At 30.9% G+C, this 72089-nt stretch overlaps 1 protein-coding gene and 1 non-coding gene across 2 annotated transcripts; one reads left to right on the forward strand and one right to left on the reverse strand.

Moving 5' to 3' along the window:
* Positions 1-6417: 6417 nt before the first annotated feature.
* LOC142318613 (U6 spliceosomal RNA) lies at positions 6418-6523 on the reverse strand. Its single transcript, XR_012754988.1, has one exon. It is a non-coding gene; the product is annotated as a U6 spliceosomal RNA (small nuclear RNA).
* Positions 6524-50052: 43529 nt separating this feature from the next.
* On the forward strand, positions 50053-59591 carry LOC142317811 (uncharacterized). The gene is made up of 3 exons (XM_075354361.1): positions 50053-50338; positions 54073-54388; positions 59004-59591. Exons 1-3 carry the CDS (start codon positions 50165-50167, stop codon positions 59384-59386), a joined length of 873 nt encoding a protein of 290 aa, XP_075210476.1. The 5' UTR covers positions 50053-50164; the 3' UTR covers positions 59387-59591.
* Positions 59592-72089: the final 12498 nt, after the last annotated feature.

The following is a 72089-nucleotide window of genomic DNA, read 5'->3' on the forward strand; positions in this document are numbered from 1 at the left end:
CGTTGTTGACGCGTACTTGGAAGGTACGGTCATTCATGTAGTTGCTGAGCAGTATAGGCAAATTGCCACGAATGCCCCATTCATGTAACTGGAGCATTATACCATGACGCCAGGTCATATCGAAAGCCTTCTGAAGATCAAAGAAGACTCCGACACAATGTTTCCTTGTAATAAAGCTGTTATATATAATGTCCTCTAAGCTGATCATTTGATCAGTGGTAGAATGGTATTGTCGAAAACCTGCTTGATACGGAGATATCAGGTTTTCTTTTTCCAAAACCCAGACGAGTCGATTATTAATCATTTTTTCCAATATTTTTCCCATAGCACACGTCAAAGAAATAGGACGGTAGCTATTGGGGTCTGTTAAATTTTTATTTTTCTTAGGTACTGGAACAACATAAGCTTTTTTCCACTGCTGCGGGTACGTTCCATCCCGCCATATTTTATTATATAGTTCTAATAATCTACACTTTGCAGTGGTATTCAGCTGCCTGATCATATTGTAGTGGATTTCATCCGGACCAGCAGCTGTGTTACCTGATTTTTCCAACGCTTTCGTGAATTCTTCCATTTTAAATGGTACATTATATGAGTAATTATACTCAGTTCCAAAATTTAGTAGACCGTCGTGTTCTTCTTTTTTGGTTCGAAAACCTTCCTCGTAGTTGGCCGTTTTGCTGGCCTTTTCGAAATGATTGGATAAGAGCTCTGCAATTTCATATGGAGTATCTTTTATTTCATCTTCATCTTGAAGGCTAGTTATGGGAGCAAAATCATTACGCCCACAAATCGCCTTCACTTTCCTCCAAACATCTGCTGCTGTAGTGGTTTTGTCGATGGATGACACGTATTGCTGCCAGGATCGTTTCTTTGAATCTATCATAAGACGTTTTGCATACGCCCTGTATTTCTTAAAGGCAACAAGATTTTCTATACTAGGACGCTTCTTAAAGGCATTATACGCCCTTTTCTTTCTTTTAATAGCTTCACTTATTTCATCGTTCCACCATGGAACGGGTTTCTTTGTAAGTTTCCCAGATGTTTTGGGAATATATCTCGATGCCGACTCAATTATTGCATTTGTTATGGCGTCGACATCTTCTCCGATAACTCCAGTTGTTTTCGGGAGCATCGTTCTAGCTGTGAAGCTCGTCCAGTCTGCCTTTTCAAATAACCATCTTTTAGGGATGGGATATATTGTTCTAGTAACATCAGTTACAATTTGCACCGGGAAATGATCGCTTCCATGCAGATCGTCTATAACATGGAAGCTGTACCTCGGTGCTATCGATCCGCTTATAAGTGCAAGATCTATACAGGACGTCGATCCATCTCTGGCATTGAAAAAGGTTCCTGATCCGTCATTTAAAATAATAAGTTCAGAATTCATCAGGAACCCTTCCAGTTCTCTTCCACGGGGATCTACTCGATCCGATCCCCAGAGAGAATTATGAGCGTTAAAATCACCCACCAGTAAAACAGGTGGGGGAAGCTCGGAAATTAATCTTTCTATGTCATCCTTAATCCAATCGTAATTCGGTAAGTATATGCTGCACACAGTGATCTTAAGCGGTCGCTTCATTCTGACGGCGACCGCTTGTAGGTTGGTGTTTAGAACAACCGCTTCGGTGGTAGCTCTAGTCGATGTTAATATAGCTACTCCACCTCTAACTCTTACATTTGGCGGTTGATCTCGCCGAAATATATCGAATCCTTTTATTTTAAAATATTCATTTCGGCGGAAATGCGTTTCTTGCAGACATATACAAATCGGGTCTACGTCATGTACCAAGCGTTGGAGCTCATGGATGTTTGAAAAACATCCATTGATGTTCCATTGTACAATCGACTCGCTAATTTTTAATTTTTAATTAAATTATTGCCTGGGTTTTCCTTTCGGCCATCCCTTTTTCCTTTTCTTCTCCATCCTACGAACAGCATCGTGTTCGCGGAGAAGGTCGTCGCCTGTAAGGCTTCCGGTCTCCGTATCGGAGACCACCGAAGCCGCCGACGACGACGGGCATGGATCGGCGCCGGTTTCAGGCGCCGATTGAGAGGCGGCAACCTGGCCGCTCCCCAACACGGGGGTCGCACCGGTCACCGCCTGTGGGAGGGGGGACACTCGCCCCCCCTGTGTGATTTTTTGTGGCCTCTGAGGCTTAGAGGCCACTTCAGTTACAGGAGGCTTGGGAGCCTCCATAACAGACTCTATAGGTATCACCTTTTTCTTTTCATCGAGGATCTCGCTGAGACGGACTTGACAGTCTGGTTTGGTGTCCGTTTTCTTTTCTGGAGGAGCAACTTTCACTTTTATCGTCTTATCTTCAGCAGGCTGTACCACTATCTTTGGCTTAACAAGTTCTTTATTACCAAAAGGTTTCATCTTATTTTCGATGATCCTCTCAATCATGTTAGCCAAAGTGGGAGCAAGTTTATTTATGATTTGTGCCTCATCTACAGCAATCGGAGCAGGAGCAGGAACAGTAGCCGCAGCCTGAGCATAAGATGTTGCTGCTCTAGGCTTACGGGCGTTAACTATTTTTTTTGCATCGAAGTAGCTGACCTTTTGCAGGGTTTTTACTTCCTGCACAGCTACCTCATCTTTGTAGACAGGACAATTCCTTGATCTACAAGAATGCGCTCCTTTGCAGTTTATGCATGTAGGAGGCTCTTTACATGGCTCTCCCTCATGCACCTCTTCACCGCACACGCATATTTGCGGTCTTTCGCATCTAAGAGCGGTGTGGCCAAAGCGTTGGCACTTGAAGCACCTCATCGGCTGTGGGACAAATGCCCGCACATCCAAACGGTGAATCCCCGCTCTTATCTTTTCTGGCAAAGTAGGCCGGTTGAAAGTGAGGACATGAGAAGCTGAGGGTAAGACCTCACCGTTCCTTCTCATGTTCAATCGACGGCACTCTATTACTCCTTGTGCTGCCAGCTCCTCTACAATCTCTTGCTCCGAACAATTCAAAAGATCCCGACAGACCACAACACCCCTTGAGGTGTTGAGCGTGCCGTGGGGATCTACACGTACCGCTAGCTCTCCAATTTTCTTCAGCCCTAAAATCTTCTGAGACTGTATATCATTAACAGTCTCTACATGGAGTCCCGTAAAGGTTTTCCTGATTTCTTTAACAGGGCCTCCAGCACATTTGTTTATTTCTCGAGCGATGAGAAAAGGACTCACCCTCGAGAAATTTCCATCCTCCTTTGTAATGACCAAATATTTGGGTTTCGGTACATTACTACTTTTAAAAAAAGCCTTTTGTAAGCTTTTTCTAGCCTCAATTTCTATCTTCTTACTCTCCGTACTCTTTCGGCGTTTCGCTTCAGGCGAAACAGCCGGCTCTAAACGAGGGTGTTTACGTGCACCCTCTGCCACGTTGGTTTGTTCAGGAAAATTCATGAACAAGTAATCCCTTCTGTAGTAAGGCTAGCCGCCGGGGTACACCCCCACTCCAGGGCTACCAACCCTGGAGGTCCGTTCCGGTACTCCGGTGGAACCGGCATATGTCCTGGCAGAGAGCGGATGCGCAGTCTCTGCACTGACTCCAGGCCCCTACACACCGAAGCTTTCAGGGCTCCCATGCTCCGAACATGGGCACCTTAACTACATGCTTGCCATCGCAGGGGGCATGTGGACGACGAAAGGTCTCCGTTACACCTGCAAATAACTTTGACCGTGGCCGCCACATCGCCAGCTCTAACGGCGGTATTAATCCATTTCCGTAATCGTTAATAATGTCATATCTGCAGGTGGCCGTAAAGTCCAGTCCTGTAATTCGGCCTATAGATGTAAGTCGACCGAAAAAAGTATATCCGAGAACAACACTCGGAACCCCGTTAGCCAGCTATATGTAATGTACTTAAGTACAGCTGTTACCGCCCTGGACGTGGAACGTAGATGTTGTGTTCCGGACGTGGGGAATATCTACCTCAGGGCATTATTATTATTATTATTATTATTATTATTATTATTATTATTATTATTATTATTATTATTATTATTATTATTATTATTATTATTATTATTATTATTATTATTATTTTTTTTTTTTTTTTTTTTTTTTTTTGAGGTTTTTAGGGGCATCGACTACTTTGGTCATTAGCCCCATCCCACTTCAAAAAAAAATTAAAAAAAGGTTCAATTATTCACATTTCTCTGAATCAAAAATGTTCAAAAATTTATGTTCTCCTAACTTCGAATCCACAAATTACCGCCTAGGCTTTCCTTTCGGCCAACCTTTTTTACACCGCTTTTCCATCCTGCGAACGGCCTCAACTTCCGACGACAGAGTGTCTGAGGCTTCGGACATGGCTTCGTCTTCTCTTTCCGACGCCAATGACGTTCGCCGGCTTACATCAGGTGATGAAAGCTTCAATGGTGCTGTGAGCATCGTTGCAATTGAGTCTAAACTTGCAACCGATGCACTTTCGGCGGCTGATGAACTAGATTCGATATCTAAGGCTGTGCTTGGGCCGGCTGATACAGATGCTCTCGCCACAGTTGTTCTCTGAGCTTTTGGGGCCTCTGTTGGTACGGTTTTAATATCGTCTGTGTCTGGTGCTTTCTCGATAGTTACTTGCACCTCCATTTTGGTTGACGCAGATTTTTCCTGTACTCTTGTCACAGTATCCTTAGCTATATGACTCGTCGTCGGGGTGATCTTTAGATCTTTCTCGGATAAATCAAGATTTTTCTTCATTACGTCTATTGCTGGAGTTATAATCGAGGATTTTGCCGGTTTTTTAAACTGCGCTGGTACGGGTCTTCTGTCGGCGACGTCAGTCCGGGATTGAGCCTTCTCATGTTTACTTTGTTGTATCTGATGAGTCGACTCGATCTTGGAATCAATGATTCTTTCTATTATTGTCGCGAGACTTGGCGCCATCGTATTAAGCAACTGCTCCACGTTGATTTTAGGTGTGGGGGGAGCAGCAGCTGCTTCTGCGTATGAAGTCGATGGTCTAGGTGTACGTAGGTTTACAATCTTCTTCGCTTCAGGGTAGCTGACTTTTTGAAGCGTTTTAACCTCCTGAATGGCTGTTTCTGATTTGTATACTGGGCAGTTCCTGGATCGACAGTTATGGTGCCCTTTACAATTAATGCAGACTGGAGGGTCTTTACATGGATCACCCTCATGTATCTTCGATCCGCATATACAAATTTCCTGCGCTTCACATCTAGCGGCAGTGTGTCCGAAACGTTGACATCTAAAACATCTCATCGGCTGCGGAATAAATGCCCGTACATCAAGCCGATGGATGCCAGCTCGTACCTTTTCAGGAAGACTTGGCCTATTGAATGTCAATACATGAGAGGCCGAAGGAAGAATCTCACCGTTTCGTCTCATAGAAAGTCTGCGACAATGTGTCACTCCCTGGCTAGACATTTCCTGCACTATTTCTTCTTCAGTACAGTTAAGAAGATCACGGCAAACAACAACTCCTCTAGATGAATTAAGTGTACTATGCGGTTGGACAGTAACCGCAAATTCACCGATCTTCTTCAACGCCTGGACTTTCTGACTTTGCATGTCGTTTATAGTTTCGACATGTAATCCGTTAAACGTCTTACGGATATCCTTGACAGGACCACCAGCACAATTTGTAATCTCTCTAGCAATTAAGAATGGACTTACCTTTTGGAAGTTACCATTCTCTTTTGTAATGACCAAAAATCTTGGTTTGGGAACATTATTACCAAACAAAGCTTTTCTCAAATCTTTACTGATTTTATCAGCATCTTTTCTAATTCTATCACTCTCCTTACTTTTTTTCCGCTTCGCTTGTGGCGAATCGGCGGTTTCTAAACGAGGGTGTTTACGTGCACCCTCTGCCACGTGAGTTTGTTCAGGAAAATTCATGAACATTGATCCCTTCTGTAGCAAGGCTAGCCGCCGGGGTACACCCCCACTCCAGGGCTACTAACCTTGGAGGTCCTATCCGGTACTCCGGTGGAACCGGCATATGTCCTGGCAGAGAGCGGATGCGCAGTCTCTGCACTGACTCCAGGCTCCTACTCACCGAAGCTTTCAGAGCTCCCATGCACCGACATACATGGGCACCATTGCTACATGCTTGCCATCGCAGGGGGCATGTGGACAACGGAAGGGTCTCCGTTACACCTGCAATAACATTGACCCTGGCCGCCACATCGCCAGCTCTAAGAATGGTATGAATCCATATCCAAAATCATAAGTTACTCCATTTCCTGCAGGTAGCCAAAAATCCAGTCCATTTAGTGACCTGAAGTTGGAACCAGGTCAAACTTAACAATGCATAACCGAGAAATTTACTCGGAACCCCGTTAGCCAGCTATATGTGATGTACAAAGGTACAGCTGTTGCCGCCCTGGACGTGGAACATAGATGTTGTGTTCCGGACGTGGGGATTATCTACCTCAGGGCAAAAAATGTGGAACGCTTCACGATTTTGCGTGTCATCCTTGCGCAGGGCCATGCTAATCTTCTCTGTATCGTTCCAATTTTAGTATATGTACTGCCGAAGCAAGTACAAATTATTATTATTATTAATTATTATTATTATTATTATTATTATTATTATTATTATTATTATTATTATTATTATTATTATTATTATTATTATTATTATTATTATTATTATTATTATTATTATTATTATTATTATTATTATTATTATTATTATTATTATTATTATTATTATTATTATTATTATTATTATTATTATTATTATTATTATTATTATTATTATTATTATTATTATTATTATTATTATTATTATTATTATTATTATTATTATTATTATTATTATTATTATTATTATTATTATTATTATTATTATTATTATTATTATTATTATTATTATTATTATTATTATTATTATTATTATTATTATTATTATTATTATTATTATTATTATTATTATTATTATTATTATTATTATTATTATTATTATTATTATTATTATTATTATTATTATTATTATTATTATTATTATTATTATTATTATTATTATTATTATTATTATTATTATTATTATTATTATTATTATTATTATTATTATTATTATTATTATTATTATTATTATTATTATTATTATTATTATTATTATTATTATTATTATTATTATTATTATTATTATTATTATTATTATTATTATTATTATTATTATTATTATTATTATTATTATTATTATTATTATTATTATTATTATTATTATTATTATTATTATTATTATTATTATTATTATTATTATTATTATTATTATTATTATTATTATTATTATTATTATTATTATTATTATTATTATTATTATTATTATTATTATTATTATTATTATTATTATTATTATTATTATTATTATTATTATTATTATTATTATTATTATTATTATTATTATTATTATTATTATTATTATTATTATTATTATTATTATTATTATTATTATTATTATTATTATTATTATTATTATTATTATTATTATTATTATTATTATTATTATTATTATTATTATTATTATTATTATTATTATTATTATTATTATTATTATTATTATTATTATTATTATTATTATTATTATTATTATTATTATTATTATTATTATTATTATTATTATTATTATTATTATTATTATTATTATTATTATTATTATTATTATTATTATTATTATTATTATTATTATTATTGATTATTGATTGGAGGTTAGGAAGTGCTAGAGTGAAGAAGTGCTACTCGTTGTGCTACTGGAGTTTTGTTAAGAAAAGTGGTTTTTACTTCGATTCACAGTGAATTATTGTGTTTGGTGTGTGTAGTAGTGTGTGCTGGTTGTTTGTATGTACTTTTTTGTGTTTGGTGTGTGTGTGTTTTTGTGTTTTGAGTGTTTTTCGCGGTGGTCTTACGGGCCACGTGGTGTTAGCTTTTTAAATTTTCCGTTTATTTGCTAATCATCCACACTCTTTCTTTCTTTTTACTTTTTCTTCATCTTATTTGTGATCTTTCGTGATTTCGTTTCCTCTTGTAGTTATTTATTATTATATTTTCTTTTTCTCCTAGCAGTCTAACCTATTAATTCACCTCGTGGCGAATATAGGTTAGGCAGCACCAGCTTCCCCACGGAAGTGCTGTCTCGTGCAGTTTTTGTGACGTGCAACTCTCTAGGCAAGTGACCTACTTATCCACCTCGTGGCGGTATAGGTTAGGAGTAACTGCTTTTTGAGGTTAAGCACGTGGCTTCTAGATTGGTTTGTACGGACGGTTGGCGCGCTCTCTGTGTGACGTAGTCCAGGGGTCGCTTTCCGGTATCGTCTGCTAATCTAGCAGGTGTAAACAACGCGCGTTATTCGGACAGCTGTTACGTTTTGGTGCGTACGGGATACGCCCTAACGCTCAGTTTGTAATATATTTATTCGGAAATAATAAATAAATAAACATACTGCAGACAGAGTTGAGGAGGTTAAGCCCATCTCAAGTCTTACCTGCCCAAGCGTAAGGGGACTCTGTCAAAATTTTTTAACCGTATACAGGGTGTTACACGAATCCTGTCCCTTATGATATTTTTATTGTTTATTTTTTTCTCGACTTTTGGTTAACCAAATTTAATTAAATAAAATAATTATTTACAAAATTTCTATAAGAAGATTTTGGGTACAATGGCGAACAGCCAAGATGCTGTTTCTTACTCTTTAAACACCTTGGAAGGAGGCGCTGCCAAACATCTACAAAGATGCAAGGAAATTATCAAAAACATGGTCACCGCTACAGGCAGACAAAAAAACGTGTCCATGGAGATAAAGAACGGGCTCGCTGAGCTTTCAGCCTTAATAGAAGACATTGAGGCGGAAAGCAGGATCACACGAACAGGAGTTGTGGTGGATGCTGCCACGAACACTGCGGAGTCGAAGGATAGTGTAATATCGACTAGCCAGAAGCAGTCCAAGGCAGAGAAGAAGAAGAAGAAGAAAAGAGACTCTGGTGGAAACAAGGCACCAATACCATCCACGAGCGGGACCCAACCGAGTCCCCTTACATCCGAGGACACTAGTGAATTTCATCCGTGGACACTAGTAGGAAATAAGAACGGAAAAAAGAAGGGCCAGACCTCTGATAAAGATGTTGCAAAGGAGCCACAAAAATCTCCCAGAGGCAGCAGACAAAAGAAAAATCAGAAAAAGAGGAAGAATCTTAGAGAAGCGATTCTCATTAAAAAGACCGAGGGGAAATCGTATGCCGAAACGCTCAGTCAAATTCGGAAGGGGGTGAATCTGGAGGAGACTGAAGCAGAAGTAGCGGCAATAAGGAAAACTAGGGCGGGAGATGTCCTGATTGAACTCGGCAGGGCTACCAAAGACAAAAAGACCTTTAGCGCTGTCCTAAAGTCTGTCCTCGGAGAAGGAGCCGTAGTCCACAGTCTGGAACCGAGGGAGACCCTCGAAATCCGAGACCTAGACTGTGTCACAGAGAAGGAGGACGTGGAAGCAGCACTGAGAAGAGAGCTCGGAGATATAGGAGACTGCCGAGTTAGTGTTACCAGTGCTAATTACAGGGGGCAGAAAGCAGCATTAATACAAATTGGAGAGAAGGCTGCTTCCAGACTACTCAGCCAATCAAAGATAAGGATTGGCTGGTTGTACTGCCAAATCAGATCCAGGGCACAGGTCCCACGGTGTTTCAGGTGCCATGGGTATGGACATCTGGCTCGTGGATGCAAGGGGCCTGACAGAAGCCGGCTCTGCCATAAGTGCGGGTTAGGGGAGCACAAGGCTAAGGAGTGTTCGGCCCCCCTTCGGTGCATGCTCTGCCAAGAAAAAGGGGTGAACGCTTCGCAGCTGGCTCACGTACCTGGAACAAGGGAGTGTCAGGTCTTCCGGGCAGCCCTGGAGCAGGCGAAGAGAAGGCTCCGTTAAAATGCTGAACATAATACAGGCCAACCTTAACAGGAGCCGGCTAGCTGATGACTTGCTGCTGCAGCTAGCCAGAGACAGGGAGGCCGATTTGGTGCTGATCAGCGAGCAGTACCGGGACCGTGACGACTCCCAATGGTTCCGAGACTCGCTCGGGACTGCCGCGATATGGATTCCGTATCGCAGCAGAGCCCAAGTTCGGAGGCACGGCGCAGGCGAGGGTTTCGTTTGGATCTGCTGCGGTGAGGTGACGATTTTTAGCTGTTACCTCACCCCAAATGATTCGATAGCGGACTTTCGCCGGAAAGTTGACGCGCTGGAGGATGTCATCCTCGCTGCCACTGGTGAGATGGTGGTAGCTGGGGACTTCAACTCCAGGGCGGTAGACTGGGGTATGGCGCATACCAACTCCAGAGGGAAATACATTCTGGACATGGCGGCACGTACTGGACTCGTGATTCTCAATACAGGGAACACGACGACGTTCCGCCGCCCAGGATATTTGGAAACCATTCCTGATATTTCCCTCGCCTCCGAAGAGTTGGTCACGCTCGTCCAGGACTGGAGAGTCCTCGAGGATTATACCGGTAGCGACCACCAATATATCTCATTTAGAGTCCTAGATGGTACACGAGAGCGCCCGGGGCCCCCACAGCAGGCGAAAAGATATAACATCAACAAAATTGACGAGAATAAATTCTCCTCAAAGATCTCCTCAGGGGTGGTAGCCCCTGAAAACTTCGCCAACGGGGGGGACGCTGGCGCTGAAGCCGTAGTTGCTGCGACTATGCGGCTGATCGCTTCTGCATGCGACGCCTCCATGCCCCACGGGGGGCCGAGGCACCAGAAGCGACCCGTGTACTGGTGGACACCGGAGATTGCGGGGTTTCGCCGGGAGTGTCTTCGACTAAGACGAGTGGCGCAACGTGCGAGGAATCGCATAGACGCGAACGCCAGGTCAGCCGAGTACAAGACGGCAAAGAAGCGGCTCCGTCGAGCCATCAACGTGAGCAAGGCACGCTGCTGGAGAGAACTGACGGAGACCGTGGATGCAGACCCTTGGGGGCTAGGTTACAAGATAGTAACTCGGCGATTGGGGGTCTCGCGGTCACCAGCTCCACTAGACGAAGCTAAAGCGGAACACGTCGTTAAGACGTTGTTCCCGGCGCACTCGGTCCGTGCCGAGCGGGACTTCAGTGACGTGGGCGACTTTTCGCTCTTCTCGATGGAGGAATTGGAAGGAGTCCTACGGTCGCTGAAATGTAGAAAAGCCCCTGGTCCCGACGGTATACCGGCCGAGGTGCTCAAACTAGTGGGGCGCTGCAGGCCCCGTCTTCTACTAGACATGTATAATGCATGTCTGAAGGCTGGGTCTTTTAGCGCCAGGTGGAAGACCGCGCGTCTTGTGCTAATTCCCAAAGGAAAAGAAAACCCAGAGTCGCCGTCCTCCTACCGCCCATTGTGTATGCTTGACACAGCTGGGAAGGTATTGGAGAAGCTGTTAAAGAAAAGACTGGTTACGGCGATGAATCAGGCAGGTGGCCTGTCACCTAACCAGTACGGTTTCCGGCAGGGTCGATCGACCCTAGACGCAATTCAGGAGGTTGTTGAGGCGGTGCGGCGAGCAGAGGACCACAATCATTTTTCGCGACGTGTGGTCCTTCTCGTCACGTTGGACGTAAAAAACGCGTTCAACTCCGCACGATGGAGCGATATGATTCGGGCCCTGGAGCATTCGTTCCATGTGCCTCAATACCTTCTGAGAATGGTAGACGCATACCTGAGGAACCGCGGTCTCATTTACGAGACCGCAGCAGGCTGGCGTAGGACTACGATCACGTCAGGGGCGGCGCAGGGGTCGATTCTCGGCCCCGACCTTTGGAACGCCGTCTACGATGGCTTGCTGAGGCTGGAGATGCCTGAAGAATCTGCCTTGGTTGGGTACGCTGACGACGTTGCGCTACTTGTCGCGGACCGCGACGTGGAGCGCGCCCAACTGAGGCTCAGTCGGGCCATGCACAGAGTCGGTGCCTGGCTGGACGATCATGGATTGTCTCTAGCTCTCAGCAAAACGGAGATCGTAGTTCTCACGAAGAAACGTATCGACACCCTTCTTTCCCTGCGGGTCGGGGTAGAGGTTGTCGAGACCAAGCCGGCCGCAAAGTACCTCGGTATGATGATTGACCGGAAACTCAGCTTTGCTGAGCAGCTTCGTACAGCCGCCGACAAAGCTGCGAGAGCCGTAACTGCTCTCAGCCGGCTTATGGCGAATGTCGGCGGACCGAAGGCCAGCAGACGGCGATTGCTGATGTCCACGGTACATTCCATCCTGCTATACGGGTCGGAAGTGTGGGCCCAGGCATTAAGAGTGGCGAGAAACCGGAAGCGGCTCGCGCAGGTGCAACGCACCGCTGCCTTGCGAGTCGCTTCCGCGTATCGGACGGTCTCCGAGCCTGCAGTACTTGTGGTCGCCGGCGTCATACCGATTGCTACTTTAGCAAGGGAGCGCCAGGCGATCTACGGGAGGCGGCGGGCAGGCGGAGACCGGGTGACCATTGCCAACGAGGAACGCACTCGCACATTCCTCGCATGGCAAGAGACCTGGGACCACGAGACCAGAGGACGATGGACCGCAAGGCTTATTCCTCTGGTCAGACCGTGGACGGAGCGACGGCATGGAGAAGTGGAGTACTACATGACCCAATTTTTAACGGGTCACGGGTACTTCCGTGCTTACCTCCATGTCATAGGGAAAGCGCCGTCCCCCGACTGCCTGTATTGTCCCGGTGTACGGGACGACGCCGAGCACACCTTTTTCAAATGTGCTCGGTGGGCGGCAGATCGAGGGACATTAGAGGCGGATCACGGAGCACTGAGTCCCCACAACGTGGTTGCGATGATGCTCCGTGACCTGGGCAGCTGGGAAAGCGTAGCCCGATTCGTCGGCAACATACTCAGGGCCAAAAAGGTTGACCTGGACAGTCCTGAAAATTAAGTAGCACCAAACAGGCTAGTATAGGAGGACTCGACCGGAAGTAATGTGATAAACGGTTCCGGGTCGAGCCCTGGTCGAAAGGGGGGTGGTTTTAGTCGGTAGTCCGCTGATGGTGATTGGATAATACCATCAGCGGGAGCCCGACACTCCGTGCGTAAATGCATTTCCACCTCCCTCCTCAAAAAAAAAAAAAAAAAAAAAAAAAAATTATTATTATTATTATTATTATTATTATTATTATTATTATTATTATTATTATTGTTATAATCATTGTATGTTTTATCAACTTGACAATTTTTGTGTAAAATATAATATAATTAACAATATTCAATATGGGTTTGTTTCAAATAAATTTACTACAGATCTTATCAATAAATTAACAAATGATATTAATATTGCACTTAATGATAAAAGATTTTAGTTGCTGTGTACTTAGCTCTTTCAAAGGTTTTTGATAAGGTACAGTATGACATGCTTACTGAGAAAATAACTCTGATACGAAATGGAGGAAAATTATTAACACTTTTAAAAAATTATTTCACTGACAGATATGTCCAAATAATAATAGGTATAATAAATCTTGCTATACAACCGAAATGTGGCCTGATCTAGGAAAGTATTTTAGCACCTTCGCTTTACAACCTATACATAAATGACTTAACATATCTCAACTTTAGAGGAAAGGTCTTACAATATGCTGAGGACACGATAATATGTAATGACCATTTGATGTACAAAAAGCAATAACACTCACTCAACAAGATCTGGATCTGGCTGTAAAGTATTTTTTCAATTATTATATCACCCTTAACGCAGATAAAACGCAACTGATAGTGTTCAAAGGTGTGAAATTAGGTACCGTTAAAAATAATTACACTAGTATACTTAATAACCATATACTGTCATAATCATAAGTTTTTAGAACAGATCTGGCCTGTAGATGTGAAAGTGTAGTTTTGGTTGACAGTCTGAAGCGCTTGGGGGAGTTTACTGGGATAGTAATATGAAATGTAATACACATATTACTCATCTTTGTAATTTACTTAAGTATCTCTATATAAACTTTACAGATTATCGGACTGTTTTCCAATTAAAATTAAACGTGTGTTATATTTTTCATTATTAGAAAGCTTACTAAGATATGGAATCTCTTCTTACTCAAGAGCTCCAGATGTGATATTAGCTGCTTTAAAATCCCTTATATCCATAATATTAGGAGTTCTATTCTACGATATTCAGATTGACTTTCTTGGGATATTGGATTTTGAGGGACTGGCAAAATATTATGTATTACAGAAATATTATTTTGATTTTCAATATAAATTTCATAGATAAAGTATATACGGAACACGAACACAAGAGTTTTTAACCCCGAGGTTTAATAATTCATATGGTAAAGCAGTGCTTATATATCTTGTACCTAACTTTTTAAATGAACTCCCACAAGAATTAAGATATATACAACACCAATCTAAAGCTAGCCATAAACTGAAAATTCATTTTTTAAATGTAAGTTCACAGGTGGACTGATTTGCATTTAGAAATAATATCGTTGAGAATAATGATAGATTATAAACATATAATAATGAAAGATTACTTTATAATAGCTACTATATAATTTATGGTATATTTCAAATTACTACACACACAAAACACAAGTCACAAAGTTTAAACATATTTATTTAAAACAGATATGTACATTAGAGGTAAGATTTTGAATATCCAGTTCTTTATCTATAAACAAACTTCTAAAATGGCAAATCAAAGTAATAATCCTGTCAGTATGATCGTGAACCTTATATGTCTGCAGGTGTAACAACCTTCAAAATTGATAATGTAATATGATATTTTCAAAATTTCATTATAATACATTTGTATTCTATTACTATTATTTTTTTGATATTATTTTTATTTTGTTATTATTTTCTTTGTAGATATATGTTTAATAAGTCTGGTCCAAGTGGGATTTAAAGTAAAATATTAGATCTTACGATGTTTAATTTTGCTTTTGTATAATAAAATTATTATCATTATTACTAATAATAATTATTACTATCATTATTATTATAACTATTACTAATATTATTATCACTGGTGTTACTATATTACAGATATGTACATTAGTTTATGTAATTTCTATTTGTAACTGCTCCTTCAATCAGCTAAATTTAGCTAGAAGGAAAACAATACTGGCATATGTAAAGTATATTTAATTAAAAATATTGTAATAAAAAAAAAATAATTATTATTATTACTATTATTACACGAACTCATTTTAATTGAATACATTAAAAAAATACTACTGCATTTAATGTCTATAAATAATACAAATTTTATCTGAAAATTCGAGATAAATATTGCCACTAGCAGCATATGAAAGTCAAAACGGCACTAAAAAAGTTTAAGAAGTTTTAAAAACAAACACCAAAATGGTTCAAGAATGTTATTCACAAACTCACTATTGTAAATTTAAAAAAATAGCTGAATTTATATAACCACACAACCGAGTGTGCATTAATCTGATCCGTCACGCTTACGTAGTTGGGGTGATTTCCCAACCACTGTCTTTCAGCAGTATCTTTGGGACAACTCAGTATGATCAAAAGATTGCAGCTTAATGTCAAAGATGACTAACTACTCTCTAAGTAGTAAGTAGTAGTAGTAGTAGTAGTAGTAGTAGTAGTAGCAGTAGTGGGGCTAAGTAAAAGCTGAAAAACTGGTCTCAACGGATTATCCTAATAGCATATAGTCGTAGCCGATCCAAGATATAAGTAAATGGGTAAGTCATAGTTTTTGTTGTAGCTGCAACGGTTCAAATTGGGATTTCTACATAGCTTGAAGTAGGCGCGTATATTGTGGTTTGCAAGAATTGAGATGAAAACGCACGAATGTTCAAGTCATGCGACGGGGGGAATATTCAAATTTTTATCTCGCTTAAGGGAAATAAAATACATTAAAAAGTCGCAGGAGAATAGGCAATGTAATCCACCGTTGTTGTCATCTTCATCTCTGTAATTTCGAATTGTTGGAGACAGTCTAGGAAACGGAACAAAAATACCACCCAAATAAGTAAGCTTCAACTGGTTACATATACAAAGAATTATTTTCAAAAAAAAAAACTAAATAGGACATTCTGCTTGCTGTTCTGGTTATTACTCTCCACATATACTTAATATTCTATGTGTAAATGGCATGCATTTCTGATGGAATAAATGTAAAGTTTCTTATATATACGTGTATACTTAAAGATCATTAATGAGATCGCAATGTTATTGCACGTTCATTATGGCCGTACTAAAGAATTTTCAATCAGGAAAATTAATTATGAATAATAAAACGTTTTTTTTTTTTTGATGATTAGTCCTGTGTGTTTTAGTTAAGGAACTAGTCAACTAAGAATGTTACAAAACTGTACTTTGTATTGAGTAACCAACCACAAATTATTAAATTTCAAGTTGTCACAAAGTCCTCAATTTCGTTGCAGAAAAACTTTATTTACTAAATACGACGTAAAGTATATTGAAATTAACTTAACCTAAGTGGAGTCTACTTCACTTTCTTGTAAGAAAACTTTCTTTTAACGTAACTTTTGAAATAATTTGTACCGCACAAAGTAATCTGAACAAAATTTTCTGTGAAGAGGATAAATTTTATATTTTCGTAAATACAAAAATATAAAACTAACTTTATTGAGAAAGATACTATGAATATTGTCAACTACAGCAATTAAAATCACGGGGAAACCCTTACCTTTATTTGCTTGTAAAAACTAATGGAAGTATTGAGATCGCCAAAAATTTCGGTTTACAGATTTCAACGAAAATATCCATTTTTAGCATCCCTGTATTCATTTTGACTACTTTCGGCATGACGTCAGTAGCTATGTATGTATACGTAGTATGTATCTCGCGTAAGTCAAAAACGATTAGCCGTAGGATGTTGAAATTTTGGATTTAGAACTGTTGTAACATCTAGTTGTGCACCTCTCTTTTTGATTGCAATCGGCTGAACCAAAAGTGTCCAAAAAAGCCCAAAACAAAAAAAAAATGGATTTCGGACTTTTCCTTAACTGGAGTAATAAGTCATCACTGAAAGATTTTCAACGACATATCATAACTGGTACTTATTATAATTGGTACCAGAGTTATAGCTAAATGAAATTTTAATTAATGAAATATTTGGATCTTTGAACGAGTAGGCACATCGGTTCGAATCAGACTTCATCTCCTTTTTTTAACAATTTTTTTAAATTTAAATATATTGATTTATTAATAATTATTAACATCTGATTGTAGAAAAAAATTTACGATAAATAATAATAAAAAAAAATCAATAACGAAAATATCATAAGTTATTAATGAATTAAAATTTTATGTACTTTTCATTTAAAAAAAAAGAAAGTATATAGGTAATTTAATAGGCGTACAAGGAAGTCTTGCGGTGCGCACATCAGATTTCTTTTGAAATGAATAAAAAAACATCGTATGTGGACACCACATGAATTCCTTGTATGCCTATTAGATTACATATACACATTTTTTTCTACACTTTAAATTTATTTAAAGTGTACACATTTAAACTTATTTCATTTAAAACTGAGGTACTATCCTCCAATTCTTAATAAAGTGAACAGTAACACGATTGCTGAAATTTTAGTTTTTATTAACATCAAGTATTTATACAATTATTAATTCAAAAATCTTACATGAAATATTTAGATAGAGAAAAAGTCCCTTCATTACTCGTATTATTAGATCAGTATTACTTGTATCTTCATGAGTTGCTGATTAACAAAAGCTTTAGATTTCTGGTGTGTAGTATAAATAAAAGTTAATAATAATTAAACTATTCTGTTTAATGAACTCCTGTATACTGGTTACAAATGTTAATTTCGACCTTTCGGTGTAAAATATTCAGTTTTTATTATTGGATTATTTGATGAATATTCAAAAATGAAAAGGAAACAACCATACAGGAAAAAGAAAGATAATATGAATAAATATATCTCTAAAAATCTACAAGAAGATGAATATGAAGGGGAAGAAAATGTTAAGAACAAAGGAAGAATAAAAAAATTAGAGAATATGATAAATGTAAAAATGAAGAAAATGTTAAAATCAAAGAAAGAAAAAAAGATTAAGAAAAGATGATAAATATAAAGAGGAAGAATGTTAAAACCAAAGAAGGAATAAAAATATTAAGAGAAGATGATAAATATAAAGGGGAAGAAAATGTTAAGACCAAGGAAAGAATAAAAAGACTGAGAGGATGGTGAATATAAAGAGAGAGAAAATTTGAAAACCAGAAAACGTGTACACAAATTAAGATCAGAAATGGCTGGCAACAAAAAAACAAATAAACAAAATGATGATCAACTCTGACTTAGGGAGAATATTGTCCGATAATATCACAGAAGTAATGAAAGAAAAGACAAGATTTTTTTGCAATTTATCAAATATCGGACATGTATGTCTCAATGTATACGTTGATTTTGTGAGGGTCTATCTTTCAGTCATTCTCTAGTTAATTTTAATGTACATAAAATTAAACAGAAATTCCAGAATAATTACATAAAATTAAACAGAAATTAAACTAGAAAATCCAAAAATAATACGATTATAAATTATAATTTTCAATTAATATTAAATATTGTGATGTATCACCAAATCTATAACATATACACATATATAATAAAATGCCTATTAAATTACGTACACACATTTTTAAAATGCATTAAATTTTATTTCACTTTTTTTCATTTTTTTTTTTTTTTGTTATTACTGGATAATTTATTGTATTTTTTTAAATCACAGGGTTAATAATTATTAATAAATCATTATATTTAAATTAAAAAAAGTTAAAAAAATAATATAAAAAAAAGTTAAAAAAAAGATGAAGTTTGATTCGAACCGATGTACCTTCCCTTGTAAGATCCAAATATTTCATTAATTAAAATTTTATTTGACTGTAGAACCAATGAAAATAAGTACCACTTATGATAGATATATCGTTGAAAAGCCGTCAATGAGGGCTTATCACTCCAGTTAAGAAAAAAAAAGGCTTTTTTGGACACTTTTGGTTCAGTCGATTGCAATCAAAAGGGGACGTGCACAACTAGATATGTTACACCAGTCTTAAAACCAAAATTTCAACATACTGTGACTGTCGTACTTACAGACGTCAGGCCGAAACTAGTCAAAATGGTTTTAGGGATGGTCAAAATGGATATTTCCGTTGAAATCTGAAAACCGAAATTTTTCGTGATCACAATGCTTCATTTACTTCGTACAAGGAAGCAAAAAATCTATTTAGGCACGGTAAGACTCATTTAAGAAAAAAAATCATGTCAGCAATACCGGATGAAATAAGGTAAGTTTAGGAACAATACACTGTTTATTTTTTTAAGGCACTTCTGGAATAAGGTTAATTATAGAGTAAGTTTCTTTTCAAACTGACGTCAATTTTTAAAACAAAACAACGAGATACAATTTTTTCTATTAAATATATTTATTTGTATATACATATATACACACAGAGTAAACAACTAAAAATGCGCTTAAATGCTTAATGCTCATTGTAATAATAGGTTAGTGGTATAGAAGTTATTTTTTTACTTGTGTTTTTTTTTTGGAGGCTATTTTTGGAACAACGAGTATAACCGTATTTTAAAAAACAATATTTTTATATGACTAACAAAAATCGGTTCCTTTTCTACAATAGTATTAATTTCCTGATCAATGGAAAAGGCTAAATATCGAGTTTAAGCTCCCTCTAAACCCATTTAAGACATTAATTCTTTATTTTTATTTACAGCTCCATATTATATATATATATATATATATATATATATATATATATATATATTTTTTACTTCTTATGTGTGTATGTGTTTTTTATTAGATAATTCTTTATATTACACTTCTGTTAGTTCTTGTAAGCTTTCATTATAATGTATTTTCTTTTTGATTTTAATTTTCTTTAGTTAAACTAAGTTAATTCGTTTTCTTTCTTCCGTTCGTTGACACTCTTCCGTTTGTTTTTCCAATATATTTCCGAATGAGTATTACATTTGTGAGATATTTTAATTTTTTTAATGAATATTTTAGGCTATTTTTGGGTGAATAAAGAAAAAACAATTTTTTTTTCTTTTGAATTTATTACTTTTTGCAAGTATTATATTATTTATACGTTTTCTTACTTAGAATTTGGTACTTTTCTTCCTATTCCTTATACTACATTAAAAAATCAGGCTTTTCATCATCTATAATGAACTTTGATTAGCCATTAAAAAAGAGTACTGTTTGCTAATCCGTTGATTGTTAAGTATTGATTTACAGCATTATTTTACTCACACACTTTCTTTCACCGTTTTTTTTTTTAATTTAGACTTTTTGTTTATTATTGTGGATTGTAAACTGATCTTAGTTAAGTAACTTATCAATTTTTGTAACTTGTCAAGTTTCTTTTGCCTTTTTTTAACTTTAATGTGAAATATTTCTCTTGATATCAGATTAAACACAGATATACACATGTATAAATGCTCTTTGGAGAGGCAAAGAAAAATTATGAATCGCTGAATTTAGTATATTTTGTTTTTTTTAGGAATAATAATATCCAAAAACTATTCATTTTTCTGTTAATTTGTAATACTTTACTTTTTAATTTTAGATCGTGTTGTAAACATGTTCAATAATTGTTAAAAATAATCTGATGTGGAAACTATATGACTTTCCTTTTACGCCTGTTAAATTACATATCCACATTTTCTTTTTAATGAAAATTACATAAAATTTTATTTCATTAATAACTTTTGATATTTTTTTCATTTTTTCTTTTTAATGAATATTATTTACAGTAATTTTTTTTTTTTACAATCAAAGGTTAATTATTAATAAATTAATATATTTAAATTTAAAAAAAAAAAGTTAAAAAAAAGGAATGAAGTCTGATTCGATGTGCCTTCCCCTTCTAAGATCCAAATTTTCATTATTTAAACTTTCATTTGGGTATAACTCTTAAACCAGTGAAAATAAGTACCACTTTGGTATATCGTTGAAAAACTCTCAATGAGGGCTTATCACTGCACTTAAGAAAAAAAAGTGCTATTTCAGACAGTTTTGGTTCATTCGATTGCAATCAAACGGAAAGGTGCACAAGTAGATGTTACCACAGCCATAAATCCAAAATTTCAAAATCTTGCGGCTAATCGTTTTTGAGTTATGCGAGATACACACATACGTACAGCTTGTGCAAGCCGAATTGGCGCAGATCTGATCTAGGCGATGTTTGCCTAGCTAACGCGGAACTATAATATGCTACTTGTGGAAAACAGTATATATGCTGTATAATAAATTTTACAGTATATATCTATATATACATATATACTCTGTATATTAACTCGCTCTTGGACTATGTATGTGAGATTCGAAACCTTTTAGTCGAATTTTGAAGAACTTCCACTTATCCATTTGCTCTGAAATTTTGCATACAGGTTTGCTCCTGATGATGACACATTTTAGCAACATTTTCAAGTCGCTAAAATGCCACTAAATTACTAAGTTGTTAAGCGAAAAAAATGCCTTTGAACTTAACAACTTCATTTACATGGATATTTTCTTAAGGAAAGAAATTTTCATAGTGAAAAATAACCTAGCCTGTTTTGAAAGTTTGGATCTAAAATTTTCGACCGAAGTTTTGGGAAAATTTAGTGCTTTTTAACCGGATCCAAATTTTTGGACAAAAATCGCAAATATCTCGAAAACGGTCAGTCTTAGCGATGTGAAAAATTTTTCCCACCCCCCTGTACGATAACTCCATTCGCGTACACTGGTATCTATCGAATGGTAATATTTTCAAGTGTTCTCGGAGCGCCATTCGGAATTTTGGGAGGGGTGCGTTAAAAATGTTAATATATATTTTTACTACCTTATACAAAGTAAAGGAAGTATTTTGATCGTGAAAAATTTCGGTTTTCAGATTTCAATGGAAATATCCATTTTGACCATCCCTGAATTAACTTTGACTAGTTTCGGCTTAAATTCTGTACTCACAGAAGTCCAAAAAATTTGGATATTTGATTTTTTCTTAACTGCAGTAATAAGCCCTCATTGAGAGCTTTTCAATATATTTATGTTATATATCAATATAATATAATATACTTATATCATAAGTGGAACTTATTTTCCCTTGGTTCCAGAGTTATAGCCAAATAAAATTTTAATTAAAATGAAATATTTTGATCTTAGAAGGGAAAGGCACATCGGTTCAAATCATAATTCTATCTCCTTTCTTTAACTTTCTTTTTAAATTTAAATATATTGATTTATTAATAAATTACTGTTCCCAGTCGAGCCGTCCGGTTCTGCGATCTAGTGGGTGTTAGCGCACCCACTACATCGCAGCATCGGACGGTCGCAAAGTGAGCCGTACTAGCATTCTACGTTAGAATCCCGAGCAAGGCGGTCGCATTTTTCATTTCGTCCGGATGGACAGCTAGTGTCACTCAATAATACTCTTAGTCCGGATGGACTCCATTCTTCGTTCGGATGAACGTTAGCTTTAATGTTGTATTTAATTTTATAGTTTTTATTTTTATATGTAAAGTTATACGTTATATTACAATTGATTTCATTAACTGTCAAGACAATTCACTAAACCATTATTCAACAAGCAGCAAGGCGTTGTCTTCATTCTTCACCTATGAATATACAGTCCAACCTCGCCCTAAAATTTACCAACGTTTCATGGTCCGCATGGGCAGGATCTAACAATTACGTTTTAACTTCCGATTGAAAAGAAATATGTAAAAGAAATCAAAATTTATTAGTGAAATAAAATTTTGTGTATTTTTCATTTAAATTCAAATATTTTAACAAAAATGTTTACCATAAAGAAAAAAACGTTTACAAAAATATACTATGTATATGAAGTCTGATTAGAACCGATGCGTGCATGGTTATGGATCCGACACGTTCTCCCTTACACCACATAACTACCTGAGCGACGTGAAACGAAATTAATATATAAACTAATATAAAATTTGATACGGACAACACAAGAATTTTCTTGTGTTGTTCACATTGCATCACATTTGTGATGCAATGTGGTGTCCACCACAATGCAATTGTGTTAATTCTTCACTTTATTAAAGAACTGGAGTATCGTATCTCACTTTCAAATGAAATAAGTTTAAATGAAGTGCAGCAAAAAATGTAAGTAATTTAATAGGCGTACAAAGAAGTCATGTGCTGTCCAGATCAGATATTTTAGTATTAGTGTAATATTATTGACATAGTTTTAGCATTTTCCAACTAGTTTTCACAAAATTATTTAAACATATTTATTTTTATCAAATTCCATAAAACGAGCTAATTGAAAATACTTTTGATTAATTTTTTTTTTTTGGTGATGATTCATATTTAAATTTTTCAGATAATTTAAATTAGAAATTTTTAAGATTTGTGTAGATTTGTAAAATGAAAACTCAGCTTGTCTATGTAGACAACTTGAAGGTATTTATATTTTTTCCTGACTTCATTGCTTGGAAGTGGATTATTGTAACAAAATGATAAGTAGCCTAATGTTATTTAAAATATTTGTAATTTATAGAGATATTTAACATTTCACCATATCTAAGAAAACGTAGGTTCTTATTGAGGAAAAAAAAATCGCTCTAAAAAGTAAAAAAAATTCCAAATTTCGAAGTTTTGAATCTTTTGCCAAAAATTCAATCAGTTACGTTGTATTTATTACTTTGGTACTGACTTCGTCGAAGCTAAAAAAAAATATATTTTTTATTATTTAAGCTTATTTTGTATAAAAATTATAATACTTCTAACTGAATTTTTCGCAAATTCAGTATTAAAAAAAACCGAATAAATATCATGCCTTTCTTATAAAAGTTATTAACATTTTTGTTGTGATTTACGATTATCATGTGGCATTTCTAAAACAACAAATTGTCTGAACTCGGTGAAAATCTAAAACTTTTACGATTATTCTAAATGCAACACCAAACACATTTTATCGATAACACATATCTAATTAACAAAAAAGAAAGTAACTTCTCAATGGAAGCACTGATTCCTATATTACTTAATGTTAATTTTTGTACCTTTTTCTCAGAAAGCAGAACAGATAGAATGCTAATTCTTTTTATAAATAAAAGTTCATTATTTATTACATACATTATTATAGTACATTATTTATTACATATTACGTGTAGAATTTTTAGAAATTAACTTTTTTGTAATTTCTACATTTTTTGAATAAAAGACTATTTTAGGCTCAAAAGAATTATTTACATATTTTTTTAAATTTATTATTATTTTGGAAAACTGTACACACACAGATGTACGAGTACATCTGTGTGAGTTTAATAACCCACAGATGTTTCATTCTTGCAGCTTTAATAAAAGCTGAGAAAAAGGTATAAAAATTTAAAAAAATCAAATTTGCAGGAAATCGCATAAAAAGAAGAAATGTAAAATAACTAGAGTTATTTACTGCCTAATATGGGCCAGCACTAAATTAAGATTGTTCTGGGTCCTCCTTGTCTTTCTAATATCTTCTAGCTATTTCCTATAGAGACTCCGCTTTTGTCGTACTGCTTTTTCAAATTCCAACATGGCCTTCTCTTTTTTTTTGATACGTAGTAAATCTAAATCTTCCATCGCAGTAACAGTGTACGAACCTGAAGTAATTTGAATTTCTTTAAGAACCTAAATTTGACTAAAACTTCGTTCATTGAATTTGCAAGCTACTTGATATACGCCTAAATGCAAAGTAAAAATTCCCACCAAAGTTCTTTTCGGTATGATCATCCATATAACATTATTAAGGCTCTCATTTTGTTTTTTTGTTATCCCTTTCTTAAATTTTCTAATAACCTTGGATCTGAGAGATCTCTAAGTACGGGCTTTATTTCATTCATTACCGCTTGCGGTAAGTGGAAATGTTTGGAATGATCATACACTTTGCCTTCTTTTTCAGTATATTATTCTTACAGAACGGGTGTTCATCTTCAGGTTTTCGGCAGAGGGAATAAGTAGCATTTTCATGTTACGTGCAATGTGAAAATATTCAGCCCGTACTGCTTTCTGCGTGGCTGGTACACTATTGGTATTCCGCCGAATAGCAACTCCGTAGTAACTTATGTCTGTACCTGCTGAATCGCGGTATCAGTCAATCTACCCTTATCACGAATTGACTTACTATCACCGAGCTTGTTCCCCTGGCTATCAATTTTCTTAGCCTACTGCCCATCATCTTATCTATATGCCCAATGCATTCCAGTTTCTTCACTTCTGCATTAGGCCCATATGGCATGGACTGGAAGACTGCTAGGATCGCCTTAGAGTCGCCATTACCTAAGTATTCAGAATATCGCACACCATAAATTTCTTTATAGCATTTATAAAAAAATTTATTTTATTTCTTCTAGTTGTCATAGAGATGAAAATTATATAAAATTTTAAAGAAGAAATTTCAAATTGCATTATACAATAAAAAGTTAAAAATAATTTTTTTTTTAATTTTTTTCGATCCGTGCTCCCCTCAAACAAAATTTTAACTGGTTCAAACATTGTAGGTGGCAAGCAACTATTATTTATTTTCTTGATCAAAATAATTCAAAGGGTATTTTCACAACACATTAACAGAAGTTTGCAGGAAATCGATGAAAACTTTATTTTACGCAAAAAACATTTAAAATATTCAACCTATATTTTCAGTACTTTGCACCGACTTTATATAAGCATTGATATCTAAGAATTATAAGAATTATTTTCTTTATATGTTTGAAATGCAAACAAACTATTCCAGTTTTGGACTTCAGTCACATGACTAGTTCAGTGATTTTTTTATATCACTCTTCCTTTTCTAGATCTAACTTTTATTTGATTTGTGTTTTTCTGTCTTCCTTCCTCTGTACTTCCTTCCACTACGGAGTTAACTAATCCTGGGTTCATTAGGATATGACCCACCGACCTAGTTAAATTATACATGTTAAATTTCACCACATATATTTTTGTCCGATTCTGCTTAGACTTAAAATTATAAATTAAAGTTTGTACCAAAATGCAGATTTTATTTTAAATCAGACGACGATGAAAATATTTTAATAAAATTATCTTCTGCCGTTTGATATTGAAAAATAAAGAATATAATACGCTTCTAAATATAAGTCTATCAGAAGTATAGTAGAACTACTAAAAGAATTCAATGGATATTGCAACAAATAAAAACACAAAAAGGTTTTATTACCATAATAGTCTGGTTATTTTCTTCGCTTGAAGTAATGCATAGTGATGCATTTTCTACTCTACAACTGTGAAACTAACTAGTAAAATAAAAGATGTATTATTTTTCAAGAAAAAATGAAATTACTTATTGGTAGATAAATCCAGTAATTTTAACTGTAACCTACATATTTAAAAGATGTAAATATTTTACAATCTAAAATATTAAAAGTTGTTTAAGGAAGATGTGCGGTCACATTAGTTTTATGTCATGCAAGTATGTTATTTAAAATTATCCATAATTTAAAATTTAGTATTTGTGTATTAATAGTTTTAAAATGACTTTTAATGCGATATTAATACGTTGGAAGGCTAATTTCTGTAGATCAAACTACCATTCTACATTCGTGACGAAATTACGTCTCCGGGTTTTTATTTACAATAGTTTTAGAATAAATAAAAACTGGTAGCGAAAAAAAATATAAATTAAAACTTGAGATTAGATATCAACTTTTCAAGTAAAAGTAATTGTGTAGTCCTTATTAACTTTCTCATGAGAGTTAACAAGCAATTAACATTAAACATATATTCTTTTCATGTATTTCTTGTTATTTCTTTTAAATAAAAAACGTACATTTTTATCGTAGGTTTATTAATCTAAAAAAATTATGTTTACGTAGATTCTTTTTTTTAAAGAGATGTTTTACATAAACTATTATATTAGTTATTTATAACCTTAACACTTACTTAAAATGCAACACTTTTTAATGATTTGTCTGAATAAAAGCAATGAAAGTGGTTTTATTATGATTATAATAAAGGTAGTTTATAAACAAATACTCAATTATACAATTTACTATTTTTATTACGAAAAACTGGTTATGCGGCAATGAAAAAACGAAGTGGTTTTAATTCCAGTTGATTTTTTAGAGTTATTTTACTTTTGATTTTAATATATATATATAATTATTGTAATTTATTTAAAATTTATAAACATAAACCTTTCAACTTATTTTTCATCTTTAATTCACTAGTTTTCTTTGATAATATGAAATTATATTAAGTAAAAGGCGTAAAAAAAGCCGTGTTATATTGTTTGTAGAGGTGAAAGCAGAAAAATAACAGAATGATAACCGCAGACGTCTGCCTCCCCACCTACCGTTGCCGTCTTCAAGATGACGTTAGAAGCATGTCGACAAATTTCGATATGCTCCAGATTAGATCTGCCTTGTTTTTGTCACTGAATACGTTCATGATTCCAGCAGAGAAGAGTGGAGGAAATAAGCAGAAGAAAACGAATAGGAAGAAAGGGGGAGAAAAATAGATGATCATTGTGAAGAATAAAAACGCTCCAGTTTTTCTGAGTATAAAGTATCTTATCAGTAAAACTGTTCAGTAGTACGGACCGAAACAGTCGTAATAGCAACATGTACATCACAGCCGGTGCTTATATTTTAGTGTCTGCATTACTGTGCTCTGCAGTCGCTGATACTACAGTTAAACCAGTGGACACGACGAATGATGATATTAACAGCGTCGATTTCAAACATCAAAACCCCACTGATGTTGCAAAACAGGTAACTTTTAAATAAATATAAATTTTTATCGAAATGAAAACATATATTTGTATATTAATATACAATTTCGAAAAAATTAATTATCGCAACAAGAAAATGCTTGACTTTTAAGGATTCCTTTTCATACTTTACTCGTAGTATTATATGATTACTGCATATCTCTCACTTCTAAAATGGTTGATTTCTAAAACGCTGTTGTTTATACGTATATGATTTAGTTTATTCGAGCTTCACATTACGCCAAGATGATAAAAATCTTCTAGAATACCTAATGTACAAGTATGTTTTATGTAGGCTAATGGTTAATTTTATAATTAAGTGCAGTAAATTAAAAGGGACTATTCTGAATTCAGAAAATAAGTTCTTTCTATACAGTAAACGTTTTTGTTTATTATTTTAGGAACTATCTTAAAAGGTTTTGAAATTTAAATTCATTAAAATTATTTGTTTCCTTTTATTTAAAATCGATTTGAAATAAGAGGTTATTCAAGGTATTAAAAGGTTCAATATTTATTCAGTTTAGTAAAATTCAGTAGGAAGGTTATGTAATACAAAATTATAATTCATATTATCAATGCAAAATCAGTTCTATTATTAAATATTTCAGTGCAACGTACATGAAATGATTATTTTAGTACAAGTCCAATTCTACATAATCTACCTATAACATATAATTAGTCATTTTTCACTGCCCTGTAAAAATCTGTTTATATTACTTGGGTACTCCGCTGATAGTTTAATACTGAAATAATGATTTTAATTTAATTAGAACATAAAATACAAAATATGTAACAGATTATTTTACTGTAGTTTGGACAAAGTCAACACAAAAATAATACCGTTAAAACAAGTAGATATTTATTACGCTTTGTGTAGCACACAAGCTGTAAAAACAGAATTAATGTTTCGAATAAATTTCATGTAAGTGAGAAGAATCACAAATCTTCTATCAAATATATCTTTATTTTATAAGTTAGGATTATTTCAGTACTAGAGATATAAAACATGAATTAAAATTATTTATTTATTTAAAAAAAGAAACCATTACTTAGGCTTACTTTAGATTCACTTCAGTTTCAGTGAAAATTAATTATCCATTTTGACTCTCTTAACAACAATAACCGGCTAATATTTAATAAATACACTCAACTATTTTGTTCTATGTGAATTAATTAGTTGAAAATATCTTATCATTTTTCGTTAATCTTTTTCAGCATTTATATAAAGAACAGAACTTAAATGGTAGATTATATTGAACCTCAATTTTTTGGTAAAAAAATAAATAATTTTGATAAATTGTATTTTCTGTTTATTTTAGGCGTTAAATGTCAACTTTATAAATAAATGAAAAAGAAGAATATTTATTAACAATTAACTTTTTTCTTTTTTTTTTACTCTCAAAGTATTATATAGAGTTGTATTAAATCTATAAACTTCTTTTATAACAAATAATAATACATGATTAGTGTAAAATAAAAATTATACATTATGATTTGAATATAAAATATAATTCTGCCACAAGGCCAGTAAAAATTGTTCACCAGAGGATGCTTAGATTAAAGATTTAGGCGAAGTATATTCAATTTAGAGATTTATGAATTATAAAACTTTTGTCTTTCAGTTACTAGAAATGTATTTATTTATTTTTTTCATTTCATATAAAATTAGAAAACGTTTTAACATTTTTTTTGTTTTGTTTGTTTCTGTTTCGAATTACAATAACACTGAATTGGTTTTAATAAAACTTGCACCATGAATATATTTCATCTCTGACTGAAGACTATTAAGCACCTATGCCTATTGTGTCTTAAAATGTCATAGAAATGTCGAAATCGGTCCTTATGATTATTTTTTTTTAATGTTTGAGGGAATAAATGCAACAAAACATTTTTCGGCATAACATTTTTTTTTTAATTTTTTGATTAAAAAGTGCTGGCTTCTTCACAATTAAATTGATACTAGAAGTCCATTTCCTCGGCAATTTAATATATTAATGCATTAAAAGTTGTCGACTATAACCGAACACCCAAGACTTGTTTCAACATATACCTTTCAAAACAAATTTCGTCAAAGAAAATCACCTGTGTATAGAATTAGGATAAATTGTAAAAAAATGTTTATTCGAAAGCACTTTAACCTCCTATCTGTATTCCTAGGAATAATTTTAGAATACCTATGACGGGGATCTTAAATACAATAAAAACTTTAAAAATTGTATCCAGTGTGTAGAAACACGTTATGAGTAGATTTATTAAAATAATGTATATATATATATATATATATATGAAAATTTTCATGTATATTTTAAAACATTTGCTGTTAACTCACTGATCATAAGACACTCGTCGGTTGTGTAAAGGGTCAATTTTTTTTTTTTTTAATTTAATGCGCAAAAATGATTTTTACAAGTTTTAAGAAGTACCTACCGAAAACAAACAAAAAAGAGGATGTAATTATCATTCAAAAGAAGAGTATACATTTTTCTTTTAAATTATATCATTTCTAAAGAAAGATTTCATTTAAAAAACGTAGATGTACTTTATACTTATAAAAAACCAAAAACTAATTCAACCAATCAGAATACACTTTAATATAAAATAAAAATTAATATGTATCTACAATTCAAACGATAGTTTAATAAGATTAAAATGAAACAGAATTTTTTATTTACATCTCAAAGAATATTACCAACTCTGTATGCTAGTTTGTATTGTTTTGCACTGTCGCATAACTTTACATTAAGTATAAAAAACGTTACAAGAAACGTACCTCTAATAATACTCTATATTTTTTCTGTTTAGTCCCCGGAACCACCATAAGGTATACAGAGGATGAATCTTGTAATCTTGTGCAGTCTCAGGTTGATCATTCCTGAGATGTGCGGTTAATTGAAAACCCAACCACTACAGAACACCCGTATCCACGATCTAGTATTCAAATCCATATAAAAGTAAATGTCTTTACTAGGATTTGAACCTTAGAACTCTCGACTTCGAAATCAGCTGATTTTGATTTAACCGATGACGAGTTAACCACTAGACCAACCCGGTGGGCACCAGTAATAATACTAATATTACATTATCAAACGGTGTGAAATATCCATACTTAATACCTGATACACGCCAACGATTAAAAAGTGCTGGCTTCTTCACAATTTAATTGATACTGGAAGTCCACTTCCTCGGTAATTTAATATTATTAAGGCGTTAAAAGTTGTCGACTACAGCCAAACACCCAAGACTTGTTTCAGCATATACCTTTCAATCAAAGTATAATTACAATTGTTATTAATTGTAATTAGCCTATAAAGGTCAGTTAAATATGCAAGATGCTTTTAGGGGGTTAGATCGGATCGTTTATTACCTATTTGAAGAAAAAAATCAGAAAAAGTAAATATGTACAGGTATTGGTAGCAAGGTATACATGGAAAGCACATGGTTGGAAATTATGACAGTATTATTTAAAATTTAGAAAAAATAAATATATAAATGGTCTAAATGCATTTAAATTAGGATATAAATTCAACTTAAATTTAATAACTTGTGTATTTTTGTTTTTCGTTAATTATGATACCTTTTTTAGGAATATTCTGATTTTATGGTTATAATCTGTACACTTTTAACACATTTTTTTTTGTTTTGTCACATAATGTTGACTTTGAATGAAAACGTAGATTTTTTAATAAATCAACTATTACAGTTTTGGCTAAAAAAAGTGTTCCGTACTATATATATTTGATAAGGATAGTATAATGTGTGCTCTAAATGCCCTAATATTAACGGTTTTAGGTGACTCGAGGTGAATCTCAACTCACCTCCAAAAATGGCAAAGCTCTTTTTAAGTACTTGTGTGTCAGATGCCAGGCTTAAGAGGGAAAGTTAGAATTGAAGGGGTTTCTTATTTCCTCCTGATCAGACCGGATATACTATTGGAAAATAACACAAGTCCCCAGAAATACTAGTGATACCTTTACTTCTATTCACAAAGTAACTGGATGTATGGTTAACATCACTCTCAGAGTAAGTAATTTTGGCTAGTCTCAGGTGCTTTAGGAATTTCAAAGCGGTAAATACGACCGGTACAGTGTAAATCGACAGATTTATGTACATATCTCTGTTCTAAAACCATGATTACACCGCTTCAGCTCAAAAAAATAATATTAAAAATCAACCGGTTTAAATCTAAACTCGATAAAGCATATGATGAATAATCTGAAAGAGTTTTATTAACCGCATTGCCAAATACTAATTTACTATATCACACTAAACGTTTATTCTACTTTTACAATTTTATTTTTATTAGGTTTTTACAGTTACCACTTACGTAAATTTAGTAGTTTTTATGTGTTTAATATCAATTCAACAGGATCAACCGATTTTGTCCCAATAATATAACAAACAGCAAATATAACTTGTCGCAGTGTAATATGCGTATTTGAGAGAGATTATGAATTTAAAGTGTAAAATAAGGATAAAGAAACAACTCAGGAAAATGTGATGTTTACGCTCTACAACTCCAATAAGTATTATAAAATTACAAAAGATAAATAGTATAATTTTCAGCTATGCATTAAATTTGTAATTTCATTGAGCTATTGTATGAATATTTTATATTAGATGCAATAATCGAACTTAACCGTAACTGATTTACTCTACATAAATATAAACGCTCCATCATTCATGGCATTCGCCTATAAATTAAAAATTAAATATACAATGTTTGTCATTATATAGGGATATTAGGTATAAGGTCTTGCGAATTAAAATAACGAAAAATAATTCAACAATCCACGTTATCCACACAACATTCAGAATTGCAAATAATTTTTTTAAGAACTATAATGTTATAATTTTAATTTTTATGATGAATTCATAATTAATATCAGTGAAAATCTGTTTATACCGTTGAAAAGAAGCTTTTAGAACTAGATGGATCATTAATTATAAATATGTTTTGAAGATTATAAAAATATTCGGTGGATATAAAAACTTCGTCAAATTTTTTTTCAATCCGTTTCACTAGTCCTGGTAACAAAATTAAGTGTAATAGTAAAAAACAATTGAGGTTTTTTTTCAAGACTGATGAATATTATCTTACTTACATTAATGAGTAATAGATAAAGCGAGGAAAATAAATATTAAGCGAGGAATTTAATAGTGGGCTCACGTAATACAAGTAGTAAACTTAACGGCTTGGAAGATTTTGAAATTATATTTATTACATTAATTATTTTAAGCGTATAAACTTACTATTAGGAAAAATATAAAGTTATCTTTTATACTTACACAACATATCTCACAGTCATTCAACTTTCATGAAACATAAATTTACATTTTAAAAATAGTCCATATACTTAAAAAAATTTCATATATTGTAAGGAAAACTTGAAAAATTAGTAGTAATGTCTATAACTTCATCCAAAAATCAATCGTGTAAATCCTTAACTATCTTTTTTTTGCAGATATGGGAGAAACGATGTGGGCGCCAGTACAATATAGGATGCTTAAAAATGGATCTTGTAAAATTAATTGACCGCCTTGACGAGAACACAAATTTTCAAATACTTCCAGGAGTCTCCATTGTAAGGTCAGCATCCAGTGGAATAGGAATGCCCACAGAAATGCTTCTAGGCAAGCCGGACTCATTTCTGGATAACTACTTGGTATCAAAATTCACCAACTATCTCAGCACTCTTACCATTAACGTCAAGATACTGGATCCAGCGTTGGTTAGTACTGCAAAAAGCTTTGGAGAAGGAATATTTGGAGCCGACCCAGAAACCACTGGAACAGGTAAACAAAATTTCAAATTTAGACTTCGAAAGATTTTTAAAAGCTTAATGAATGTTACTATTAGTGCAAGAAAATCAACCTGTTCATGAGCTACAGTAATAGCTTAAATATCTCTTTTAGTAATATAAAGGATATATCATCGCAACTTTCACGTACTTATAATAGAAGGTTATATTGTTATTCTAATTTACTGTTATTCTTATTCTTCACTATTACTGTTAATGATTCAGGATTTCATAGTCCCCAAGGGGATCCCTCCCCGGGACTCGGGTCTTGACTCCTCCCTAAAAAACCTCTGGTCCAGATGATCGTCATCACAGCTGAGAGCTTCGCATTTCGTACATGAAGTTCCCAGCTGATCATCGGAGTCAGCACACCAGGACATACCGGCCCTCATAGCTGGGGCTGTCCAACACCACCCGCTAGAGACCCCCTTCTCCGTTCCTCATCATCTTTGGCTCGAAGCACCATCCAGGAAAAGAGGCTGAATGCATTCCAGCAAGCTGAAGAAGCAATGATGTAAGGTAGCAGGGACGCAGGTGTCAAGCCAGTAATCCCCGCACGAGCCCTTTGTTCCTCCCATTTAGGACACTGAAACAGGGTGTGTTCAACGATGTCACATTCAGTGCAGTACATGCAATTGGGGGTATTATGTCTCCCAATACGATGAAGATAACTGCCAAAATTGCCATGACCTGAGAATATCTGCGTAGTGTAATAGTCAAGGTCGCTGTGTTTTCTCAAAGACCACAATCGAAGGTCCAGAATGAAGACTTTCGTCCAGGCTGCCGTTTTCCCGGCCAGCCACCGATCTTGCCAGACGTTAAAAGTCGAGTCTAGTACCAATGCAGCCGGCGTACCTGTCCGCCCGTTTCTTTACCAATAGATCGATGGGGGGAACACCCGTTGACGCAAGAAGGATCATACGAGGTGGTCCGATATGCGGCAATGATTCCCAGCAACGAACGTCTGTGCACACTCCAAAACCTGGTAAGGTTCGTTTTGGAATCATCAACATTGAGCCCCAAACCGGAGCACCGTACAAAATAATAGATGCAACAGCAGACATAATGACTCTCCATTTCGATGCTCGAGACTCCAACTGCGGTCTACGTAGAGTAATGTAAAATTATCCAAAAAAATAATATATCTATTGTAATAAAAAGTAATATTATTACCGTACAAAAACACAAAGCAATAAATCATTAAATTAAGAAATGAGAGTGGAAAACAAACTTACATAAACTTGATATTCTATATTTTTATCTTTTCGATCGGTAATTCAATATTAGAAGATAACCAGTAAATTAAAATAATTATTCATAAAATGTGTTACTTTTGGTCGTATTTCCATAATAAGATTCATCACCAACTGTAGACACGATGTTTATATGCATCTTACGTAACTGACTGGAATAACCCAATATTACTCAATATAAAATCGCCATGACACGATAATACATAAGCAATTATTACCATAAAACTTTGTGAAATTTGTTAAATTCTGAAATTAAACGATTTATTACATACTACTATTATTCTGACAATTATTCAAAAAGAAGGTGTGTTATAATTGTCTTTGTTTATCATATTATCGGTTTATCAATTAATCGGTTCTATATGAACGTTTACTAAGCATGAATGTGTGTACGTTGTTCTACTGACTTACGTATGTTATTAAAGGCTTTTATATAAGGACATTTAGAAAAAGAATTTATTATTAATGGAACTTTTTTTAGTAGTTAGAATAATGGTAACGGTATAATAAATGGAATCTTAATCCGTTCCATACCCAAAACTGCGGTGTAACACGTCACGATATAACAAGCTGATAATTTTCTCTTAAAATTGTTCGCTTTAATAATTTTTAAGTTATAACTTATATAAAATTATAATTTTAAAACTAGCCTGTAGTGAAAACTACTGCTTCTATTCCAAGGAGTAATAAAAACCTGTTACGACATCTGATAATGATTAGATAATTCTACACACTGCAAAAATAATTCTTTAAAATGCCTGTAATTCATGCATAAACTTGACTCGTCTCTAAAAATATTTTTTTTATAATATCTAGGCACATTTTTTATTCACTATATCAATATATTTTCGTTATATTCTCTATAGCTTGAGATTAAACCAGGTTTAAATGAAGTAAAATGAATACCTTACTGGAAAGAATTCATTTACCACCATTTCTCCAAAGTTTATTGCATTTTGTAAAGAATTACAGATTGCATCACTATTGTAGGTTTAATTCAAACATTTATATGCTTAAATAAAAATAAGTAAATAGAAACATAATGAAAATAAAGAATTTATAATTAAATAAGCGAATCGTATTCGAGCACCAATCAATTTATATGGAACAGCCACTTCTATAAATTTCACTCAGCAGTACTATTTAATATAATTTATTCTTCTTATTTCTTGAGGAAAAAGAACTTAATTTGAAATAATTTTTATGGTTAACAGTTATTATCCAAAAAAAAATTGTGTCAATATTTAGTGGGAAAGGAAGATCAACAAAGAAAAATATTATTTAATATATCCACAATTTCTGGTATTTTCATGATTCTTTTAACCTGAGTCGAAGCAGTTTATATAAGACTTTTTCCACAAAAGAAAAAGGTCCACAGATTTGTTGCTTTACACCAACTATCCCAGTCTTTGTTATGGCTACGATAAACATTTAAAGATTCTGAAGATCTGACTAGTGCTAGTCAGAATTTCTTTATTGGAGAATAATGATAATCATTGTACAGTTATTTCCTGTAGTGAACAGCCATTTTTAAGACTAAATATCACTTTTCCTTGATGGATTTGGTAGCCGAATATTTATCTCAGTGAAGAAGACAACGGGAAAGCATTTCATTCCTCACTTTCCTCAGAAGATCGGGATGGGATATCGTTATTTTCAAAATATAATTGTTTCATTTTCGGCAATAACTAGTTACTCAAGTCAAATATCCTGCAAACATTAAATTTACGATAATGTACTAAATACATTTTTTAACATTTAAATGTCTAGGTAAATTACTTTAACGAAAAAAAAATTACTGAACAGCACAACTGAATTTTCCACTTCATTTTTATCAACAAGCGTTGAATTAGTTATGGATTAGTAATGAATGTTAGAACATTTTTAAGCATTGGCTGTATGAAGTATATCTATCTACCTATAGAGTGTATTATCTTTTACGGTGGGATGGTTTTTTATTTATTCTTAAAATCTTTAATATCTTTTTCTGCAGCCAGGCGAAAAAATAGGTTTGGTCAGACGATGGCAGTCGCCGGAATGATGTCTGGAGCAACACTTTTAGCGATGGGGATGAGCGCCTTAGCTGCCATGGCCGGTAAAGCTCTGATGACATCTTTACTTTCCCTCATGTTATCTGCTATATCTGCATTGAAAGGCCACGGTGACGGTCACAAAAGCACAACTTACGAAATAGTGACTAGACCAGTCGTCACACATGCACATTCACACTCCTCCGAGGTAAATTTTAAAGAATTATATTTCATTATTTTAAAATTATGTTGGATAAGAATTATTTAGTGTCATAATAAAACCATAAAAAAATAAATAAAATACTACAATACATTTAATAAACGAAGAAAATAAAGCAGTAAATAAATGTCGATATGTACGAGTAGAGTAAATAGTTATACTATATATAAATGCAATAATAATAATAATAAATGTAAAATAATCATCTCATCAAACATTTTGTTAGGCAGTATTTTGATATCGCAATTCGCGCTATAGCGTGAAAAATTATAAATAGCTACAATTATATCAGATTAAAAAAAAAAAACGTTTTGCGCTATATAAAGATGCTTGAAGAAAGTTACTACACGGGTAATATGTTTAAATCTGACAGCACATTATCTGATAGAATATTAGCGTAAAATCAACTGGTACACAGTGATCACGTTATCCCTCATATTCTAAACAATCTTAGATAGTGAATATGATCTCGGAAAATAATAAAATTCTTTGTATGAAACACCTTTTTTTTTTGTAAATTAGCTAGATCACTTTAACAAAAGTCATGTGAATGAGGATAAAAGTAAGAAATTTACAACCTAATAATGGAAATGAGATTGAATCACGATATGGCGATAAAGTTAGATTTAAATTACCTACTTCTTAGGTTTTTTGGAAAACTTTTTGAAAGTAAGGTGGTAAAAAATAGATTTTAACAAAACAATCATGGCTATTTCTTTTAAACAAGTTGTATTACAGCCTAGGATTTGATTATTATGTTTTATTTTATCATTGAGTACTAATAACTGAACCTTAAACCGGTCATAACTTTTAATTATTGAACTACTTAAAAATGATAATTTTATATCATAATTAAAAAGAGGAGATAAATAAGAATGATTGCTAATGGAAAACAAAGTAAGTTATACTTGCAGTTCCTCGTCAATACTAACAATATTTGTCAGTACTAAGTAACAGCACCCCCTTACACCAAGCTTAATCTAAATGCAGAAACAAAAGGACAAAAACAGTTATTTAAATAATTCTACAGACAATAGAATAATATACTTTTGAAATTTGTTATTTTAAAACTGATTTTCCGAATTGTTTTTAATGAAATTACATCGGTAAAATCGTTCGCCTTATTTATAACTAATCGAGTATGCCTTACTTTATAACTAATTTATTCTATTATATAAACTGCAGTGCGAAAAATAATAATGAATTCAATAATCTTATTTCTTATTCATTGTCGAGTAATTGGTCGTGTGAACTGGATAGTTCACTTTCATTTCTAAATCGAATAAAATTACAAAAATGATTTTCATTTTCTTAACATATCCTGTGCACCAACAAATATCCATGAAATTAAATGTAATTAGGCCTAAATATCTATCAAGGTCACTGAAGTTTATGTAATTGCATAACAGATTGATCAAAGCATTGTTGCATAGTATTTTAGGATTTAGGGCATAAAAGGAAATTCTTCATTGAAAATATAAAATGCAGTTTTGCAGTAAATAAAAGTTCCAATGAATGTGATTAAAGTGAAGATATTATATTTTTTTGTTCTATTCCTTGTAAATTAATATCCGTAAAAATCAGTAATAAACGCAAATGATCTGCAGAAATCCTAGATCACGTACGGTAAGAAAAACGTTTTTCTTTCACCTTACAGCAGTAGTCAATGATAATTGATACGTGTTTGACGTGCACAATGAATGGTGAAGCCTGGATATAAAATTGTACATCTCATCATTATAAAAAGGGAAAAAATTACTATTAGCGGCTTTAAACCTACAAGTTTTCTGTATAGAATACTATTTCAAAAAGCGTTTTTCTCATCATGGCACAGCAAAAAAATAATTAAATTTTCGTTCTTTCTTTATCGGTTATGTCTAAATTCATGTAGTCAAGAGTTTAAATAAAGTAAATCTTCACAACCAAAAGAACATTCTTTCTTAGTTTGGTGGGATTTTATCAAAGTTCCGTTCTAGTTCAAAACTTCAGAAGTTTAATTCTAGTAAAAATAAAAATTTCTTTCCGTTGCGGGACATATTGTGAAATAATTACAACAGCGATGTACTTGTAGTAATTAAAAAAGAGTAAAGGCTTCAAGAGATATAACAATATACGAAAGAATTTATGTAACAGATTGAAATAAAAAAGAGATGTGAAGAACAGGTTTTCATAGTGTGGGTGGTTTAGTAATTCTTTCCTATTCACCAGAGGAATTACAGTCATTTTCATTCTGAAAATCCAGTCAGACTGCTTTGTGAAAATAGCTTACTATATGTTTAGTGAATATTAAATAAGTATACATAAACTCAAAATTAAAATAGTAGTTTTTCATGTCACATATTTATAATATTTCTTGCTGCTATAATGACAGATCCAAAAGAAAAATATTTTAACAAATTGTTTGGATGTATTTTGATAGAAAAATCAAGATAAGCCTTTACGAAAGCCATTTTCTTGCACTTCGGCCGGAACAACAGATAAAAAGTGAAAATAAGGAATAAATGAGAAATATCGTTTTAATAGCTAAAATGGTAAGGTTACCGGGCAAAACGAAATATTTTTCGGTTCGATTTCAGGTGTAAGAATGAAATAAATATATTCAAATTTTATTTACCTACTTCTATAGTGAAAATCATTTGAAAAGTATTTTTTTTGGTGAATTTATCATTATTATTATTATTATTATTATTATTATTATTATTATTATTATTATAACCTTTAGCTTGAATTTTATTAAAATTGTATAATTTCAGGTCCAGCATTTGACCGGTCATGGAGGTCATACTGCTCACGATGGCGGATACGGATACGCTAGGAGTATGGCTTCAACCCCCGTCCAACCAGTAGTCCAGGACGAAATTTATCAGAAATATACTAAATCAATTCCCGATGCTGAAGGCGACAGAATGGCTTACAGGGCGCATGAACCTCTTCCTTCCTACGCTTCCTTACCCACAGTTTCTTAATCACCCTATTCTCCTGTACCTTCTTATGCCTATTAAAAAAAAAAAAAAAAAAAACAAAACTTAAAACACAACAATTTGGTAAAGCACCAATTAGTTTGTAATGTCTGCAAGTTCTCGGCTGATGCAGTGAATCATGTACAAGACAACCAAACGTATCTTAATATTTTCAGCTGTAAGCTATAAGCTACAAGACCAAAGAAGAATTATTTAACAGGCTACTGAATTTAACTTTTATTTGCGTTAAACATTTTAGTATGTCAGAAGCAATACAATACTGAATATATGAAAAAGATGGACACGACTTACAGTTTTACAATATTATTTATGAAAAATAAAATGTTTCTTTATAGATTTAAAATCTACACTTAACTTACAACTGAAAATTATTGTAAAATGTTAAAAATTTATTTCATAAAATAAAAATTTTATATCTCCAAATTCTTTGTTAATATATAAATATAACCAATGAAATAGATTTGTTTGTATTTGGATATACATCATAATTACAAAAATATGTATGTAAAAAAATAAATAGCTACACGTATTTATTATTTTTAAGAGAAGTATAACCTTAGAAGTGTCACACATTGTTAATTGTTTTTTACATACTAGTTGTTATTTCAGATTTAATTGACAAATTTCATAGATGTTTTATTTCGAAATGGATTGTTTAGATTGAAAATTAAATGTTTTAAATATAAAAAAGTTTTAAACTGTATTACGTAAAGATATTAAATAAAAGTTTATAGGAAAATAGACATATTTAACAAGGTAACAGTACTTGAAAATATTAATCTGCATTCAGTTAATCAAAAGACATTTGCAGATCACTATTGTACAATTTAACTGGATTTTGTGAATTATAGTAGTTAAATAGGCAATTCAAAATAAGTATATAAATTACAGGAATCAACGGAATTAAAATTAAAATACAATGTATAAAAAATTATATTTATTTATTTGTAACTTTAAGGGTAATAAATTATTCAAATATTTAATAGTTTAATTCTGTATGATTATTTTTGATCCTCTTTCTTATGATTCAATTTTATTTTATTTTGCAATACATGTAAAAAACATATGGTAAATGTTTAATAATATTTTTATACTTTGAAAGTGAGGATACTATAGAATAGAGGTTAGCTATTAATCATGTAGTTTACACGCTAATTCTTTAACGGTTCATACGGTTATAATGAGAATTTCTACAAAACACTATTTCATTAATACTAGTTGAGCTCTAATGACGAAAAAAATCCCCAAAATTTACCCAGTTTTCTCAAACTGTATCAATATAAGCATCAAATCATGTAGGATTTCCTACATGATTCGATGCTTATATTGATTTATGAGTTAATATGAGTTCATATTTTATTAATTTATAACTCATATTCTTATAACAGACTGTGAGCGTAAATATACAGTTCACCTGTTTTTCTAGTTGAGAAAAAAACTTTCTATTAATAGACTGAATGAAGTTTTGATTTATTTCTTGTATTTCAAGACATATCAGTAAAAAACTTCAGCTTGACTCTATACCAATACATACAAAATAGTACCCTTGCAGCTTAGCCCGCGCTATATGGTTATTTGCGTTTCCCGTAGCAGTTAATCTTTTTATTTTATGTTTCTTATTCAAGTAACCGGAGGCAGGTGCAGCCAGTCACACATACAGTAATAATGGCAATGGCTGTGTTGATTGACTCACAGGCCGTATTCCTTTGTACCCAATAAAAGAATCGAAATTAAAAATTTCGAAAATGGTTTTAAATATTTATCTGAAGAGTATTTTCAACCCGAAATCTGCTGTTTATCTTGTTTACTACAGTCAGGATAGGTAAAATTTACAGTCATTGTTCAAAATTTTTTACTTTTCTTCAGGCTCTTTCAAGGTCGAATTTCAAAGATCTAGAAATTGGTTTATTCACATGAAGATTACACTCATCAAAAATTAGGTTGATTTCTTCGTTTATTACCGAGAAATTAAAAAAAAAAATAGTGGGTTTCAAAAAAAAATTCAAAACTCCATTTTAACTCTTGAACTCGGAATTTCATAAAATATAGAAATCTGTTTTTAAATATTCACATGAAGATTATGCACAAAAAACAATAATCTGATATCTTCATTTGTTTCTGAGAATTTAAAAAAAAATAGTAAATTTCATTGTTTCTGCATTTTACCTCTTTAAACTCGGAATTTCAAAAAATCCTTTCTTAGTGTGCAGTTACACCGTAAGAACAAGTATAAAAAATCTATTTATCTTCAGTAGATTTACTTGGCGTTGATTATGAATCACTCACGACATGTTGTTTTTAATTTCAATAAGACCTCTATTGAAAATACGTCTACTGAAAAATATCTTGGGAGCGGCTCGCTGTAAGAAAGAAGCATGAGAATTTAGCAGCTTGACACCTGGCGGCCCGAATGAGAAGTGTAGCACTGTAACGGATTATTTATTATTTACAAGTTTTAATAAATAATTTTTCATATTTAGATAACATTTATAAATAACCCTGATCTGTTAGATCGATATTGTACCTGATACAAGTAAAAGTTAACCTTCATCCTACTAACAAATATCCCGTTTGAATTTTGAAAATCGAACGATTGTTTTAAGAGATATTATAACAGCACCCCATTGAATCTCCAAAAACAGCGCCCCAGGATATCTTGTTTGTTACCACTTGATAGTGATGATTAATCTAGCCTCCCACGAGGTGTTCGCATTCACTCTAGCCTCACACTCAGTCCCCATGGGAAGCCCATTATTGTTAAACAGGTTGTGTAAATTTATTTTATATTTTTATATTTTATTTAAAGTAAATTTAATTCTATTATTTTTGTAATATTATACATTCGACTGATTCGAATCATTCGGTTCAAACCCAGCTTACACAGTGATAGAGACTCTCGGTTCACAGTTCATTAATTCAATTCATTAAAGTTTGTGCTTCATATACTACATATACGTAGTACTATATGAAAAAAAAAAATAGGTAGTAAAAAAATCGTAGTAAAAAAAATGTATATATATATTTTTTTTTTTACCGTGATTTTTCGAGACGAAATATATTCAAAACCCTTCTCAGTTATGCCAAGAAACATGGATAAAAATTTGGTTGCGATTGATTGAGTAGTTTTTTGTTTATCTCGTAAAAAAAAAACCCTCTTCCTCTTTATATAGTAGTACACATCTTGAGTTCAGGGCTTTTTTATTATCATTTCAATTGTTTTGTCTATAGTTGCCAGCAAAATTGTTGTGACCGATAAGACGTGAGGCAAAAGCCAATTATAATTATAAATACATAATAGTAATGCATAAAAAAGCAGTCATACGATGCTGAACTTACGAAGGAAAGTGAAGTACGAAGTGGTCTCATTTGTTTCTTCATATTGTATATTCTATTGTTGCCTTTCAGCTATCTACCAAAATACAGGTGATATTCAACCCTTCAATGCAATTGTCACTTCATTATCACCTTAGGAACTTGCTCTGTAATGAAAAGCATTACTCACACAGAAAGCAACTTTGAACGGTTCCACATGTCCATGAGGTTCTTTACGACCGTCAAAACCACAAAATAAAATCTGAAATGTACGCAGAAAGAACTAAACTAATTGATATCTTCTATTGTTATACAATGTTTCAATTTATATAAAGTAATGAGTTACTTTACATATTTTAAGCGATCCTATGAGAACAAGTAGCTTAAATTATGATTTAATATGACCTTTATGACAAGAATACAATGTCCTATGTCCTCTATAAATGGGGAGTATTACTTGTCATATTATTTTAATGACGGATTCGAAGAGCTAAATAATATTGGATTTAAAAAATTCTTCCATTTTTTATCTAGCTGCTTCTTATTGTAACAAACATATAGTATTTTCACTCTGTTAAAAATTTCACAAAATTCAAACTTCATTTATACATGTAGATCGATAGGAAAATGAAATTAACAGTTTGCCCGAGTTCTGTTACTTTTCTTCATATTCGTCTTCTTCCCATTATTATTATTTTTATTTTATGAACTGTAAGAGACAAAAATACATTTAAAAAATGTAGCATTTTTTAAATAATGAAGAATAATATTTACCGTTTACATTTTTTTCGGTAAAGCTTTACTAGTTTAATAATTCTATTTTTTTAATTTTTTTTTTAAATATTTTAATACCGAAAATTCTTACCATTTTTTATTATAAATAATCAGTTACTATGAAAAGGTAATAAAGAACTCAAATAGATATAGGTCATCTTGATTAAAATAACTGTGAATTAATGTTTTGACAAATAAAATTGGAAAAATACGTTTATGTGATTTTTTTATTATTTCTTATCTAAACTCATAGTATAGTTTGTTATAACACATTTGATATAATTCAATAGCTTTATACTTTGATAATTTACGGAGATATGATCATTCCAATGAATTTCAGCTAACAACACAAATTACTTCGTTCTATTTATAAGTATGAATTGTTCTCACAACAAAAGCAGCAGAAGCTGTCAGTTTTCGGAACGTTGTGCGTGCAACTATTTCATAATAATTTACTCTATTTTGATCTGCCCTCAACATTCCATATTTTCATATTTCATATATATATATATGTACAGTCATATACACTATCAGTAAAAAAAATTATATATATTTTTATGAGCAATAATATAATAACGAATAATTTTAAATGAAAAATAGTTTAATAACTTTGGTAATAACTTATTTTACTATGAAAACTTTATTCATATGGTTATAACACAACTATCAAGTTTCAAAGTAAGAAACATTTTAACCAAATTTTATTAAAGCTTTTTTTATATTTTTAAACTACTCATAAAAGAATATTTTATGGCGAGTAATTCAATAATAAAACAATTAATTACTGATATCGTCCAATGTGACAGTTCCAAAATTTATTACACACGTATTGAATTATTTATTTATTACACACGTTAATGATTATTTGTAATCAATAAAATCGCATTCATCAATGTTCCAAAAGAAAAAAAATATTTCTTAAAATACTCAATAAATGCAGTTTAAAATTAATATAAGTTGTCTAAAATATGTAGAATTATAGTATTTAGGGGTAGTCACTTTAAAACAAGATCCTATTTCAGTAATTCTAATTCAATTATTACAATTCAGAAGTCTACATACAAAACCTTGGTACTGATAATCACAATATATCAGTAAATTCCTTTTTAATAGCTCTCCTAAGAAAGATGTCAAGAAAGAATGGAATAAAAAAATTATCTGAGCTAATGAATCAGCCGCTAACAGTACTCATAAAAAAAGTAATATTCTTTTTCTTCGTAAGAAGGGGTGGAAAAATTTTATACTCTTCTGCTTGACTTGTTGGATCTTATAATAATTTTTATAACCGAATTCTTTTTAACTGTTATATTATCAGAAGAGCATTTATACTCATGTTTTAGAAAATTTGGCAACGTGAATAAAATTATAAGCAATGAAGGTTATAGACATTCAGAGAAAATTGAACCACAGAGCAACAGATTCGAAAGTAATTAATTATGCTGATCACTTCACAACCGGTCGGCCACATACCATCCTGCAGAAAATCGGTATTTTACACAAATATTTCTACTTACCTCTCGTGTCCCAGGGCGATCATAATTCTATTAAATTTAGCCGAAATTCCGTTATTAATTCAGAATAAAACCTGACGATGATGTGTGAACAATTCATTAAAGAAATAGAGATTTTCCATTCTTTTTTCGATAAAATATTCTTTCTTTTCTGAGGTGAATCGCTGCTGTTGGTTGGAGGAAGCCAATCTTATAAGAAATATACGCTATGAGAAAATGTAAAACAACAAACTTTTTGTCGGCAAATGAATAATATTATTAGAAATGTAATAAAGTTTTGCAACAATAAACTAATATTTTAGATAGATATAATTTATAACTGAACAATATTTATCGAGTCAATGAAGACGATTTAAACTAAAATTAAGAATAATAAGAAATTATCATCATTCTAATGTGAACCTATCCTTGATTTCAGTTTTCCTTCTTTTTTTTTTGGAGTAGAAAGGTACAATTAGATAAATAATGTACTGCATTACTTAGTGAAAAAAATCTCTACATTTTAATCCATAAAAAATTCAGGATACCAGTTTAAAGAAAGTAAAGAAAATATTTAACCTACAATTTAAAGTATTGAACAAAGGAATTTACTTTTGAAAACAAGTGAAATTTTTATTACAGTTAAGTATTTAATTTTTTTATTAAAGATAAAGCAGTTATATTTATTATTTTCTATTAATTTTTTTACACACAAAATCTTAATCGAGTGCCAAAACAGATTTTTTTAAACTTATTCAAAAGTCATTTCTCTGCATTTCTCTCTGTTTTTTCAGTAAATTAAATTTTTTTAAGTCCGATAAAAATTTAAAAACTTCAAGAAAATATGTTATAAGATTTTATTATCTTAGATTTTAAGGTAACAGAAAACCCGCAGCAATTTTCTTTGTACTCGTAAATCTTAAATTAATTACAAAGAATACTAAATCTAAAATCGAAACAAAATTTTTATAGCTTATTTACGGAACATAAAAGAAGAAACGGTAAAAACGTTTCTCAAGGATACTTCATTAGAAGTTCTAATTGCAAGTTAATATTGGAGCAAATCAGTCATTTTCTAAGTAGTTATGAGAAATCTAAAATTAGCTCTCGAATGGAACTATCAGACCGATCAAAAATATCAGTACTTGCAATTACGCCTCAATAAAGTAACTAATTTTTATAAAGAAAAGATTATAAAACTGCGCAATAGTTCAAATGAATACCCATCTTCAATATTTATCATTATTAATACATACAAAATGACAGACCATTTATTTTTTCCGTAACAATACAACTGTATCTTTTCAACCGTTTCAGTAGTTAAAAGTTTTGCATTTATATACACTTAGAAAAGTATGTAATGAGTTTAAATCAAAAATATGTACGGTGTATTTCAAAACACAATTAATTATTATGCGTCCAATTTCCTCAAAAATTAAATTGAAATGAATTATGGAGACAAATTACGATCAATTGAAGCGTACAGAATTGTGAATTAAATATAAAAATTAAACTTACCGTAACTTTCTCTGCTACTGATAAAAATAAAATTTATTTATTTAAACGAAGGATTTAGAAATAGGAATGGAATGTTAAAAGTTATGTAGCATTTAATGATTTATACTCCATTTTGTATATTACGCGTACTTGTAACACTTTAGATCGGATTCTAATTTCTGACCGAGTGACAACAAAATGAAAGGTAAAAAAGGATGAGATTTTTACCTGGAATTTTATTCAACGCCAGTACGATTTCAATTAGCATGTTAACTTTTTAAAAAGTTAATTTAATAAAAAAATTATTTTTTTGTTAAATTAAACTAAATTTAAATTTAACTAAAATAATTTAATAATCATGAGATAAAACTTGATGAAATTGATTACTAATTAATTGGCAATAATTTAACATCCTCTTTTGATGGTCAATGACCTGGTTGTCGATAGTCAGGATATCCTACCGGTTTCCTTCTTTCTTTTTTCTCCGTTACTGTATTAGTATTTACTACACAGTAGAGTAAAATTAATTTCATTTTAAACGGAAGGAAATTATAAAATTATAGGATACAATTTAAATTAAATAAATGCTAAAATGAAGATATTTTTGTTAGTACTAAATTCTGTTTGATAAAAATAAGGTAATACACAATTCAATACTGTTACTATAAACATAGGTGTCAAAACTACTCTTAAGATAATTAGAGTTTTACATTTTAATAATTATAATTGATAAGAATTCACAAATTTCGCCAAAAGTATACATACGAGTATATTGGGAGTCCAATTTTTACTTGTATTTTAAACTGATTGATGCTACGAAGTCCATTTATTTTCCAGTAAACCGTGCATATAAGAAAATTTGTTAGAATTAAATAAAATTAATTAATATCGAACAAAAATTTTGCAATGTTCATTTTATTGTAAAATTAATATTTTGATAAACAGTAGAAACAAGACTAGATGAAATGGTTGCTTGCTTTAATTTAAACACTTTTTTTTTGTATTATTCATTATAACGTTTACCTATTAATAACCCATTTTTTCTACCCACACATTTTTTTTTGATCGGTCATAACAAGATATCAGATATTGCTAATCCATCGCTTTACATCATGCTTTCATTTTTTTTTTTTGTGCGTGTTTATTCTCTGCATATTGAAAGAACTAATAATACTAATACGTTAAATAAACAATAACTATGTGAAAAACTATGTCACCCACTTTTATCCATTAAAACGACATGTAATAATAAATCTGCTCTGGCAAATTTAGCGCGATCTAATCTGAAATTTTTTCAGGTTTATTTATTTCAAATAAAAAAGCATCATTACATGATAACAGAAAGAGAAAAATTAGTTTACTAACTTTCAGTGCACACTCCAATTTTTCTCAAGGTTTTTGACGCTTGTACACCACCAGTTTGGTTTCTCTGAGAGTAATGATTTTCATTATACAGTCAGTTTCTGGGGGGAGAGAATGAAGTTGACAATTAACTTGTGGAATATTCACAAGTGAATATATAATCCATCAGCATTTCGTGGAGCTTGGAATATCGTTACATAACACGTATTCAATTCACTGAAGAAGGGTTAAAGTGGTTTACCATTAAAAACCACTTTAATTTTTTAGCTAACCACAGATGGGATACTGATTATTATTGTAAGTTTTTCGTTTCCAAGAATAACTTGTAATATAAACGTAATATAAATTCCAGACATGTATTTGCTTACAACTGTTACGATTGTGGCACCCAAAAAAAGTATCAATTCATGGTACAATAATAATCAAGTCATCATTTTTATTAACATTTCCTGAAAATTAGAGAAAAAGTTGGATATTTTTACTTAAAACCAAAAATAATAAAACTTACTGACAATAATGATGTTAAATAAAAACTTAAATCATTTCAGTATAAAAAAAAAGAAATTATATTTGTGCGCGAACTCAGATAATATATATTTTTTCCGTTTTCAGAGTTCAAATATTGCTTTATAACTTTTTCCAAACGTATCATTAATTTAATTTAAACATTACCACCAGGAAAAATATTTTTATTGATCAATTTTTTTACCCACGACGAACGGACACAGTATTTGGGTTTGGGGTAAGAGGCTGTGTGTGTGTTACCATTTTCCTCAAAAGCTACTGAACCGATTTCGATGCGGTTTTTTGCATTATATAAGCATCACCTCAAAGCAGGTTTTTAGATTAATTTTACAGTTATAAGCCGCCAGTGGAAGCTGCAGTAGATATTTTTTTTCAAAACGGCTTTTGAATGTTTCTAAGTCTTTCTAATTAATATTTTAATTTTTAATTATTCTATTTAATTATCCAATTAAATTTCGTAGTAAGGTTTTAACATTTTTAATTTTATCACTTGTCTCGAGTACATTTTATAAAACGTTTTTTTGAACCATACTGAATTTAGATTTCAAAAGAATTTTTATTGAGTTTAGTTTTAGTTTCATAAAATATTATTTCTACAATTAATATTGTTACTTCTAAATAATTAAATAACAAAATTTTCTGTAACTACTCTTGTTTACTTTATTGTTACTTTAATATCAAACGGAGTTTATTTTCTATTACTTTTAATTGATATTTTATTAAATTTTTTTTATTATGTTTTTACCATTATTACCTTTTGCATAAATATTTACTGTCATTATCTAATGAAATTTCTTGCTATTTAATAAATAAATGTATGTATTCTCTGGATAACCTGTTTAATTAAAAAATATGAGTTTGTAGTCACTTAAAATAGACTAAGTATGAATATAAATTTTAAACATATTAGAGTTTGAATAATATAGTTGATCGAAGGACTTATTTTATAGTACGTTACTTGTTAGAGACACGGGACATAATATCCATCCTTAATATTATCGCTTTTCAAGGAACGAGAAAACTGATGTTTTCTTTTTTGCATACCAACGTAGGCGTTCATCAACAGAAGCGTCAAACGCGCATCGAATCAATGGCATTGTTTGGTATCGAGTGCGAAAGCAATTTCATAAATTGTCCGCACTTTGTCTAAAATTCAGTATAAAGTGAGGGAGCTGCGTGTTTACCTGCTTAGTTTGTTTATCATACGTTAAGTAGAACGTTTGTATGATTATGCCGGGTCGGAATATTGTGATTTTTTTCGTACTTGTTACAATTGCTCGTGGGGCAAGTTTCATCGAAACAATATCCGAAAATGATGTATCAACGGAATCACAAATTCAGAACTTCAACGACTCCTTTGCAGATGGAATAAAAACTACTAAACTAATTGTTAAGAAGGTAATTAATTATTTATAACAAAGTATATTTAATAATTATGTAATTACATAAATAACAGCACATTTTATATTAAAAAAAAAAAAATTACATTTTTTTTTTGTTTATTTCTTTACTATGACTGCTCAAGATAAAAATTTCAAGCGATCAAGGTTTAAGTAGAAATCTTTTTATACAATAGATAAAACTTAAAAAGATAATTAACACAATTGTAGAAAATTTTCATTTTAATTCAAACGTAGGCCAAAGTTGCAGGAGATACAAATAAATATATTTATATCATGTCTGTTTATTTCTGTACATAATTAAATCATGTCAGCTAAATCTTGTTAAATTAAATCGTGCATCAACATGATTTGTACTCGTAACTAACTACAAACTAACTAATCAATCTCCTAACTAGTCACTAGCTAGAAGTAAATTAAAATTTTTATATTTAATAAGTAACATATTTATGTCTTAAATAATTTAACAGTACAATAATGCGATAAATTTTCTCAAAGCCGAGATTTATAATTATTATTAGCTGATGCGTACTTATGCGTAAATAATTTCAGTTAAATATATCTAATCAATCGTAAATTCCCGAATTAAAAAAAAAATCCAACGTCAGACAAGAAAACAGAAATTTAATTTAGACCTAAAAGCGATCCTTGGCACACCTTTACTCACATATGATGACAAAAAAATCTTGTTTCTCAATAGACTAGTAATCAGTAAATAGGGTTCGTCAGTAATATTTCAATTTTTTTTCATAATTAAACTAAAATTTAATTTTAGTTTACAAAATTATGAGGAACTAAATATTATATACGTAAATATATTATTACCTTTTTCATAATCAGTAAGTAATTTATTTTATTTTAGCTATATAAAAGTAAATAAATAACTTGTAGATTTTTGCACAATACTAGTATCATAAGTTAAAATAGTTTTTTAGTGCCACTTTTTTCAAAGATATTTTTATAAGTTTATGCGAAAAGATTTAGCTGCGGTCTCCTCATGATATAATCCGTTTATTTACTATTCCCCGTGTTACTTAATTCGGTATTGCAATAACCATTCCTGTATTACTATGAAATACAGGAATCAAGACCAAAACCAAAGCTGGGTATTAAAATTTGTCTCGAATTTAAAAATAACTGCCAATTATTAGAGATTGACAATATATCAATCATTTATTTATTATTATCTTTTACTAAACTTGAGAAACGCACATTGAATGTCCTTTTGTTGCTTTAATAGGACTTGGGGTACATACTATTGTATTTCCAAGATTTGACGAATGATCTAAATTTTAGCGCTCTCAATAATGTAGTCAAAAGTACAAATCTGTTTAGATTTTTTAACCACTAGATATAAAAAATAAATAAATACATTGAATGCCTGAAATACTACATTAATACATTGCACAGATCTTGTCAAGAGTCGATAGGTATGCTACGATAAAAAAGATAAGCCCATAATTTTTCTGGAGCTATCAAGAAAAACTAGAAAACTTCGATCAAACCAGCCTACAAATACAAAAATCGATAAAAAAAGGAAAAGTGATTAAACTCCTCATAAGCCCATCGTACATTAAAAGTTAATGTATGTGAACTAATACAAACTAAATTAATAAATAAATATAATTCAGATCAAAATAAAAAAATTGTTTGGAAGACATTAATTAAAATTTTATACTTATGTATTTATTATTTGTACACGTAAAATGAGAATGCTGAAAACTCTGATTGATTTGATTAGTTACATTTTATTTATAAATGCAAATAAATCAAATTATTTTTGTGAAAGAAAACTTTTTAATTTATTTTTAAGTAAATGGGTAGTTATTCATTAGCAAACATTGGAAAGGTCCTTTCCTGTAGCCGGAAGTACTACGAGTTTGTCGTATTATGCGAAAGTACAGGTTTGGTTTGATCCAGGTTAATATTATTATTTTTTAGCAATAATTCTAACTTTTTGTTCTTTATTTAAACAATTTTTTATCTTATTTTTGTGACAACAGTGGTACATTAGTCAAAAATGAATGGAAATGTTGACCTACATAATATTTTTAATTGTTCAAGAGAGCGTAAATAATCATAACATTTTAAAAAAAAAATGACTATATTTATCATGTTTTATTTTTAAATTAAATACAAATAGTAAAAATCAAAACATTATTTATAAATAACCTTCTACTGAGTAGATATATATATATATAATGAAGTTTCACCGCAGAAAAAGATATTAATCTTTTTTTTTCACTGTCTGTTCGAATCTTTCTTATGGCTGTATGTATGTAAATCAGATAAGAAATAAGAGGCATCAATCAGAGATAGCTTCTCAGAGAGTAAAGCTTTTGCGTATCACCTTAATTTTGGCGGGCTTGGCGTGCTGTAATGAAACAGCATATTTAGGTCAGTGAAGATGAAGGTATTGGGAGGCACTTCATTCCTCATTTTCTCCATTAACCCTATCATGAGATATTTGTTACACTTGGCTATTTCATTTCTGGGAGTGACTTTTGATTTAAGTCGCGTATAATCGCCAGGATTATAGCTCTTAAAATATGAGTATATAAATGCTACAAATCTAGATATATAAATAATTAAAAACATAAAACATTAATGGTTTTTTTTTTAATAGAAGGAACTTACAACAATATTATTGAAAATTATTGGAAATAGTGTACATAAATTTGAAGAAAAATTGAGGAAACACCAAAAGAAGCATCAGTTGTTGCCAAATTATTTTAAGAAGTAGTAGAGATATTCAGCAAAGATTTAAATATAATTTAAAAAACCATACATCTACTTAAAATTTTTTTTTGTTTTAAATTTACAAAACCTTAATAAATAATTTTATAAAATCAATGAGAGATAACTATATTAAAAAGAGAGAATATGTCTCCTTTATTCATTCTCGAAACATTGATTTTAGAATCAACTAAAATTACGAAAAATAAAATTATACCGAAATAATGAGAAATAATCGTAAAATTCAATGCATTTCACTTTTATGATGGTCGAATATTGCTTTATAAAAAAAAAAGATATTCCCTTTTCTATTTTCCCCTTTCTGATATGAGACATTGTAATTCCTTAAATTAATTTTCGAACTCCATATTAACCTGTTTAAAGTCTAAATACTAGCTAATAAACGATATATGTTCAATCATGCCAAAGAAGTATTATTAGGGAAATATATAAAAGTGGACTGAAGCAGATTTGGATGGTATCTGCAAGCCCGAATTTAACGTTCGCTGCTGTAATTTATTTCTATATGAATGAGAAATTTAAGTATAGTTGGCTTTTTCTCGCGTAAAATATTGCTCGTTCGAGGAAAACAGCAAACAGCTAATAATTCCGATTAACATTCGGTAATTCCGATTTCTTCTAAATCGAGACAACTTTTGATAACCATCACATCTAAGAACCAGCAGTCCGTGAGCTTCTGATAATTGTACCTGATGTTATTTACTGCATTAAAAATAAATATAAATTTTTTTAAATCTAAAAATTCGTAGGAAAAAATGGAAATCCTTATTTATGAAATATAGAATAATTGTTTTTCAGCTTAATTATAAATAGTTTATACTCTTTGTTTTTCTTTAATGGAGTATTTCATTTTATCCAGATAAATTAATGATTTTATTTTAATTATTAAATTAGTATCTTTTAATTGATACAAGATATGAAATGTACTATAATAATTGGAGTAATTAGTACTTTATAATGTTTTTGTTTTGGCAGACTTGTCTACAGGAGTATTCATCAGCTTGTTTGAAGTTAGATTTGATCAAAATATTGGATCGGCTAAGTATTTCTGAACCTCTGCAACTCTTACCGGGAGTTACACTGATTCAAAAGCCCGCTGATAGTCCTCCACCAGTGAATCTACGTTTACAAGATTCTCCTCGATTGGACAATTATCTTTACAGACGAGTGAATTCCTATCTCAGATCGCTTTCCTTGAATGTACAAATACTTGACGATAACGTTCTCAAAAGGCTGAAAACATTTGGTGAAGGAGCGATTGAATTGTTCGAACCTCATAACGAAGTTACAGGCAAGTATGAATAAAGAATGACCGATTATATAAATGTATTAATAGATACATTTATAAATAAGTATTAATAGGATACTTATCAATAATTATTAATAACTATTGATAAGTATCCTTATCCTGGTATACAGCTCATGCAAATGAATATTTAGGAGACGGTTTATTTGCAAATTTTTCAGACCATATTACACTTAAGGATATAGCCTATTCACATTCGGTTTGATTTCAAATATAATTTTTTTTTTTCATCCAACCTACTAATTAAAGTAATAACTTTCTGAAAGTAATAACTTCTGCTTGTTTAAAAGATAATAAATTAATAAATTTTAATGTTTGTATTTGATTAAATAAATAAATTTCGTTTGCTGGCTTTATGCATGCAACTGTTTTCTTAAAAAAAAAAAATATCGAAAGATTTAAAGAAGCACTTGGCTGAATTCTTGTTTTTATACTGAACAGTAAATTAACCTCGCTTTGTTTTATGAGCTCAATGCTCTCATAAGCAGTTCGATAAATTCCGTTGGACAATAGGGAGAAATTAAAAAAAAAAAACCAGGCCTTTCATCTCTTTAATTTGTGTTCCGTATAGATCCTTAGAATAGAATCAAATGTATACTAATGTAAATCAAACTAGTAAAATAAAACGTAATTTATCAATAAATAAAATGAAAGATTAAAGATTTAACAATTCCTCCTGAATCGAAGGATGTATTTCTTAGGCAGGTACACTATCTCATTTCATTGACGATGTACAGGTGATGGGTTTGGCTAGCGTTCTGTCCAACCGCTTTCAACTTCTATCAGGGAATATAAAATATCAATTACCAATCGGATTAGAAGTGGGGAATTTTTAACAGTCAGCTAGATTTATTCTAGCAATCCTCAGGTTACAGACCAATTGTATACGTAAGAGATTCATTTTATCTATAACATTGTTATGTAATTACAGTTCAAGAAGAAAAACATATAAAGTAATTAGATGTGTATAAAACTCCAGTTACATTAAGTGAAACTTACTGACAGTATTTCAGGGGTTAAGTAATTTTAACTAAGAAAGGATTTGAGTTCATAAAGTATTAAATATTTTTTTTTCATTTACACTGTTGTTATAAGCATAAAATAGATAATTCAAAATTACACTGAGGTGAAAGTAAAAATAAATTAACTCCAGTTAGAATAAAGTGTGAACCGTAATGAAAAATAAAATATTAGTGAGTTTACTTGTGAATAAGACAGGAGTAAAAACTGCTAAGTTTCTTTCGACTGAATTCAGGCTTACGGTATTATAATACCAAGACAAACAAACTTTAGATAGTCTATAGTTAATTTGGTATAATTAACATTTTATGATAATGGTTATAATTTTATTTACAAAAGGGCATATTTGATTTGTTTGGCATTTATTCCACCACCACCCCATTCGGTCGCCTTAAAGCATAAGAACGAATGTCTGTGCCACAAACGGCTACTGAGCCTCGAATAGTTTAGCGACCAGTATCCTAACATTCCTAACATAGCTCCTAGAGCTTACCTGCAGCGTGAGAGGACTAAGCGTGGTGCCATGCACCATCGGCTTACGTGTCCCAACCGCTTATTTGTCATATATTTGCTAAAATGGGTAGGCGCACCCCGTCAACTACTACAAATATATATGACATCCAACTTGTGTTTGTGCAGTTGCTCTCATTCGGCAATATATCGAGATCGCAATTTACGAAGAAATCTTCAACATTTTCTTTCGTCTGAGTTGTCTGCATTTCATTTTATGAAATGCAGATTTAATCAGCGTCAATTGTAATAGTAACTGAATCAACTTATTTATTATTTTTTCTTCGACTGAATTAAATTTTCCACTCTTCAATGAAAAGGTTCATGTCATATTCCATGTTCTTATAAAAGTGAATCAAGAACCGTTTTTTTTAATTTTTTTTTTTAATTTAAATAAATTGATTTATTAATAATTATTAACCCGTGATTGTAAAAACGTTTTACAATAAATAATTATTAAATAATAACAATAAAAATAATATATGGAAAACAAATCAGAAGTTATTACTGAAATAAAATTTTATGGACTTTAAAAATGCGTATATGTAATTTAATACGCATTATTAGGGTAGATCGAGGCACATTTACGAGGATTTATTTTCACAATCAAATTTTTTTTTTATTTGTTTTAATATATTTAAAATTGTTTATGGAGGTAATATAGTTATTAAAGTATAATTTATTTCATACACGATTATCTTAAATTTTGATTTAACTGCGTAAAAAATGTTTACATAGGTCTAAGTCGAGTACCTAAACATGCCCCGGGTACGGGGCACGTTTACGGATAGCATAAAATAGTACAATAAGGACAAAAAACCCGCAGCTGAACATTTCAGGGATTTTTTTATAGCTATTAAACAGAATCATACTTTTTCTTAAACTAAATAAAATAGTAGAAAGTACAACTTGACTAAATAAATTTTACAGTCAGTAAACAGAAATCATCTTAAACGTACTCATCTTCATCATCTGATTTGCAGTTAATGCACACAAAGAATAGTGTATTCCTAGTGGCACAATCATCGTAGGGCCATCTTTTACAATTTAAACACTGGACTTATTGTTGCCCCGTAGATTTCTTGTGTGGCTTTAAACAATAATTACATGGACAATTCTCATCTTCTTCATCAGAACTGTCTTCCTTATTCAAGTTCTCATTTTAATGAGAACGTTGAATATTTCCTTTATCAATCTTCCCGTTTGGGGCATTTTTAGTAACTTCTGCTCCAGATGCATCACAATCAAACAACTGTTTTAATAACTTCTTCTTTTTATCTACCTGTAACTTTACGTTTTTAGCTTTTGAATTTAAATGCTCTTGTCTGAGGGATTCTTTACTGGGGTATCAGTTAGGATTACGGATTTCCTCTTCTTTTCCCCTTTTTGATTTCAACCACTGGCTCAGCCTTTTGAAAAGGTCTTAGCTGTTCAGGACTTGGTAGAAGTTTGTGTAGAATGAGCCCAGGCAGATGAATTTATCATCAGGCTTATAGACCCTTCAGGTACGCTATAGTAAGGGTTTTAACTGGTAGAGTGTGTACGGTTATCATAAAGTGTTTGTAGCCCGTTTTTTGATGTTTGTGCTGGTCTGTCAGTTACGTAGGACGGTATGAAATCAGAATCAGAAAAAACAAATCTATTCAAAGGTGAGATCCCTGCCACTCTAAATCCGACTATTATGTTTGCTAGAGTAGCTGCCAAAGTAATAGTTCATACACTGAAGCATACATGCCCGACCTTTAATAAACTGCAAAAAATTCTTATCTTTAAGTATATTACTCCTCTGATATTGTCGGACAATATTCTCCCTAAGTCGGAGTTTATCATCATTTCATTTATTTGTTTTTTATGGCCAATTATTTAATCGCTGTCTAGTTTGATATAATTCTTCTGATCTTAATTTGTGTACACGTGCTTTAGTTTTAAAATTTTCTTTCTCTTTATATTCATCTTCCTCTCCTTATCTTTTTATTGTTTCCTTAATCTTAACGTTTTCTTCCTCTTTATATTTGTCATCTTCTCGTAATTTTTTATTTTTTCTTTGGCTTTAACATTCGCTTCCTCTTTATATTTATCATCTTCTCTTAATTGTTTTATTCTTCTCTTGTTTCTAACAATTTCTTCCTTTTCATATTCATCTTGATATTTTTTAGATATATTTCTTCATATTATCTTTCTTTTTCCTGTATGATTGTTTCATTTTCATTTTTGATTATTCACCAAGTAATCCAATAATAAAAGCTGAATATGTTACACCATATAGTGGAAATTGGCATTTGTACTCAGTATACAGGAGTTCACTAAATGGTATAGTTTAACTATTATTATTAACTTTGATTCATATGACACGCCAGAAATCTGAAACCTTTGCTTTTAGCAAAGGTTTCAGACTCACGAAGATCGAATAATACTGATCTAGTAATACGAGTAATAAAGGGACTTTTACTCTATCCTGATATTTCATGTAAGATTGTTGAATTAATAATTGTATAAATACTTGATTTTAATAAAAACTAATATTTCAGCAATTGTGTAACAGTCCACTTTATTAAAGAATTAGTGGATCGTATCTCACCTTCAAATGAAATAAGTTTAAATGAAGTGCAGTAAAAAATGTGTATGTGTAAATTAATAAGCGTTCAAGGAAGTCATGTGGTGTCCACACCAGATCGTTTCTTTTGTTTTTTGTTAATGCAATACTTCTAATTTTCACATTTACAGAACAATGGCTTAAGATGCTTTTCATTACAGAGAATAACTTAAACTTCTAAAAACTACTAATCATTATATTTTTTTTTAAATGTTTAAGTAATTTTCTTTATCTTCAAAAATATTAAATATATTAATAATTTCTTCAATATGGATACATATAATAAATAAGATTTCAGAGAAAATACTGAATCATATAATAAGAAATTTTAAGCAGGTTACCATTTTTTCTTTCATTCAATAATATTTTTTATTAAATAATAGATATAATTTATTTATTAGTTTTGTAAACTATTTTATGTGTAAAAAGTCAAAGTATAGTTTGATTTAAACTTCACAAAATCTTTCTTCTTTGCAGCCAGAAAACGTAATAAAATGAATCAAGCTTTTTGGATAGCAGGTCTACTATCAGCCGGAACGATGTTGGCAATGGGGATGAGCGCTATGTCAGCAATGGCTGGAAAAGCGTTAATGACCTCATTGTTGGCTCTTATGCTCTCTGCATTTGCAGCTCTCAAAGGACACAATGACGAAAAGAAATCTACAACATATGAAATAATCACCCGTCCGATCATTACACACAGTCATGGACACGGTCACAAACATTCGGAACCTTTATCTGACTCCCACATGATGATGGGTAGCAGCCACACTGGACCGAGTTACACTTATCGACGCAGCATCGATCACGGGCAACCCCAAGATTATCCTTTTCTACCTATTACGAGTTCACGTCCTTAGGTAAAAGTATTATATTACTACCTATATCCTATAGCTAATCTGCCATACATACCACATCGAATCCTTTATATATACCGTTTTCAATTTTTTTTTTTTCTAATTACTTTATTCTTAATAATTTAATAATTATGTGTGTGAATGATAAATAAGGTTAACTTATAAGGTTAACTTTATAAGGTTATAAGGTTAACTTTATAAGGTTATAAGGTTAACTTTATATACAACTAGAATGACATTTAATAGAACTGTTTGATATTAGTACAAATTAATTTATAGATGTTTAAGAAAGCGTTTCTTAATAAATCAAGAATGTTTGAATTTTTGAAATTATTTTCATTTATCCACTTCTTTTATAAGTAGTATTCTACTTTTAGTAAAGCGCTCAGTTTTTAGTTTGAATCGATCTCATACGAAGGTACAAAATAATATTTTATTGGAATCGTTTGAATTAACTGATCGAGGAAAGAAGCAGAGAAAAAATTTTGTATAAGCTTTTGTGAAAATGGCTTCCGCTTCAATATTGTATTCACGAGATACTAAGACATTTTAATACTTATGCTCTATTTCTCCTGCAATAAATTAAGAATTCGTTAGATAATTTTCTGGCTGCTTATGTCCTTTTCATCATAGCACAGTCAATTTAGTTTTAACAAAAGGTTCTTGATTTTATTTATTTTATTTCGTTTTCAATTTTTTAGTTTTATATGTATTTCTTTATTCCCTTTTAATAATGTACATATCAATTATTCTTTATAAATATTGTGCAATTGTTCCTTCTTACAAAACGTTTTTTTTTCGTACTTGCACAGTGAAAATTTAATTTAAAATACGACATATATCTGTACTTATACGATTTAGCATATAAATTTAGAAGGAAAGAAATACTAAAACCGAAGTAGGTAAAATTACTGGTTATGAATTACCTTATTTTTATTTAAATAAGGTAGTTTAAAATGAATAAAATAATGAATAGCTAATAAAACAACTAGTGTAAGGTTGTTAGTAGAAACGTATTGAAAAAAAGTAAAAAGGAAACTAGGTTCAAAAAGTAATTAAAACCTCGGTTCTGGGTGTCAAAGTTATTATTTTAAGTCATCTGAATTACAAAAATGACCAAATTTAATAACACTGAATGAAAAAAAGTTTTCATGCATACATTAACAAAAAGGTAGCTGTCAGTTCCTTCCTTTTCTTTCGTTCCGATTTCAACTTCGCAACACAAATTAAGAAGTATCTTAAACTTAATTAAGAAGATGTATTATTTAAACACAGCTGTATAATTATTATCATAGAGTGGATTAAATTGCTAATGGAAAGTAAAATTGTATTTCCATTTTACTCATTAAGTATAGTTGTTATATTTTTCAAATAAAACTATATAATTACAACTAATTATTTATAAGTTAACAATGTTTACAGCAGTTATTTTTACAACCCAATTACAGTAAACGATAAAGAAAACTAGGATGGACGAAACACTATACATCTAATATAGAAAATATAGAAAGAGTAAAATAAGCAATAGCGAAAAATGCGGCACATAAAATATTATAAAGAAATACTCATTAAAAATTACTACTAACATTATTATTCAACATCCAATAAAAATTTAGTTCACTGTAATTATTATAAATAATTAATTTATAATTTTTACTCCTTGCAGTCAAACGGTTACTGTAGATGGTAATGGTTATTATAGACCTTAAATAATTAGTACAGAAATCTGAGTATATCAGAATGACATTTGCATGAATTGATGACGTCAAATGCGACGATTCTCTAATAGAATATAAAATATCCATCAGTGCATTAAGAGATGAATTTTGTGAATAATTGGCCCAAAGTGGTAGATATAAAATAAATTTTTGATCTACTGAAGTAACTAGGTCCAATAGATCTGTTAAAGAATTTTCTTCCTCGACTCATTAAATAATAAGTGGAATATATTTTTTTATTGATTATATTATTTGACATCTTATAGATATTGATACATTAAAATATACCTATCGTAATAAAGTTTTATGTACTATTTCAAAGGTCTGAAATATATGTATATAATACAAAGGATAGATTATTTGAGCAAAATTTTAATTAGACCCCATAACAGAGAACAGGAGTTTCATAATGTTAATGTTTATAAACTTCTTCTAGCAACTCATAGTGAAACCGAGCTCAGAATCTGCTTTCTCACTACTCGCTCAGCAGATTCTACACATTTAGTACAGAGTACAACATCGAAACTGAATCGACGCTGGCAAAAACCCGTCCGGCAATAAAATTAATATAACTAAGAACACGGCTTTTCGGGGCGAAGATGTTATAGAACATCAAAAAAAATTGATACAGACTTTACTGTCCGTGAACCAAGCTACAAGGCAGTTCAGTTCTGTGGCAGATTAACAGCGGCAATATTCATAAAAAATTTAAACAGCTTTCGGAATACATATACATATTAGAATAATGCGCGGTATCAGCGGTAACATTTGTACATTGTAGCCTTAAAAAAAAAACAGAGGAATAGAATGCAAACTTGATCATCTTCTCTAGATATAATATTATCTAAAAGATACCATATAACAATCCAACTCTACTTTATCTATCAAATATGAATTAATTTCCAAAGATTATCAGATAGACCAAAAAATGAAGTGTTGAAGAAGTCCTGATCCACTCATTCTAAATATAGCTCTGAAGATTTCACGTAGAATAAATGACACCGGTTTCAAAGCCTACAAGTGCATAAGTATTTTTTTTCAAATTTGATTAATCGATATTAAAGAAACTGCCATTATAAAACTCATTTTGATAATTTTATATGTTAAATTTAATATAAAAATATCCTTAGAAGACGTTCAAATAAATTTTGCTGGTAGAATAAAAAATAATAATCTACAACGCCAAACAATACCCTCACGAGTAAAATATATAAATAAAATCATTCTTCTATTCCACATAATAATATATTAAATCGATCACATGAAGAATGGGTAGGTATGCTACTGCATGGATAGACCAAGGAATTGTCCGGCATTTGCCTGCATGGTTCAAGGAAAACTGGTATATATATATATATATTTTTTTTTTTATTACTAATGTTTACATATACGACCAATAATAATTTATTAATCTCCATGGTCATTATGGACTCCCTAACAATGTTAAAATAATTGGTTCACAGGGTAAAGTAAAATGACAATACATAATACACAAATATTTGCAGTAAATTAAAATATGCTTACAATAACCAATATAGCTTATGACAAAATTACAGAATGATTCAGGAGGATAGATAAATAATTTGGGAACTGATTTTAGAGCTTGAAGAAAGGAATAAATTTCATACAAACATGTCCTAAACCGCTTTGTTGTCGAGTTACGCTAACGAAAAATTACGCCCGGATTTCAATTCTTCCGGTGAAATGAGGTCATACCCAAATTTTTAAGGGGTTACGTAAGGGGTAAACGGGTTATGTAAGGAGTTGTATATTTGTATGAACGTTTTCCTTATTTCAAGTTCTAGAATCAGTTCCCAGATTATTTCCCTTTCCTCCTGAATCATTCATACAATAAGTAATATTTTATCGTAGGTTGTAATGTACTGCATATATTGATCTATCATGTATTGACAATTTACGTTTAAATCGTAAACCAATTATTAGAGCATTGTTAGTCAATGCATACTGATCACGAAGATCTAAATAATAATTTTTATCGTACATTTGTAATAAAAATAAATCTCTTCACTTAATTTTAATGAATACAAACTTACTTCTTTTCAATTTTGAAAAACCGTAGGAAACTTTGAAGATAAAATGGGACTAAAGGTAAAAAAAAATTGTTATGTGATTAATATTTCAAAAGCAGTAAGAACATAAGGAATTCTTCACATAAGTTAGTGTTGAAAAATACATTTTTATTCGATGTAATTTTTAATAAAATATAACACTTATCGGGTAACTCTAGCATGTTATTGTAATCACCAGAATTTTGAAATTCAAAATAAGTCTTAAATATTAAAAAAGGTAAAAAAATCAAATATTCGTTAAAATAAATGTATTGACACAAATATTTAATAAAATAACTGAAATGATAAACGTTTAATCGGAAATATAAAAAAAATTCCTTAATCATTACATGCATTTAATATTTATAAAACAGGCGATTAAACGATGCAGTGAACAAGTGATTGTTAAATAGTAATGAAATGTAATTATTTCAGTTTTTTCATATTTCAGTTATTTCCTGGAATCCGGTGAACGGATTCAAACCATACCAGAACTATAAACCTACATAACTAAATTGAACGTAGTATTTTATTTTACTATTATTGGAACGATAACTGCTTAGTAAACCCTCCAATAGGAACTGCTTCAGTAGTATATTTTTTTTTAAACTTCCTAGGCTATAAAAGAGTCGATTACTTGTTAAGGATCAGTCGCTTTTTCAAAGTTAGAAAGGTTAAGCCAAAGTAAGTAATGGATATTTTACTTATCCGCGTTATTTCTTATTCGCTTCTCGTTTATGAATGTTTTGGGCAGAATAACACCGAGTTCAGTGAAAGTGACAGGTCTGAAACTTTACACAACAGCGAGTCAAAATACGAAAGAGAGGTATTAATAATTATTTATATATTATTTAGTTATATTTATGAGAATTTGTAAATATTACCAGGGATGGGGTCAAAGGCTAACACTGGCTTGTCCCACAATGAAGCAGACTAAAGCATTATTTTTTTAATATTTTGCAAGAGTACTGATTGTTTTTTTTCTTTTTAACCTAAGTGTGTAATATAATAAGTCCTTTTATTCATTTATTTATTTCAAATTTAATTTTTGTACTAATTATATTCCTAATGATTCAAAATTGACACTTACCTTTACATCTTTTTTGAAATGGTTGTTGAGGGTTTTTTATTTTCCATTTTTTTGGTAACCGTTTGGCACAGCTTACTTTTTGTGTTATAGAATATTGTTATAAATAAAGCATTTTACAAAGATATCTTATTTTGAGCTAGACTTTTTTCACGAAACAATAAAAAGTTAATAATAATAATAATAATAATAATGTCCAATTTCAGGGATGAGGATGCTTTTTTTAAACTATTTCCAAAATAATTTTATGGTATAATATTTACTTGTATTTTTGATTGGCTAGAAAAAAAGATTTACTTTAAAGAAAGTTTAATTTTCTTTGAAATATATAACTCTCAAAAAATCCGACTTTGCATCACGGTCTTAAAAAAATTCTCTTAGAATTCAGACTTCATGACTGCAGGTTAACCGTTTCTGATATCTACAACCAAACAGGTGCCAATTCACATACGTTCATCCATACGAATATAATTGTGTAACTGATATTAGAAACCCAGCAGCTTTTTCAGAAGAAAAGAAAAAGAACTTTACATAAAGAATTCCACATTACTGAATCATAAAATTAATGTAAATTTAGAAACATAAATTAGAATTTATATTAGAAATATAAACATTAGATAGATTTTCAATCGAATAAGTGGAAAGGAAAACGTTTGACTTTCTTCTTTGCACTTTTGAGATTGTTATGAATTTTCATACTGATTAAATTTTTAAAGAGATGAGTGATCATTCTAGCCTTTAGATTCCGCTCTCTTGGTGCCTTTTCTTCTTGCCCCTGAAATCATTCATTCGCTGCAATGAACGGCTAGAAAAACTCACTTAAAAAGCTCTCCTTCCTACAGTAAAAATACGTAAAAACTTTTATTCTTTAATGTGGTTTAAGTTTATTAATTCTGTTTTTAAATCTCCATAGTTAGTTAAAATTTTTTCTATCATCTCACTTATTCGTATTCCTTTTAACTTATACTAGGGAAATCTTTTACTAGATATTTTTAAAATGTACAAATCATTAAAAAAATTTAATTATAGTGTGGATGGACCCTGTTAACAAAGGTTATGTTAGCAAATTTTAAGGGTTTAATATTTTCATAGTAATAATTGGTAAAGTTTGTAATATTAATATTTGATAAATTACGTACTGAAAAAGCAAAGGCTAAAAACTATTTTACAAAATCTGAGTTACCAGCTGCTTACATATAGTTTACCTTGAGGCAAAGCTTTGATTTAATTTAAGTAGTAAGTTAATACTATGAATTTCGTTCAAGTTGATTCTGTCAATATCGCATGATATTTCATATGCGATACTTACATACTAGACAAACATACTAACCCAAAGAACATAACGGCTAATTAATTTTCTTCAGTTTTTAGAAATTTACAGACAAAACATCAATTTAGATAACGAGGTGTCCCTTGAAAATTTCTAAAAATATCTTTTCTTGTTTACCTACTGAAAATGTGAAATAATAAAATTTCTCAAATATCTTTGAAACAATAAATCTCTGTTAGCTCCAAAATTTTTACTCGCATTTAGGAAACTAAAAGAAAATTTTAATTTATTAAAAATTCCTGTTGCAATACCAGTAATTTTCTTTTACCCAAAGCAACTGAAAATATTATATTTAAATATTATGATGCAAAATACAACACCCTTTTATTTAAAAACGTCTGCTGAACATAATTGGTTCAGTAGTTATTGGGTAAATTACGCCTAAAACTTCCTTCAAATAAATATGTAAAATGATAATGGACCATTAACAGCAATGTAGTGCCTATTTTTTGACCAATAATGGTTCAAACATATACACATTTTTTTTATATGTAAAGTTACTAACTAAATAAAAGAATAAAACAAATTTACATAAAAACGGTAGTATTTTAAATTTAAAATACAATTTTTAAATTTTCATCACTCTGAATTGACAGTCTTACATCTAGTATACAATATTAGTATTACAATATTACGCCTCTTTGATTTTAGAAGGAAAATTATTTTTTTCACGTAAGATTTAAACTGTGATTCTATAAAAAAATGTCTTTAAAGAAGTTTAAAAACTTTAATAATTTCTTGATTCCACACAAAAATCTCAAACTTCTTTTTTTGGTGTAAAATTTTATCGGTTAAGGAAATTACAAGTATGTCAAAGAAATTTCAGCTCTGGATGACATTAGGAGGAACTCTTTTTGACATGGACAGACTATAAAAAGATTACCGATTACATATAACGGTATTCGACCAACTGGCTTAGCAGTCGGATAGTGATTGGTGCGTTGACAATTTATAAAAATGATAATTTTTATTTAAAAAAAAATAAAATTACATAAAGACAAATAGGAACTTCAAATTTATTTTAGGAAGTACGCAAGGGAATTTCTTGGTCAAAATTTTTAATTGTTATTTCATACAAAAGTTATTTTAAATTTCAAGATAACCTTTTAGTTTTCTGAATTTTGATTAGAAAAACTAAGACATGGAAAGATTGGAGTGTTACCAAAATTTAGGTGGAACATCAGTTTTATTCGTAAAGATTTATATAAAAAATATTATCAAGCATATTTTTTATTTACAAAAAAAAAAAAAAAACACGCAGTATACTAGTAAATACAACCTTACACATATTTACATTTAGTTTGATTTTTTTTTTCGCTGCATGTGTAATAATTTTATTCCTAACTTTTTCCTATATTTTATTCCCAACCGAAATTCAAATCCAAAAATTTCTAAATGGAAGGCTTATATTATATACTAAATCTGTGTTAATAGAGAAGCTTTTCAGATTATATTGATTGAAGAATTTTATCCTTAGAACAAACCTGACTGTAGTTTCTACTCTTTTCATCGGCATAATTTTTTTAATAAAAACGTATTTTTAAATAAAAATGTTATATGAATATAACATATTTCAATTTAGGATTACGCAACTTAAAAATTAACTTTAAAAGAGTTTGTTGTAGCTACACCACTAGGTACCTCGTAGTACCATTAACTAGGTAGAAAGGGTTGGTCAACTTCTTCACGAATTTAATAATTGGATAATATCACTAACTTTTTTATTTTTTCTGTTGATGTGAACATTTTGTTAGGCAGAGAAAGGATTTTTTTAATTATGAATATTTTAATAATTTAATTTTTTTAAGTTTTACAGGATTAGAAAATGAAGGAATAGTAAGAGCTATAAAATTATTTGAGACTTATTTACTGTATCCAGAAGTGGAATAATTGATTAAAAGATAGATGGAAGGTTTTAATTTTTAATTAAAGGAAGCTAGAAAGTGTGCCTGGCAGTTAATAAGGCTGCTTTAGTCCTGTTATACCTTTTAACATCAGTTAACGACAGCATTGAGTTTGTTTTTAATTACCTTTGAAAATAAAATGCTACACAATATTGTGATTTTAACCATATCACTCTGAACACTGCTTTTTTCTACTTACACTCTGGACAAAAATGACTTTTCCTGCAGTGCTAAGCTATGTTTATCTTGTTGGAGGGTTTAATGTTGTCCCTATCATGTGGTCAATTGCAAGGAACATCAGTCTATCACATCTATTAATTTTTTTTTAGAAAAAATACTAGCAAAAAATATTTGAAAAAATAAAATAAAAATTTCATACATGAAAGTGAAATTGAGCTAGTATTGATTTGAAAGCTTCAACAAAATATTAACAAATTTAATAAATTGTTTATCGCATAATTAATTGCTATTAACAGTTAAAAAATTACAAAGGGAGTGTTATTTTATTTTACCTTATACAATAAGATCTAAAAACAGTATTTTAAAAGCCTTAAAAATTCTTAACATTCTGCTATTAAATAATGGAATTATTTATTTTATTACCATTAATATTAACACACACTCAAAATTACTTAGCTGAAAATGATATGTTTGACAATAAGTACATAACATTAAAGTATTGGCTGCAATTAACTGTCACTTGGTATTCCTAGGGTTCAAAATACCCTAAGCACATTTGTAAAAGGAATGGATTATGACTGTACAAACCAGTGCACTTTGCTACTCTGAACTAATTTTCAACTTCCTTTAATCTAACAACACATAATATCTTTTTTGTGTATTCTAATGTTTGTCTTCCTTCAGGGATGGATTTCATCCTTTACAATTCCTTCAATAACAAAATTTATTAATCCTGAATTCCTAAATACATGACACATTACAATTGGTATTTTTTTTGTAACATGTCTACATAACATTTTTCAGATTCATTTTAAAATCTCATCATTTCATACAAACTTATCGACCCATTTAAATATCAATATCTTTCTTTAACACTGATTTTTAAAAGTCACTATTTTTATTTTATATACATTTCCTAAATATATGTTTTAGCCATTTTATCTTCTGCCAGAGAGCTATTTGGGCTTGCACCCATTTTCTTTTGAGATCTTCCTACTTCATCCATCCTCAACGATTCTGCTATCTAAATAACAAAATTAGCTGACTCCCAGCGCATTAATGTTCTTATTTATTAATTTAGTATTATTCTTATCAATTTACATAATGAATGCCACCCAATATTCCTACTTATTTTCAGGTCATACTGAATTTTTTAAAAATATTTTAATACCTTTTGTACTTCAGACACCTATTAATTATGTAGATGTTAATCTGTCTCTTAACACAATTTTTTTTTTACCTCAAATTAAAAAAAAAATCTGTTTATGAAAGCATTGAATCAATTAAAACAAAATGATTTTGTTTTGAATCAATTTATTAAAACATTTACAATTAAACAATCATAAACTACTGCACTTTCAAACTGGATATAAGAGATTGTTTCAAACTAGACCAAAATTCATTTGTTTCATACGCCACACTAAGTTTTTTGAACCTGTAAAAAATAACCAAAATTTACTTAAAAACCTAATTATAAAATTAGTTATTTATTAATTTTATGATTAACTGTTAACATGAATATTTACATTTATATAAATGTTAATAATGCACAATTATCAAAGAAAATAAATATTATAAACAGAGAGATGAGAAATTATATAATTTTTTTTTTCAGTATGTCTTCTTTCAGTTTGAAAAAAATTTAATTGAGAACAATACATGGAATAAGAACTAACTATATCATCTATGAATCATTTTAAATTTTAATTCTATTTCTTGTACCATCTTTTCTACATTCCAGTCATTCAACAATGGGATATGATCCTTGTCTCACTACTTTCTACTACATAACTAAGCAAGCAGTTATATGGTATCCTTGGTCTTCTTTTTTCATTTATAGCTTTGAATCAACTTCTAATGTCTATTGATGACAAAACTCAGATCAGTTTTTTTAAACATAACAAGTGAGTAGAGGGAAATATATATAGCCTCAAAATAATATTAAAATTACGATTTCAGAAAACTTTTAATACACAAAAATAAATAATAATATACAATAATTCAATAATCATGCAAAAAAAAAAGAAAAATTGATAGTCTATAACAAGCATTAAGGAACAAATAGGAGGAAGATAATGAGCTATCCAGTGTTACCAGAATGTTATGTTACTGAAAAATTCCTACAGACTGTAGTATTGTTTTCCCAAGAAAAATCTTGTCACATTTAAATTTTTTATCATTCATATTTTTAATCTTAGAGAAGATTAAATGGACAGACACAGAGAAAACTAAAAAGGTTATGAGTTAGAGTAAATGAAAGTAGAAGCTTAATCAGAACAATTCAGATCAGGAAAGCTAATGAGTTGGGACATACCATGAAAGGAGGAGGGTTGATTAAAACCTTACTTCTGTTGAAAGATTAGTAGAAGGTGCAAAAAAGAGAGTAGAGATTATAAACTATGCAGAAGAAAATGATAGTTAAGAAAAAAAAACATTTAGCAAGGGAAAAAGCAAATTGAAGATAGATATAGTTATCTCAGAGCAGATAACTGTATAAAGAATCGTAATTATATAATGTTGATGATAAAAGGAATATTTTTAAAGATTCACAGTTTTCATGGTATGTATTTATAATCACATGTGTGATGCATATTGCAATAACATATTGTATTAATTTAATACACACCAGTTATATGTTACTGTAGCAGAAAAAATTTCAGTTTCATTTGTAAAAATGCTTAGAAAAATAAAAATGTTTAAACTTTAAAACTTGCTACAAGCTCTCATAGTAAGGTGCTCCAACAAATGTGTGAACTTTTCTGATTTTAAAATAGACTTATCTATTGAAGCTCTATCTCAAATTATCGTTTCACATTTTACAATAGATTGCATTTAAGCCGAATGTACTCTTTTAGCTACCTCAGGTAATGCAGATTGTAAAAATGTTTTCATGGCAAAGTGATTTTATAATTTTTTTTTATGTATTAAATGTCAAATGCAGACTTGTCCACAATTGCATAAATCCCAAAGATTTAAGAACATCCTCAACTTGTGAGAGAAGGTATCACTTGAAATTCTATCTATGATACTAGAGGCTTTATAATAAATGATGGTAATCTTTTTTTTAAGTGGCAAATCATTACTTTTAATAAGGTAAGTTGCATTATGATTATGTTAAGCTGGTAAGAAGAATTCACCTGATAGATCATTAACAAACACAAAAAATCTGTGGCCCAGAATGGAACAATGAGGAACAGTCTAACACAATTTTTCAAAAAAAAATTCTTATTTACAGAAAAGAATCTTAGGATTTTTTTTGAAAATAGAAGTAATGAAAGATTGATTATTTTAGTCAAAACTTAAAAAAATACTTAGAAGGTAGCAGGAATAATCCAACTGCAGTTGTATTACTTAGTGAAGCAAAACCTTTTTATTTCATGGTACTGAGATAAGAAGAAAGCAATTGATAGGGATAAATTTTCATTAAAAAATTATTTGATTTATGTTTTTCAGATATTCTGGATAAATTCAGTGTTTACTACATTTCTAAAATAGCATTTAATTCTTTTGCAATATATTTCAGATCCTTAGATAAAACATTATTAATTTTAACTGAAACTTGTATTCTGTCTTTTTTTAGTGACTTAATTTCTTCCTAACCACCTTACAGATTGACTTACTTTTATTCTTTCAACAAAGGTCGTTACCTTGAAGTTTAAATTTAGAAGTTAAAACCATCAGTATTGCGTTTTATTTTGATTATTATAAATCAATGCTGAAAAAATTTACATAATAATTTAAACTTGAAGCTAAGTTATCTATGAATAAAGCAAAATGATCTTTATCCCAAGTCACATTTTAAAATAAAATATAATTATATAATACAAAACTAAAAACAAACATTATTATAATGATCATTCAATCATTGTAATAATATTTGAAGTTGATCATTCTTTTAGTTAAAATTTTCTTATGCAGTTTATTATGGATTTATAAAAATACTTAAATTCTGAAAATTTAAACAATTATCTGTCTAACAGATTTTATTTCAAAATAAAATTAAGCAGGTTGGAAAAATTCACCTGATAGATCATTAACAAACAGAAAAAATCTGTGGCCAGAATGGAACAATGAGAAACAGTCTAACATACAATTTTTCAAAAAGATTTTTCTTATTTACAGAAAATTTAGGATTTTGTTCAAAATAGAAGTAATGAAAGATTGATTATTTTAGTCAAAACCTTTTAAAATAAAATTCCTCATTAAAACATTGTAAATTCCTTTAACACAGAATCTACATTAACCTACAACTGATTATCTTTAAAATGTTATTCTGATCTTAAATTTTAATTTTATTTATTGTATTACTTTTTCTACATTCCAATATATTATATTATAAACCAGTGAGAGATCCTTATCTCACTACTTTCTACAGTATAGGACTTGCCTTTCTTTCTTTTCTTTTGTTATGAAAGAGT

Source organism: Lycorma delicatula, chromosome 1 (genome assembly GCF_047948215.1).
Source record: "Lycorma delicatula isolate Av1 chromosome 1, ASM4794821v1, whole genome shotgun sequence".
Classification (NCBI taxonomy): Eukaryota; Metazoa; Arthropoda; class Insecta; order Hemiptera; family Fulgoridae; genus Lycorma; species Lycorma delicatula.

Bases quoted from the DNA above. Each gene is read 5' to 3' on its own strand.
- LOC142317811 (XM_075354361.1), top strand. From the start codon at position 50,165: ATGATTATGCCGGGTCGGAATATTGTGATTTTTTTCGTACTTGTTACA. The intron at 50,339-54,072 runs GTAATTAATTAT...TTGTTTTGGCAG, and splicing joins CTAAACTAATTGTTAAGAAG to ACTTGTCTACAGGAGTATTC. The intron at 54,389-59,003 runs GCAAGTATGAAT...TCTTCTTTGCAG, and splicing joins ACCTCATAACGAAGTTACAG to CCAGAAAACGTAATAAAATG.